Source organism: Quercus lobata, chromosome 1 (genome assembly GCF_001633185.2).
Source record: "Quercus lobata isolate SW786 chromosome 1, ValleyOak3.0 Primary Assembly, whole genome shotgun sequence".
NCBI lineage: Eukaryota > Viridiplantae > Streptophyta > Magnoliopsida > Fagales > Fagaceae > Quercus > Quercus lobata.
Window position 1 is genome coordinate 10,949,210 of NC_044904.1, and position 72,089 is coordinate 11,021,298.

The window sequence follows — 72,089 nt, forward strand, 5'->3', positions numbered from 1 at the left end:
GTGAACTCTATCTGCAAATGCACAAGAAAAGTGGGATTAATTCATGAAATTTTCCAGTTGTAAAGAAAGCAAGAAAAACAACCCCCCAATACTAAACCCTTTCCCAAAAAGGATTGGTCCTAAAGACGCCGCACCTGGGTTTCCTGCCCGGGTTGGACAATGGATACCATCGAACTACTCCCCCGAAGCAATAAGGAAATCGTTCTTCACGGTCTTATTGGATATTGGGAGACAAGAAATCAACCTAACGACCTCGGATCGGGATTTAAGGTAATACCCTCCGTTCTCGATGTGGTGACACTCGTACAGAAAAGCCACATCGTGCCAGGTAAGGCCTAAATTCATCCGCTCGTCTAGGACATCTACGCAGCCTAATATCTTGAACATGTTCGGGGCACATTGATGCGGCGTCAACCTATGGTTGAACAGATATTCCCTAGTAATCCTACGCATGGGAAGTGTCATCCCTCCCTCTATGAAAGCAATCATGGGGATAACAACTTCTCCCTCGCCTCTATCTGTCAACACTCCTTCGAGAGGACAGTACTGCATCCCCACCCCAGGGGGAATGCGGTATTTTGCCCTAAAGGCCTCCATAGCGGCCGGAGTTTTTACTAGTTTTTTGAATCTACCCATTTGAGCTGAACTGGAGGAATGAAAATAAAGACCGAGAAGAAAGGTAAAGTCCGAGGAGGGAATCGAAACGACGAAATGAATGGAATTCACTGATACCTTCACAAAACGCTCAATGGGATGTCTGGAAATCTCTCTTGGACGAAACGCCTCACGAAAAACGGCTACGGTGGCTTAGCGGGCGCGAGTATTCGCAGATCTCTGGGGTTTAATGGAGTTCTCTGGAATCCTCTGGGGTTTATGAGATGCAGATAAAAATAAAAACCGAACCCCTCTGACGCCTTATATAGCCGGGAGGAGAGAGAAAAGATCGCTCCTGCCTAAAAATTCGAGAAAAAACGATGGCCGTTCGATCCACGCCACACCGTTGGATGAGGGAGAATAACGCCTCCAGAAGTAAATGGCCGCGCCTCGTAAATTGTAGCGCGTCCAACGTAACTGTCTGCACACGCGCCCCAAGCTCTCCCTACTTCTATCCTCTCACTAACATCAAAACCCCGCCTTTTTCCTCGAAAGGAAATAAAAACAGGAGTTTTTGAGGAGCTATTGTGGGGCTCGGCACAAAATAATGGGCTACTCTAACTACAGGCCCGTCCGAGGAGCATCCTGTCCGAGGAGAAATGACAGATAAAGCATTATTCAGGCCCAATAGTGCCAAAGAAACCTGTCCGAGGAGTAACTCCTCCTCGGACATTACGAAGTCCAGACGAGGAACCCGCCCCAACCATTTCAGTTCATCCTCCCAGCATATAAAAAGAATAAACTCCAAAATATCTAATGGAAAGCTGCCACCACCACATTAATTGCGCCACAACCACCCTTTTGGCCACATTAATGAGGAAAAGACCCCTGAACAGTGCCACCTTGGCCTCTGCAACTCACAAAGGGAGTGATAAGGGCGTCTGATGGGACAGGTGCTCAAGTAGATGCTTAGATGATCAACAAGTGTAAGGTTGAGATGAGAAGGAGAGAACTATATAATGTAGTGGAGTCCCTCAAAGAAAGGGACGGAAAAACTATATTCGGAACTGAAGAAATAGAATCTTATTTTCGAGATCCATCCTTGTGTTTTTGTTTTCTGCAACAATATTGTCCATGTATCAGACCGAATAGGCTCACTGAGGCTAAGTTCTTTAACCCCTTCTCTACAAATTTTTATTGTGGGTTGCGCCTTGGGCTGAGGCCTGATCAATAGAGTTTGGGCTAGGAAAATCGTGCAACTACATGTTTATTTGTAGATTATCGGGGGAAAAAAAGTATAAGGAACTCGAGCTTACCAAACTTGAGTTCCATATTACAAGGAACTCGAACTTGGGAAGCTCGAGTACCATAGAAGAAAAACAAAAAGAGCAATACGCTCAAGTTTTGTATTTACAAAGAACTCAAGCTTGGTAAGCTCGAGTATTGTGGCATTTTTTCAATAAAAAAAAATCCATGTTAGGACAAGTTTTTTTATGAAACTCGAGTGCTTAAAACTCGATTTACAAAGTAAACTCAAGTTTCATGAACTTGAGTTTCAAAAAAGTGGTATATTGCTACTTATTTTGCAAACAGTGGTATGTTGCTTGAAAGTTCAAAAATGTGTATAAAAACACCCTTGAACGTTTAGACCCCCAATTTACAAATTAACCAATTCAAGTTTTATGTCAAACAACTAGTGTGCGGAAAATGAACAAAAGCTATAATATAGAATTGGAAAAACTATCTAAACCAAATTAAAATCACAACCCACAGCAGATAATAAAAGGCAAAGATAAAAGGGAAGGAAGATGCAAACACAAAGACAACACACGATGTGTTATCGAAGAGGAAACCGAAGCTCTCGGTGTCAAACCTCTCCGCCGCCTTTCAAGCGGTAAAAAATCCACTAGAAAATGTAGTTGGGATACATGGACAGCAATAGACCCTCCAAGCCTAATCTACCCAATGCACCTAAGCCCTCCAAGCTTCTTGCTCCAACGAGGTTGCGCCGAACCTTTTTCTTTTCTAGCTCCCGGATTCCGCTACTAGACCATAGCATCAACCAATGAAGATTGGTTCCTTCCTAACTGCTTCCCAGAACACCAAACAGCCCTCTCACAGTAATGAATATGGTGAGAACAAGGTTTTGGTAAAAAGCCTCTCAAGGGTTTGGCAATGGAAAGGAAGAGAGTTGAGGAATTTGAAGAGACACTTATGTAAAGATTGTAGATGAATCAATCTTGTTTTACTCTAGGGTTTCTCTCTCAAAATTCTCTCTGGAAGCTCTCTCTCATTTGTGGGTATAAGGGGTATTTATACTGAGGTGAGAGGAGAATGTGAAACGTCAGGTTTTTCAAAACAGGGTTGGCTCGCGACTTGGCCTCGCGACTTGACTGAGTCGTAAGATCCAATCGCGAGATAACCGTATGGCCAGTTGTCCTGTAGTGCTCTAGCTAGCATGACTGTTCACCTTCTGGCATGCTTGGCACGTGTGCTGCATCTGGCGGCTTGAAGCCGCGAGCCACCTGCGAGAACAAGCCGCGAGTCTCTGTTTTCTTGCACACTCTTGAGCAATCAACACTCTATCTCACTCACTACCCTTACAATAAACCCACCTAAATACAGGGTTACTAAATGCTGAAATATAAGCAAATTTGACATGGAATAAAGCCAATAAAATGGTTGATTAAATTCAACCTTACATTGCTAATAATTTCCGTGAAAAGTGGTAAATGGCCAATTTGACCGCAATGCTTTGCTTATTGTTGTTTATTTCCAAAGGATTACAAAATTCATAAAACAACATTGATTAAAATATGGATGGCTCAAGGGTTCATTAGGTCTTCAAGTCCAGATCAATGCTTGAAAGATATTGGTCATGAATGTTTTATGGATTTGCTTTGGAGATCATTCTTTTAGGAAGTTGAGGAAGATGAGAGAGGTAATATACTTCAATTTAAAATGCATGATCTTATGCATGATCTTGCAAAATCAATAGCAACATCTGATAGAATCACTTTTTATTCAAAAGGGGAAGATATTCATGAAAAAACCGGTCTTGTATCATTTGATAGAACGTTTCTCTTATCATTAGGAATTACAATCTCGTAGAATAAAGCAAGTAGGATAAGAACATTTCATTCGCCAAGTGAATCAAGATACGAATATGCAAGCATGGATGAGTCAACTTGTAATGCAATGGTTTCAAGTTTTAAGTTCATACGCTATTGCAGTTGCTGCTAGAGCTGCTGCAACTTTTGTTGGAGTTGCTACAGCTTCTACTAGAGCTGTTGCACTTCTGCTAGAGATGTTACAGTTACTGATGGAGCTGTTGCAGCTTCTGTTGGAGTTGTTGCTAGTATTTTTGGCTAAGTTTCCTCTTTTGGAAAGTTATGTGTTTAGTCTATGGTTTTATTCCAATATAATTTTGGTAAGTAATAAACTAGTTGGTTAATATTTGAAGAAGTTTTAGAAATGTAATTCTGGTTCTTTGTGTTTTGACCAAATCTTGGAGAGCAAGGAGAGCATTTAATGCTAGATATGAGATATTAATATAGATTTAGCCATGTGCTTGGGATTGATTTAAATGAAAATAATAATATAATTAATAAGAAATGATATAATTACATTTTTAAACTTATATTATATGATGGATATTAATTTTTATGTAAAGAGCATGGGGAATTTTATCATTTTAAGTGTTATGTGATATGAGAGACTTACCAAATGTTACCTATTGCACACTGACCCGTCAGAGTTTAGGGAATTGGGGAAGACATGCCAAGCAACATGTTTTCCTTTGTCAATTTTGAACCCGTTGAGCTTTACTGAACATACTTCTTGGCCTTCCAAACCATGACTCCTAAAATTCCCTCGATGAGACTCATGAGCTTGAATTATGAGCCAAAAATGGGATGATGTGCTATGAGCTTGAACCATGGGCTTTGACGCCTTTTTTGTGTAAATATAGGCTCTTTTGGGCTTTAAAAGAGATTTTTCCAAAATCCATGATAACGTTGATGTGGTGTGGGTTTCCAATGAAATAAAGCCATGTGATGTGAAAAATTTGTCCTCAACAAAGAGTTTTTTATTTGTTTTTTTATAATTCAATAGTTGGGGATGAGGGATTTGGAACTTGACGTCGCTTTTAGAAGCTTTTAGAAAAATTAGGAAGTGTCAGTTAAAGCTAAAAGACTCTTGGCATATATCTTTAGTTTAAAACTAGTGTATAACCCATGCATATGCATGATACAATTAAAAAAAAAAAAAAAATTACAATTACACACATATATGGATTCAAATTATACTCTCTTTCTTTTATTTTTTTTTATTTTAATTTCTTTTGGATATACACGAGTTTACTCTTTCTTTTTTTCTTTATTAAGTTTTTGATAATTTATTTTTATTAGACCCTTCGTCTTTTGCACCTCATTAACTCATTTAGAACCAAAAAAATAAATTAAATAAGACATGATGCAAATTAGAGGACAATTGGAATTCAATTATAAACCAAATTGAATTTTCTCTCAGTTTTACCTAATATTATATATATATATATATATATATACACACACACAGACACACATAAATCTCTGTAATTCCTTTCTTTTTACCTGTTAATTCATTATCCATATGTACTTGGTTGAAAAGAATGTGTAAATCAAGCTTCATGTGAGAATTTTTTTTTTATGAAATATCTTGATTCAATCTTTGGCTCTCTGCAAATCACAAATGTATGCATTTGATAATTTGGCTTGGCTTTCTGCAAATCACAAATGTATGCATTTGATAATTTGGCTTGTGAAAAAATTAGGGATCAATATCTTGGCCGCTTACTTATTAATAGTTAGCTCCACTTGCTGAACAAATTTACATGCCTCTTGAATTACCAAAGTATCTTTATGATTAAAATTTATTCTTAATTTTTTTTTTTAGAAGAAAATTTGTAGTTAACATCTTCTAATTGTCAGATGCATTTTTCTTACCTGTTTCTATTTGGTGGGGAAACACAATTTTGTTCCTTGAACTTTGCACTAAAAGCTCTAAAATTGAGCCAATTGATTTCAATTGTAAATGTTGATTAGTTCAAGGTCTAGAGATGCAGTGTGCCCTTCTTGCCAAGAAAAGGCACCATCCTAGCTTAAAAAATCTTTAAGCCTTGCCGAGGACCGATTTGTGCCTGATTTTTGATATATGACTAGTAGGTACTGCTGTTATCATAGTATGTTCCGCGATCACTTAAGGTGAAATAGATGCGACTATTTTGAAGATACATCCATAAAATTACATCCACATATTGTGTGGTATCTTATTCTAAATTAACACACAAAAATTTATAGAAATAAGAAAATGTGAATAGCACAATTGATAATTTAATCCCTAAACCAAATGGCAATTGACTGAAACTTGTGTTTGGGATCCACTAAGGATAGTCAGCCAGACCATTCAAAACAACGGCCCATAGGTCTATTAGTGCATTCACTGGATTACTTGGATTGGCCCATTAACCCTTCTCTTGAACGATGGTGGGCACTCTTTCACTTTCTCAACTTTTGATTGAGTTTCTCAAAAAAAAAAAAAAATGATTGTGGATTTTTTTTGGCTTAATTTAATTTAATTTATTTTTTTACATATCATTGGTTTTTTTCCCTCTTCTTGATAGAAATTGAAGTCCAAATTTCTTCATTGTTCTCTTCAAGAAATATAGAGTTTAATGAAAATATTTTGGTTTCAACAACTCAATAATTGAATAGGTGATGTATCTGGATGGCCTTGATTTCTAGCTGTGTATGTATTAGAATAGAGTGAAAATTGGCACTTAGTGATATCGGGGGAATGTTTGTTTAGTATCTTGGTGTTCATTGAAAACAAAAGTGCATCACTTGGACTTGATTTCTCCTTTCAAATCAATCAATAATCAATAATTACATGGAAATTAATCAAAGAAGCCAAGAGCAACGTTGTGATAGCTTCAACTTTTTGACATAAAGAGATCTGTCATCTGTAGAATTCTGGCATGTCTAACCCACTCAATTTAATTTCAGCTTTAATCAAGGAGAGAAATGTTTGTTTCTTTTGAAAAGATAAGAGAAATGTCAGCCCTTAAATGTGACAGTTGAATATGAAAGCAAGTTAACTGTTATAACAGCGGCCATTGCTTTAAGCTGCAATAATGCAGGGAAACACTTCCCCATTGTTTGCTGTCAATGCAGAGGGTCCCTACCGCCCTAGGCTCTAGAGGGTCCCTACCGCCCTAGGCTCTAGGCTCTAAGGACAAGAAATTATTAGTCCACTGCTATAGATTTGGAGCTACTGGTTAGTCAAGTTTGGTATTCATGCGCAAGTGGTAAGTATCCATAGACTCGCTAATTTCTTGTGTAGCTTTAAAAGTTTAAACAATGCTAACAATAATGCAAGAAACCAAGAGCAACGTTGTGATAGCAGCAAAAATAGCCAAATACAACCATTTTTCGAAATTATTAGTGTTTTATCACTATTTTCTGGTTGGCTTTTAATTTTGTTTCTTATTCTTCTAGGTGTGGGTTTCTGGGGGCAATGAGTAAAAAAGTACATTTCCCCCTTGGGGCCATGGAGGTTGAAGCGATGAAGTATCGCTAATATATATATTATACTGAAATTTATTGTACACGAGAATTAGAGAGCCAACAATGCAAGACGTACTTCATGGAGTAGTTGACGGTTCAAATCTCTTTATGTTGTGGGTCAATGGGGAAGATGAGTAGGAAACTCCCCAGTACACAGACCGTGCTTCACAATCACATGGCTACCCCACCTTGCTCTAAATTCAGTCTGGTTTTTCACACAGTCTTCCGTATCCAACTTCCTAGTCAACTGGCGTGTTAATAAGAGAAACTACATTTTATATAGTGAAGAAACGAGAAAATAAGTCATACAAATACGTTGTTTTAGTTTAGAATAATAGATTCTTGTTTTTTTTTCCCTGTGAATCGAGAATTTTGGAATGGCTTCTGTCTCTCTGTTTGTTTTTTTTGTTCTCTCGCACCTCGTGCTGCTTCACTCAGCTGAAGAAGAAGAAGGAAAGCGAGAAAACCCATATTGTCGGTCCTTTCAATGTGGAAAATTAGGTAACATTAGCTTCCCATTCACCAAAATCCCACCCCCATTCCCATTTTGCGGTTTAATGCACGTAAAGTGTGACGAAACACCTCCGATGATCCACTTGGCACTGGACCTCCCGTGGCCGTGGAATGAAAGAAAATATGAAGTTTTAAAAATCTCTTACACTAACACCACACCACACATCCGTGTCAAGGATTTGCTTTTGGAAGACTTGAAATCCAATAAATGCAATTACATAAACAATTTTGCTTTACCCAACTCTTTATCGATCTCTTTTAAACTCACCAAATCCAATCGAACCCTATTCAAATGCAATCGCGCTCTTCATATTACCCCCCCTGGAAATTTTAAAAATATGACTTGCGAAGACTATAATATCTACTAGAGTGGCAAATGGGTGGGTTTGGGGTGGACATATAAAATCCATTTACCCATTTAAAATCTATTTAACTAATTGCTTCTAACCCAAATCTAACCCAACCCAATTATTATGGGTAAACCCCAACCCACCCAATTACCCAATTATCAAAATTACCAAAATGCCACTAAAGTGAAAATGACTAAAGTACTCTAAAATCTTCAAAAATGACCAAAATACGCCCAAAACCCAAAAAATGACCAAAATACCCCGAAACGAAAAAATGTCCAAAATACCCCTGAAACCCAAAAATGACCAAAATACCCCCAAAACCCAAAAAAATGACCAAAATACTCCCGAAGCCCAAAAATTACCAAAATACCCCCGAAACCCAAAAAATGACCAAAATACCCCTGAAACCCAAAAAATGACCAAAATACAACTTGTAAAAAAATTTGTAATTCTATCATTTTATTCATTTTAAAGGTTCTTTAAAAAATTGATAGATCTAAAATTTAAAATAAAATATACAAGCTCAAAAAAATTAGGCTACAACGTTCCACTAAACTATCACATTGTGTCATTCTCGACAACAACATTCCACTAAACTATCACATTGTGTCATTCTCATTAATTTCATTCTAGTCCTTCTTTTTACGAAAAGCAAATTCTATCTTAGATGGTGTATCACTACTATACATTGTATTATGATTCTATCTTAGATGGCGTAACATTACTATACTTTGACTCCGAATTAAAAATCCATGGGGGCTTTTTTTTTTGTGCCCTAGACACGTATCCTGAAGTGGTTGGAAAATTTCTAGTCTAGCCTTTAGCCCAGATGAGTTATGGGGTGAGTCGGGGCTGACTCTTCTGTGGAATGACCTTAATCTGCTAGACCTAATCTGTGCACAAACAATAAACCCAAGACCCAAAAATAAAACTAAATAAATGTTAGTTGCCATAGGTTAGTGCATGCATAAAAATATTCAGGACCTAACTCCCACAACTTTGTTATTTCAATCCAAAGGTATACAAAACTGTGAGGTTTGAGACTTGAATAAAAGTTGAAAGTTCAAATGGTGTAAAAAAACCCTAAAACGTTTAGACCCCCAATTTACAAATTAACCAATTCAAGCTTTATGTCAAACAACTAGCGTGCGAAAATTGAACAAAAGCTATAAAACAGAATTGGAAAACAATCTAAGCCAATTTAAAATCACAACCCACAGCAGATAATAAAAGGTAAAGATAAAAGGGAAGGAAGATGCAAACACAAGGACAACACGCGATGTGTTATCGAAGAGGAAACTGAAGCCCTTGGCGTAAAACCTCTCCGCCGCCCTCCAAGCGGTAAGTAATCCACTAGAAAATGTAGTTGGGATACATAGACAGCAATAGACCCTCCAAGCCTAATCTACCCAGTGCACCTAAGCCCTCCAAGCTTCTTGCTCCAACGAGGTTGCACCGAACCTATTTCTTTTCTAGCTTCCCTGATTCCGCTACTTGACCATTTCATCAACCAATGTAAATTGGTTCCTTCCTAACTGCTTCCCAGAACACCAAACAGCCCTCTCACAGTAATGTTTATGGTGAGAAAAGGTTTTGGTAAAATGTCTCTCAAGGGTTTAACAATGGAAAGGAAGAGAGTTGAGGAATTTGAAGAGACTCTTATGTAAAGATTGTAGATGAATCAATCTTGTTTTACTCTAGGGTTTCTCTCTCAAAATTCTCTCTGGAAGCTCTCATTCTTTTGTGGGTATAAGGGGTATTTATACTGGGGTGAGAAAAGAATGTGAAACGTCAGGTTTTTCAAAACAGGGGTGGCTCGCAGCTTAACTAAGTCGTGAGATCTAGCTGCGCGATAACAGAATGACCAGTTGTCCTATTTTGTTCTGTAGTACTCCAACTAGCATGACACTTCAACTTCTGGCATGCTTGGCATGTGTGCTAATCTAGCGGCTTGAAGCTGCGAGTCACCCGCGAGATCCAGCTGTGAGACTCTGTTTTCTTGCACACTCTTGAATTCTGTTTTCTTGCACACTCTTGAGCATTCAATCATTATATCTCACTCACTACCCTTACAACAAACCCACCTAAATACAGGGTTACTAATTGCTGAAATACAAGCAAATTTGACACAGAATAAAGCCAACAAGATGGTTAATTAAATTCAACCTTACAATCTCCCCCTTTGGCTATTCCGTGACAAAACCCTAAAACAGACTCTAGACTTAACATGTGAGTTGGGAACAGTTGAGTAAAACTCACTCACACCTAATTCTAGAAACAGTGAGGCACTTGAATTATATGAACAGGAAATTACTGAAACATAACAATACACCATGATCATTGTATGCAGAAAACATGAAATGCGTATGAAACAGGCATAAGGTGACCAAGCAAGGATGAAGTTAGGAAACAAACCATGGCTTGATCAAACAAGTAATCACTACAAGGTAGTGATCACAATGCTCATTCACACTTGGAATGAACACTTGAACATACAAGCTAACAAGAACAATGCAAGTTACTTGTATGCCCAACACTCAACCAATGCATAATACACTAAGTATATGCATCTAAGAACAATCCTACAAGGGCACAAGAGTGACAGTACTTAACCAAAAAATGCATGACATTTGGATAGAAGTACTGATTTAACAAAAACATAGAGGTTACATAAAGCATGGTACAAACCATAAAGCTTACAAGAAAAGAACATAAACCCTAAAAGCTTACAAAAGCAACATGGGTACAAAATACAAAATACTGAATATAAACTTAAACAATATAAACTAAAAATGCTTAAAGTTTCTCCCCTTCAAAGTGATGAGAAATTGTGATGCACTTGGAACATATATACTTGTAACCTGAAACACTTGCACAAAACACATTAGACCCTCAAGGTAAAACAAATAATAAAATGACAAGTATAATGTAACAAGTAAATTGCGATCAAGTAAACATGATGTGAAACATGTGAGCAACTTGATCAAACACCAAAATAGTCATATAGAAATGACTACAATGATCACATAGCAAAGCAAATGATCATCCGAACATGCATTCAATGGAGCACAATAGCATAGGTATATATGCATGTCCAAAACACAAACATGATGCAATACAAGAAAACAAACATAAAGAGAAACAAACAAAACAAAGTTTTCTTATTATCTCAATGTCTTCTCCCCCTTGGTATATGCATCTCTCCTATCATGTGAGCAACTTGATCAAACACCAAAACAGTCATATAGAAATGACTACAATGATCACATAGCAAAACAAATGATCATTCGAACATGCATTCAATGGAACACAATAGCATAGGGATATATGCATGTTCAAAACACAAACATGATGCAATACAAGAAAACAAACATAAAGAGAAACAAACAAAACAAAGTTTTCTTATTATCTCAATGTCTTCTCCCCTTTGGTATATGCATCTCTCTTATGGAATATCTCTCTCCCTACAAATGTGCATGAGAAATAGAATTTCTCCCCCTAAGAATGTGCACAAGAGTCATATAGAAATGACAAAACACTCCGGTATACTCTCTAGAGTATACTCTCCCCCTTTTTGTCAGGAATAGACAAAGGGTCAAGAAGAAACGAGGGCAAGAGATGAAGGTACGAACAATGCTAATGATGCATGAGGGGTGCAAGAAGAATGAGAAAATGAAGCTCAAACCTAAGACAATGTAAAATGCTATAGAGCATAAGGTAGACATGACATGCTAAGATGAAGAAGCAAGGTCTAGACCAATGCATGACAAGGGTAGCAAAGGTGTGTGCAAGAGGTGGCTAAGTGCAATGCATGACCAATGCATGAAAAATGCACATGTGGGGCAAGGTGTGTTAAATACACAACCAATGAACCAATCATGTTCCTAATAAGGAAACATGAGAAACTCCAAAGTTTGGTACTCATCGGAGTCCAAACAAACGAGAAAATGTCTAAGAGGCATTTTATCAAACACCTAGCATGCACACTATGAACAATAATGTGAAACAATGCATGAACATCATGAAATCCACCCTTAATACATGTTCTTTTTGCCACAAAGGGCCAACATCCAATGCAAATCAACAAAAGAAACCAATCCTATGAAGAAATTTGACAAAAATTAAGTTTTCTCAACCCCTATGATAAAAATCCCAACCAAGAGCACAAAACTCTTCAAAACATAATCCAAGAATCAAAATTAATGAAAAGAATTTATAATTACCTTAGAAATGTTAATGGAATGAAAAACTATTCAAATTGGTTGGGTTTTGATGTAAAAATATTGAAAGAGGGGTTTTAGAGAGAATGGGAGAGGTTTAAAACAAGTTTCCCACAAAAAAAAAAACTTTAAAAGGCTATTTTTAGGCGTTTCGCGACTGGGCGAGTCGCAAGGTTCAATCGCAAAAATTTTCACAAGTTGCGAGTGAGTCATGAGCAAGCCGCGAGTGAGTCGCCAAAGCTTCTGGATGAACTGGCGACTGGGGTTTCACGATTGGTCGAGTCGCCAGCTAAGTCACGAAAAACTTTGACACCTGTTTTTCAACATAGAACATGTTTAAACAATGAAAAACAAAGTAAGTACTAAACAAGAACATAAAGAGTGATAAAAATCACTTCCAAAAACATATAAAATGATCAAAAATCTTTTTGGATTAATCCATATGAGATTGAGCACACACATATCACATTTAGACAAATACAATCTAACAAATGAATAAGACATTCATTGAACATTAGGCGAGTGTGTTGTGTGTGTCTATCAAATATGGAATAGTCCTTAGTCTAGAGTGAAGCTTCAATAATCAATTCAATCAAGTCATACACAACTAGTACTAAGTCAAGTGGTCTATCTCAATTATAGAAATAAGCATATATAACCTCCCACAAGAAAATGATTACATATGATGAAGTTTTTCATTTGGCTTCTTTACAATTCATAACATTTGATCATTTTGAATCAAAACATCTCATTTTGAGATCGATGCCTGAAATTTGTGATATTTCAATTTGATGAACAAGTCTTTGGCTTTTTGGGCATCATACATTTTCATATAAGTTGCTTTCCCTTTTTTCTAGTCGAATACTAGTATGTGCGACGGCTTTTGCAGCTCATTATTTCTTTTTATTTTGAGATTTACATTTATTGAGCTTTTTAAGCAATAAAAATAAAAGAGTGGGGAGAGATATAAGCACAAGTCTACGCATGCATCAAAACCAACATGACTATTGACTAATCATTCATGACAAGCTTGAAAATCGATTTACAACAATCACACAAAGATGTCAAGATTTTTCCCACAAAGATATAAGTGCAAAAATAACAAGCTAAGTTCGTAAATGCACAAAACCATTTGTACAAAGGTACAAGGCCAAACTCACATGTGATATGTGCTCAAACATATACAATCAAACTTTTTGAATTTTTTATTTTTTATGTGGTTTTGGATTTTTTACTTACACAAAACTGAAATATAAAGTAAGATAAAAAACAAAACAATGCATACAAATAAATGCAAGATGCACAAAATGCATGAAGTATGACAATTAATGCATGAAGGGTCCTACAAAGATTGAAAGAATTAGATCAAGGACCAAAAAAAGCGAAAGCTCAACCATAGGAACCCTTCCTCATCCAAACGGAACGATTGTTTGGAATGAGTGTCTCAAGAGAAGTGAGACAAGGGTTGGAAGAATGAGAATCGGAGATGCACATAGTCAAGGAGTTAAGAGCATTAAACATTTTCTTTAACAACGTGCTATTTTCACTCAAAACCGGTTTACTCTTTTTAGCACAATTTCCAAAAAACTCAAGTTTTTCTTTTCTTTTGATTCTTTTAAAAGTATGAAACTTAGAGTATTGAGGTCTTAGATGACCAAAGGCACCACAATGGTGACACACAAGGTGTTTAGGTCCACTAGGCCTTTTGGGAAGGGATCTAGCAATATGGTTTTGTTCCCTCTTCAACTTATGACATTGAGGTCTTATATGACCAATCACACCACAATGGTGGCAAGTTGGAACAAACTTAGATCCATCCAAAGCCTTAGGTTGAGACCTAAATAGAGGCTTTGACTTAACAGTCTTTCTCTCCACCTTTTGATTTCTTTTATGTGGAGGAATGTACACCGATTTGTCCTTTAAGGTAGAACCCACACTAGGCACAAAATTGGGTATCACAACATGATTGCAACAAATATTTTCATCCTTTTTAATAATAGGTTCAGTAATCAAACACTTAGCATGCATCTTAAGAGATTCATTTTCACATTTAAGATCATCAACAATTTTGTTAGACAAAACAAGTTTAGCATCCAAATCCATATTCAAACATTCAAACTCTTTCAGCTTTTCAAGAGAAATTTCAACAAGTTTTTTATATTTCTCAACCAATTTGTTGGATTCATTGAACTTAGCAATCAAATTATCATTTTCACAAAATAACTTGCTCAAATTCTTTTGAAACTTCTTAGCATTTTTCTTCAAGAGTTTGTTAACAACACCAATAGATTCAAATAACATGTCATCACACTTATGAGGATTAACACTCATAGAGACATTTTCACAAACACGTGGCATGTTACATTTATCACCAACCAAATCATACAAAGAGGCATACAAAGCACAATCCATGGCAAATAAACACAAGGGGTTAAGGATCACACTTAGGTATTTAAACCACAACAAGTGTACTCGCTCTGATACCAATTGAAAGTTCAAATAGTGTAAAAATACCCTTGAACGTTTAGACCCTTAATTTACAAATTAACCAATTCAAGCTTTATGTCAAACAACTAGTGTGCGGAAATTGAACAAAAACTATAAAACAGAATTGGAAAACAATCTAAGCCAATTTAAAATCACAACCCACAGCAGATAATAAAAGGAAAAAATAAAAGGGAAGGAAGATGTGAATACAAGGACAACACGCGATGTGTTATCGAAGAGGAAACCGAAGCTCTCGACGTAAAACCTCTCCGCTGCCCTCCAAGCGGTAAGTAATCCACTAGAAAATGTAGTTGGGATACATAGACAGCAATAGACCCTCCAAGCCTAATCTACCCAGTGCACCTAAGCCCTCCAAGCTTCTTGCTCCAACGAGGTTGCGCCGAACCTATTTCTTTTCTAGCTTCCCGGATTCCGCTACTTGACCATAGCATCAACCAATGTAAATTGGTTCCTTCCTAACTGCTTCCCAGAACACCAAACAGCCTTCTCACAGTAATGGATATGGTGAGAAAAGGTTTTGGTAAAATGCCTCTCAAGGGTTTAACAATAAAGAGGAAGAGAGTTAAAGAATTTGAAGAGACTCTTATGTAAAGATTGTAGATGAATCAATCTTGTTTTACTCTAGGGTTTCTCTCTCAAAATTCTCTATGGAAGCTCTCATTCTTTTGTGGGTATAAGGGGTATTTATACTGGGGTGAGAAAAGAATGTGAAACGTCAGGTTTTTCAAAACAGGGGTGGCTCGCGACTTGGTCTCGCGGCTTGACTGAGTTGCGAGATCCAGCCTCGCGATAACAGAACGGCCAGTTGTCCTATTTTATCCTGTAGTGCTCCAGCTAGCATGACACTTCAACTTCTGGCATGCTTGGCACGTGTGCTGCTTCTGGCGGCTTATAGCCGCCAGTCACCCACGAGATCCAGCCGTGAGACTCTGTTTTCTTGCACACTCTTGAGCATTCAATCACTCTATCTCACTCACTACCCTTACAACAAACCCACCTAAATACAGGGTTACTAATTGCTAAAATACAAGCAAACTTGACACGGAATAAAGCCAACAAGATGGTTAATTAAATTCAACCTTACAAAAGTGATTCTTTCTACAAAAAGATTCAAGTGGGTGTGTTCCAAAACTTGAAGTTCTGTTATGCTTGTTGTATATAAAGGAAGAAAGGGAGTCTCTTGTTTTGTTAGTGCTTTGTTCTTTCCTCCTTGAGTCTAGAGTTCACGTAGAAAGATGGATTTCTTGAGCTGTATAATATGTCTTTGCCTCACCTGGATCATAATCCAAGCCTTCCACATTATTTTAAGAAGCAAAGCAATTCCCAAAAAGCTTCCACCAGGTCCAAAACCTTTTCCAGTAATTGGAAACCTCTTAGACCTTGGTGACAAACCCCACATGTCCCTAGCTAACCTTGCCATGGTTCATGGCCCTATAATGAGACTACAACTAGGCCAAGTAACCACAATAGTCATTTCTTCAGCAGCCATGGCCAAAGAAGTCCTCCAAACACATGACCAATTCTTGTCCAACAGATGGGTGCCAGATGCTTTTCATGCCTGCAGACACGATGAGTTTAGCTTGTCATTGATACCCGTCTCAACACGGTGGAGAAAACTTCGTAGAATATGCATGGAACAACTATTCTCCAACAAGATACTAGATGTCAATCAAGATATCCGCCACAAGAAAGTGCAGGATCTCCTTGCTGATAGTCGAAAAAGCAGCCTAGCCAGTGAGGCAGTAGACATTGGCAGAGCAGCTTTCAAGACTACAATTAATATGTTATCAAACATAATCTATTCGATGAATATGGTGGACTCCAATTCTGACCAAGCTAAAGAGTTGAAGGAGCTGGTGTGGAATGTCATGAAAGATGCAGGGAAACCAAATTTGGCAGATTATTTTCCTGTGCTTAAGAAGATTGACTTCCAAGGCTTAAGGCATAGTGTGGCAGTGAACTTTAGAAGGATGTTTGACCTCTTTGACAACATCATTAGCCAAAGACTGCATTTGAGAAAAATGAGTGGTTCTAACATGAACAATGATGTGTTAGATACCCTTCTCAACATCAGTGACAAAAACAGTGAGGAGATGGACAAAACCAAGATAGAACGTCTATTCCTGGTCAGTATTATTACTCTCTTCTGCTTGGATTTTTTTATTAAGATTTTAGGGTAAGTGGTAGTTTAATTACATGGTATTAGAGTAGGTAAAAATCCTACAAGTTAGCCCTAATTTGGCCTTCTGGACCACTTGAACTCTTGGGATAACTAGTAGTTTATGTTTATCACTTTAATTATTAGTCCTTTGTTTAGTTTACTTTTGATGAATGATGGATATGGTTTGTGATCTACAAAAATAAGTTCTAATTAAGTTGTTATGCACTAGGACCTATTTGTTGCTGGCACTGAAACAACTTCAACCACACTGGAATGGGCAATGGCGGAGCTACTACACAATCCAGAGGCATTGTCAAGAGCCAAAGCAGAGCTGGAGCTAGTCATTGGCAAAGGCAACCAAGTTCAGGAATCAGATATTCTCCACTTACCTTACTTACAAGCAATAGTCAAAGAAATATTGAGGTTGCACCCACCAGTTCCTTTCTTACTCCCCAGGAAAGCTAGAGCTGATGTAGAAATCAATGGCTACATTATCCCAAAAGATGCACAAGTGCTAGTAAATGCATGGACTATAGGCCGAGACCCGAGCTTCTGGGACAATGCAAAGTCCTTTATGCCAGAGAGGTTCTTGGAATTGGAAATTGATGTTAAAGGCAGGAACTTTGAGCTTATACCATTTGGTGGTGGAAGAAGAATATGTCCTGGTTTGCTATTGGCTATTCGAATGTTGCACTTGATGTTGGGTTCACTTATACAAGCCTTTGATTGGAAACTTGAAGATGGGGTTAAACCTGAGGATTTGAACATGGAAGATAAGTTTGGCATCACCTTACAGAGAGCTCATCCTCTAAGAGCTGTCCCTATTCCAGTTTAAAAACGGTTGAAGAATTTACTTTGGTTGCAGCTGAAAATACTGGCCCCTATTACCCAATTCTGGTGGTGAAATCAATTGGAGAAATGTAATTGGGGTGACTATGTAATATGTTTTTGCTGTTTTTGTTGTTGTACTTTCATAATTTTGTTGGAGCCAAATAATATACATGGCCTGTCAATGGTAACTCAAAACGTGATCGGTAATATAACAAGGATTTTACTAAGGGTATATGTTAGTAAACCAATTTATGAAACTTTTTATTGAAAAATAAAAAAGTGGCTAATTTTTTTAACAATAAATCTAGTTATACAAAATTTTAAATACTGTAAACATGCAAACTAAAGTTCCAACTTCGAATCACACGTCATTGAATGTGATTCAATTGTGTTGTGACAAGCACCTCAAATGTCACCTTCATAACCTTATTTTTTTCTTGGACACTCACATTCAAAATAAAACAAGAGTTACTAAAAAAATTACTACTCTAGAGGGGAAAATACTTAGATACTCTCAGAGTATAGTGAAATTGTGCTTCTTCTTTTTACATTCATGATAGACCCTACTTAATGAGTAGACTCTACCATAAATGTGAAAGGAGAAAATACCATTCATCGTGCTCTAAAAGTACCTAAAAATTACCCACCTAGAGGAGACAAACAGAGAAAAGAGGTCCCTCGAGAGGAAGGAACAAGATTGTACTTTAGCCTTAAAGGAGGACCCATATCAGCAGAAACTGATAAGAGTCCTTTCTTTGAGGTGGTTGCAATCATTGAAGTACTATTAATCACCCTCTTGATTTTTTCAAAGCTGAAAGGTATGTTTAACGGCAACCCAAAGTCACTGTATCAGACAATTTATTGGCTTGGACAGTTATTGTAAAGTTTGTCTCTATTGAAAGGTTGGGCAGTATTGATTTGCACCCAAAAGAAAAAGAAAAAAGCTGAGGAAATAGCTTTATCACATTGATTTTACTCACTACAATAGTATCCAATTGATGGGTATTATTGATGCAGGAGGCCATATACATTATTGAAAGACTTATTTTGAATTTTGTAATTTTCAAAATTTTCTAAAATAGAATTTTAATTCCCTGATTTTAGGTGTTCTAAAGATTTTCTGGTTTAGATAAGATAATAATGAGCTGCTTGTATGTTCATTTCATAAAATATCAGGTTAAAAGAATTCTGGGTATGAAACCCTTTAATTGCTAGTCTTTTTTTTTTTTTTTTCACATTTAGAAGAGATTGAAAATGGACAGTGCACTTCAAATTTCTTCTTGATGTGTTTATTTTCGTTAGATAGCCCAGATGTGAGGATTATTTGTACATGTAAATGACAACAACGGGGATAATGACCATGATGCATCTTTAGAATAAAGCAGAACAGTGGACAGTCCGATGTGCACGTAGTAATTTATAGTTGATTTGATCGCGTCCAATATCTACAACAGGGCCGGCGCTAAAGCATATTCAGGGGTTCATCCCCTGATTTCAAAAGAAAAAACTATAAATATATATATATATATTTTTAGCTTAATACTATAATTTATTTTTAAAAATTATTATTAATTTTTGCATATTCTGACTTAAATTTTGCACCTCTTTATTATAAGTATTTTCGATTTTAAGAATAAAGAGTAAGTTTTTTTTTTTTTTTTTTTAAAAAAAACCGAATAAAGAGTAAGTGTTTGTGAATTGTAAGTGTAATTCTTTTTCATAAATTTATATTATATGTGTGTGTGTTTAATATTGATTGTGTACATTACTTTTTGTTATAATGTTATGTATTTGTGTAAATTATGATGTGTGTGGATGTTTGTATTTACAATATAAATATAATATAACTTTATATAATTTAATAATTAAGAAATATAGAGGTTTTTTTTTTTTTTTTTTTTTTTTACATGTGTGTGTATTGTTATCATATTATAATAAATTTTTGTAATAAAGTTAGTAAAATTCAAGAAAAAAATTGTAAAGTCAATGATTGTTCAAGCATTACCATTGCACGCCCTTGGTGTGAACAAGTATAAGTGTAGAGTATGGAGTGTGGGGGGCAAGGATCAGGGTTCAAGTCTCTAAGATGGAGCTTCACACACATATACACTTAGATTAAACTATAGTATAATTTCTATCTTGTATATATATATATATATATATATAAAATTATTGTTCATGCATTTAACTAGTTAAGAAGACATGTAGTGTATAATTTATGTATGAATGAGTGTGATTGTGTGCATTAATAATTAATATAAAGCTAATGAGTTGAAATTAGTCATTCAGTCAGAAATATTTTTATGAAAACAAAGTCCAATCTATATATTACTAAAAGCTAAAGTGTAGCGTTTAATGCTGCTGCTCTCACGTTGCACCACATCAGCTGCCATGTCATTCTTTTTTTTCTTTTATTTTTTAAAATATAATTTTTCCTACAATTTTAAAATGGTTTTTACAATTTTTAGCCTTATAAATGCAGTCCACTACTTATTTATTTACTTCCACTATCACCCTATAATAAATTCAGCCAACTACTTATTTATTTACTTCCACTATCACCCTATAATAAATCTGTATAATTAATCCAGCCCATCTCTTATTTATTTAGTTCTACTATCAAGCCCAACACAAAGCCGTTTCAATTTAGTTTTAGGGTTTTGTGTGAGCCTTTTCAGTTAAAAAAAAAAGCTGAAGCGTAGCGTTTAATGCTGTTGCTGCTCTCACGTTACGCCACATCAGCTGCCACTTCATTATTTTTTTTCTTTTCTTTTTTAAAATATAATTTGTCATACAATTTTAAAATGGTTTTTACAATTTTTAGCTTTATAAATGCAACCCACTACTTATTTATTTACTTCCATTATCACCCTATAATAAATCTAACCCACTACTTATTTATTTACTTCCACTATCACCCTATAATAAATCTGTAAAATTAATCCAGCCCACCTCTTATTTATTTAGTTCTACTATCAAGCCCAACCCAAAACCTTTTCAGTTCAGTTTTAGGGTTTTGTGTGAGCCTTTTCAGCTTAAAAAATAATAATAAAAAAAATAAAGCTTGAAAGGCTTCAACATTTTTTTTTTCAATTATCTTACAATTGTTTTTAATATTTACACTTCTCAAACCTTTCTCTCTTACTTACCATTTCATCTCCCCACTACTTTTTTAATTTTTCTTCCTCCCTTACCTTTTTATCTCCCCACTACCTTCTACATTAATATCATCCTTCCTCTTTTCCTTTATCTTCCCTTATTTTTGTCACTTCTTATTCACATCCTCTTACTATAAATTTGTTGTCATCTCTTCTATGCATGGTTTTCCCTCACAAAAAAAAGGGTTCCCTTTCTCTCTCCCTCCCTCCCTCTCTCTCTCTCTCTCTCTCTCTCTCTCTAAATTTTTTGGTGGATTTTTTTTATTTTTCTTGCATCTCTACTTTAAGTTGATAATTTTTTTATATTCTTTAAAACTCTATTTTGGGTTAATGCGATTTAGTTTTGTTTTTTAAATTTTGATTTAGTTTTGTTTTTTAAATTGTTTTTTTTTTTTAATTCTCCTTGATTGTTAAATGTTATCCTATTACATTCTAAAGAATTAAATATAGTATATAAAAATATAATATTATTCTATTACATAACATGATTTGGATAATTCGGTATTTATTCTATTACATAGCATGATTTTTTATAGTGCTCAATTTAGATGTTAAACTATGAAACTTTACTAATTTTTGTCTATTTTCTAATCCTTTGTGGTGGACAAAGTACTCTTAATAGTTGTATTAGAAGTATTCTATAATGCCATTTATTTAAAGAAAAGCAAAGGTTAGCCAAGCGAAAATAATCAGATAGGTGACAAATTTTAACTTTTGCAATTTTATTTTTTATTATTATTATTTTATAACAATGCATGTATAGAAATTTAATTATTAGATTTTGCTAATAATTTTTTATTTGATAATATGTTTTGGGTGACTGAAATTATAATTTCTACAAAGAAAATAACCTTAATAGATAATAAAAAAAATTATCCTAATATTGGTTCAATTAATCATTGTTAAATTTTATTAATTTTTTTTAGTTTACATTTTTTTGGTGTTTTGGATTGTTCCTATATTACATTTATGATTGTTCCTATAATAAATAAAAATATAATTACGAAATAAATTACTCATTATTAGATTAGTTTAAATTGTAAAAAAAAAAATATTAATAAAACCATCATAAAACTAATTATCACACGCAACGCGTGGGTTCGTGGCTAGTAGATAATAACAACTGTATAAAGATAAAAATGTTAGACAAACTAAACAAAATAAAATGATCATAGACATAGCTACCCACATTGGCAATAGATATTCATAATGAACTATCATGTAACATTCAAAATTTGAAAACTTGTAGAATAAAATTGTAAAACTTTATGTATTATTATTATTTTTTCGATAACTCAATGTATTAAAGTTCTCTTTTTATTAAAATTTTGTAGTGACCCCTCTAAATAAAATTCCTGGAGCCGCCACTATTCTGCAAGCAGGTAGGGACCGTGTTAACAAGAATAAATTTATATCCAAACAAGAGTGTTGTGCAGGAAAAAGATCTAAACAACATACCTAGTTCTTTGTAGGCATATAGAATGGTTCAAAAACAAGAGGGAAGGGGGTGTCCAGACCACAAACTCTAGCTACAGGGGCTTCTAACTGCAAAAGCATGAACTTTTTAGTCACTAATTCATTCAAGTTCAAGTATATCAGCTCACATCCAGGCTTATCTAGTTTGCCTTTCTAATTATTAAGCAAGCACATGTTTATATTTTGAGTTTTTCATAGAATCAATTCTTCAAGTAGCATTTCCACTTCTCAAGACATGTTATGATAATATGATACTCCATATAGCTTAATGTGACATGCTTCAATTCATGACAGACAGAAGAGATCTAAAAGGAGAAGTGAGCAAAGAAACAATAAAGAATAAAATAAATAAAAATAGAATTTAGAGATGTAATTTGTTAGTCAACCCTGTTACATAAATCCATATCAAGGCTGATAACATCAAAGATTCAAGACCACAGCTGGCACCCTTAGTTTCTACAGACCAGCAAGGATAGCATGATCTCCTCCCACAGCTAGCACCCTTAGTTTCTGCAGACCAGCAAGGGTAGGCGTGATTTCCTCCATATTTTCTTTATTCTTTCCTAATATATCTCTTATTACATTTACATCAGTTATGTTGTACAGATCCCACCTTGTAACATTTTATCTATATAAGTAAATACAAGAAATCTCTCTATCTCAACCGTGAGACAGAGTTCTCAAAATTCTTTATGGTATTAGAGCCACTGGTGAGATAGAGAGATTTCCTTCTTCCTTTTTCAATCATGCCATCCTCATCAAATTCATCTCAAGTTGATGAGCACCCTTATCCAGTGACACAAAATGTTGCTAATTTTGTATCACTCCATCTCTCTTCCACAAACTTCCTTCTTTGGAAAACACAAATGCTAAACATCCGTAAGAGTTATGATCTTCAAGGATTTATTACAAGTGAAACTAAACCACCATGTTATTATAATTATTATAAGGTCTATCTTTTATTCTTTTGGTTTCATTTTAATGTTGATTAAGATAACATTGTAATTTTGTGACTAGTTTTTATTATTACAAGGTGTATGCCAACTTTTGTGGGAGAATTTTTTGAATCGGTAATTTCACCATAAATATATCCCAAGAAAAATGATAGGGCGGTTGTGATTTTCACTTCTTGAAACTTAAAACTGAAGTCCTCCTGAAAATATGTTTAAATTTGTTTGAATAACATGGGCAATAATAAAGTATTCTCGGGTTTTGTGAGATAGTTTGTAATTGTGCTAAACTGAATCAAGTCGATTATTAAAATTCTAAGATCATTTAACTTTCTATCTTATATGGAACCCGAGTTGAGTTTGAGTTAAGATTTATAACTCTTTATTAAATGATGTAAACCGTTATTGCTAGTCAAAAAGTAATGTAAAACAAAAACCTTTATAGCTGGTCAAAAAGTAATGTAAAAATTACTTAAAAAGCTTGTGAAAAGCAATGTAAAAAGAACTTTATAATGAATGGGTCACAATATTCAGCAAAAAGAAAAAAGCTAGTCACAAAGCAATATAATAAGAAGTTGTTTGTCTTCTTTTATGCACTAACGAAGTTTGTTTGTCCTACATGCGTGTGATCTGCAATCTACTCCTAAAATGTCAAACGAAGGGTTGGAAATTTCGTACACCATGCCAAACTTTTTTGTCCTCTCCCTCTCTTAGAGGGAAAAATTCACCCTGTTTCCCTTGGTGGGGCAAAGAATTGGTTGGAAATTTCTCAACTACACTGTTCTCCTCAAAAGTTATGCCAGTCTACTCTCTCTCTCTCTCTCTCTCTCTCTCTTTGAATTAACACAACACAATATTTCGCGGAGGACTAATATTCTCTGACATTAACACTATTTGGGGGAAAAAAGAAGGGCCAAATTGGCCATTTACCACTTTTCGCAGAAATTATTAGTAACATACCACTATTTGCAAAATAAGTAGCAATATACCACTTTTTTGAAACTCGAGTTTGCTCTGTAAATAGAGTTTTAAACACTCAAGTTTCATAAAAAAAAAAAAAAAAAAAACTTATGCTGACGTGATTTTTTTTTTTTTTTTGGGAAAAAATGCCACATGGAACTTGAGCTTGGTAAACTCAAGTCCATGCAATACAATACTCGAACTTACCACGCTCGAGTTCTTTGTAAACACAAAACTCGAGCATATTGCTCTTTTTTTTTCTTCTTCTATGGTACTTGAGCTTCCCATGCTCGAGTTCCTTGTAATATGGAACTCGAGTTTGGTAAGCTCGAGTTCCTTATACTTTTTTTTTTTCCAATAATCAACAAATAAACATAAACATAAAAATAAGTAATTTTTTTTTCATTTGAATACACAAGCATATGTTTTTATTTATTTAAATAGAAGCATTGTAAAATATAGAAATTTCAACACACTGAGAAGTTTAAGCTACATATTGTTACTTTATCAATTGATTAAAAATGGAGTGAGATTTTTCTTTTACATGTTGTTCTAATTTCTCATTATAACCCCCAATATTTTAACCAATTTGACCATAACACTTCTGAGAAGTTAGAAATTGATGAGTGTGTTAAAAATGAATAAACAAGGGGTATGAGTGGCCTAAAAATTAATATTTTGAAATCAAAATTTCTATATTTTACAATGCTTGTATTTAAATAAATAAAAACATATGTTTGTGCGTTCAAATTACTTATTTTTATGTTTATGTTTATTTGTAGATTATCGGGGAAAAAAAGGTATAAGGAACTCGAGCTTACCAAACTCGAGTTCCATATTACAAGGAACTCGAACTTGGGGAGCTCGAGTACCATAGAAGAAAAACAAAAAGAGCAATACACTCAAGTTTTGTATTTACAAAGAACTCAAGCTTGGTAAGCTCGAGTATTGTTGCATTTTTTCAATAAAAAAAATCCACATTAGGACAAGTTTTTTTATGAAACTCGAGTGCTTAAAACTCGATTTACAAAGTAAACTCGAGTTTCATGAACTTGAGTTTCAAAAAGGTGGTATATTGCTACTTATTTTGCAAACAATGGTATGTTGCTAATAGTTTCCGCGAAAAGTGGTAAATGGCCAATTTGACCGCAGTGCTTTGCTTATTGTTGTTTATTTCCAAAGGATTACAAAATTCATAAAACAACATTGATTAAAATGTGGATGGCTCAAGGGTTCATTAGGTCTTTAAGTCCAGATCAATGCTTGGAAGATATTGGTCATGAATATTTTATGGATTTGCTTTGGAGATCATTCTTTTAGGAAGTTGAGGAAGATGAGAGAGGTAATATACTACAATTTAAAATGCATGATCTTATGCATGATCTTGCAAAATCAATAGCAACATCTAATAGCACCATTTTTTATTCAAAAGGGGAAGATATTCATGAAAAAACACGTCGTGTATCATTTGATAGAACGTTTCTCTTATCATTAGGAATTCCAATCTCGTTGAATAAGGCAAGCAGGATAAGAAAATTTCATTTGCCAAGTGAATCAAGATACGAATATGCAGGCTTGGATGAGTCAACTTGTAATGCAATGGTTTCAAGTTTTAAGTTCATACACTATTGCAGTTGCTGCTAGAGTAGCTGCAGCTTTTGTTGGAGCTGCTGCAGCTTCTACTAGAGCTGTTGCACTTCTATTAGAGATGTTACAGTTACTGATGGAGCTATTGCACCTTCTGTTGGAGCTGTTGCTAGTATTTTTGGCTAAGTTTCCTCTTTTGGAAAGTTATGTGTTTACTCTATGGTTTTATTACAATATAATTTTGGTAAGTAATAAACTAGTTGGTTAATATTTGAAGAAGTTTTAGAAATGTAATTATGGTTCTTTGTGTTTTGACCAAATCTTGGAGAGCAAGGAGAGCACTTAATGTTAGATATGAGATATTAATATAGATTTAGCCATGTGTTTGGGATTGATTTAAATGAAAATAATAATATAATTAATAAGAAATGATATAATTACATTTTTAAACTTATATTATATGATGGACATTAATTTTTATGTAAAGAGCATGGGAAGTTTTATCATTTTAAGTGTTATGTGATATAAGAGTCTTACCAAATGTTACCTATTGCACACTGGCCCGTCAGAGTTCAGGGAATTGGGGAAGACATGCTAAGCAACATGTTTTCCTTTATCAATTTTGAACCCCTTGAGCTTTACTGAACATACTGCTTGGCCTTCCAAACCATGACTCCCAAAATTCCCTCGATGAGACTCATGAGCTTGAATTATGAGCCAAAAATGAGATGATGTGCTATGAGCTTGAACCATGGCCTTTGACGCCTTTTTTGTGTAAATATGGACTCTTTTGGGCTTTAAAAGAGATTTTTCCAAAATTCATAATAACGTTGATGTGGTGTGGGTTGCCAATGAATTAAAGCCATGTGACGTGAAAAATTTATCCTCAACAGAGAGTTTTTTATTTGTTTTTTATTTGTTTTTTATAATTCAATAGTTGGGGATGAGGGATTTGGAACTTGGACGACGCTTTTAGAAGCTTTTAGAAAAATTAGGAAGTGTCAGTTAAAGCTAAAAGACTTTTGGCATATATCTTTAGTTTAAAACTAGTGTATAACCCGTACATATGCACGATACAATTAAAAAAAATTACAATTACACACATATATGGATTCAAATTATACTCTCTTTCTTTTATTTTTTTTTATTTTAATTTCTTTTGGATATACACGAGTTTACTCTTTCTTTTTTTCTTTATTAAGTTTTTGATAATTTATTTATATTAGACCCTTCGTCTTTTGCACCTCATTAACTCGCTTAGAACCAAAAAAATAAATTAAATAAGACGTGATGCAAATTAGAGGACAATTGGAATTCAATTATAAACCAAATTGAATTTTCTCTCAATTTTACCTAATATATATATACACACACACAGACACACATAGATCTCTGAAATTCCTTTTTTTTTTACCTGTTAATTCATTATCCATATGTACTTGGTTGAAAAGAATGTGTAAATCAAGCTTCATGTGAGAATTTTTTTTTTTTTTTTAATTTTTTTTTTAATTTTTTATGAAATATCTTGATTCAATCTTTGGCTCCCTGCAAATCACAAATGTATGCATTTGATAATTTGGCTTGTGAAAAAATTAGGGATCAATATCTTGGCCGCTTACTTATAAACGGTTTTGGAATAGGCTGTGGAGGCTGCCCATCCCTCCGAAGGTGCGACACTTTGTGTGGCGGGCGAGCTCGGACGTTCTGCCAACTCGCGCAAACCTTGCTCGGCGTAAGGTTCACATCGATCCTAAGTGTGCGGTTTGTGGTGTACATGATGAGACCATTATCCATATCCTCTGGCAATGCCCTTTGGCGCGTAATGTCTGGGCGTTGGTTCGGGGGAAGCTTCAGAAATGTGATACCTCAGCTCTTGATTTCCTTAGCTTGGCTCGGGCATTGTCGGAGAAGCTAAGCAGGCAGGAGCTTGACACTTGGGCAATGGTGGCTTGGTCCATTTGGAACGCGCGAAACCGTCTCCTGTTCGAAGCAGTTCAAACTCCTCCGCAGATTATCCTTAAGGGGGCTGTCTCGTTGCTGGAGGAGTACCAACGGTTGGCCAATAGTAGGCTTCGCACCTGATGCACCTGAGCTTGCTGTCTGCTCGTGCAGAGTTCCTTTGTACACGTTATATATTAGTTTTTCTTCTTTTTTGTTCCTTTGTTTTTTATTTTTTCCTCTGTGGAGGTTGTATTTATGGGCGCCAGGTCAGTGGGAGCCACCCTGGCTTGCCTTGTTTTGGTTTTTCTTTGGTTAATATATTTCTACCTTTTCTATCAAAAAATAGTTAGCTCCACTTGCTGAACAAATTTACATGCCTCTTAAATTACCAAAGTATCTTTATGATTAAAATTTATTCTTAATTTTTTTTTTTTTTTTGAGAAGAAAATTTGTAGTTAACATCTTCTAATTGTCAGATGCATTTTTCTTACCTGTTTCTATTTGGTGGGGAAACACAATTTTGTTCCTTGAACTTTGCACTAAAAGCTCTAAAATTGAGCCAATTGATTTCAATTGTAAATGTTGATTAGTTCAAGGTCTAGAGACGCAGTGTGCCCTTCTTGCCAAGAAAAGGCACCATCCTAGCTTAAAAAATCTTTATGCCTTGCCGAGGACCGATTTGTGCTTGATTTTTGATATATCACTAGTAGGTACTGTTGTTATCATAGTATGTTCCGCGATCACTTAAAGTGAAATAGATGCGACTATTTTGAAGATACATCCATAAAACTACATCCACATATTGTGTGGTATCTTATTCTAAATTAACACAAAAAATTTATAGAAATAAGAAAATGTGAATAGCACAATTGATAATTTAATCCCTAAACCAAATGGCAAATGACTGAAACTTGTGTTTGGGATCCACTAAGGATAGTCTGCCAGACCATTCAAAACAACAGCCCATAGGTCTATTAGTGCATTCACTGGATTACTTGGATTGCCCATTAACCGTTCTCTTGAACGATGGTGGGCACTCTTTCACTCTTTCAACTTTTGATTGTGTTTCTCAAAAAAAAAAAAAAAAAAAACCTTTTGATTGTGGATATTTTTTTGGCTTGATTTAATTTTATTTATTTTTTTACATATCATTGGTTTTTTCCCTCTTCTTGATAGAAATTGAAGTCCAAATTTCTTCATTGTTCTCTTCAAGAAATATAGAGTTTAATGAAAATATTTTGGTTTCAACAAGTTAACAACTCAATAATTGAATAGGTGATGTATCTGGATGGCCTTGATTTCTAGCTGTGTATGTATTAGAATAGAGTGAAAATTGGCACTTAGTGATATCGGGGTAATGTTTGTTTAGTATGTTGGTGTTCGTTGAAAACAAAAGTGCATCACTGGGACTTGATTTCTCCTTTCAAATCAATCAATAATCAATAATTAGATGGAAATTAATCAAAGAAGCCAAGAACAACGTTGTGATAGCTTCAACTTTTTGACATATAGAGATCTGTCATCTGTAGAATTCTGGCATGTCTGACCCACTCAATTTAATTTCAGCTTTAATCAAGGAGAGAAATGTTTGTTTCTTTTGAAAAGATAAGAGAAATGTCGGCCCTTAGATATGACAGTTGAATATGAAGGCAAGTTAACTGTTATAACAGTGGCCATTGCTTTAAGCTTCAATAATGCAGGGAAACACTTTCCCCATTGTTTGTTGTCAATGCTGAGGGGCCCTACCGCCCTAGGCTCTAGGCTCTAAGGACGAGAAATTATTAGTCCATTGCTATAGATTTGGAGCTTCTGGTTAGTCAAGTTTGGTATTCATGCGCAAGTGGTAAGTATCCAGAGACTCACTAATTTCTTGTGTAGCTTTAAAAGTTTAAACAATGCTAACAATAATGCAAGAAGCCAAGAGCAACGTTGTGATTGCAGCAAAAATAGCCAAATACAACCATTTTTCGAAATCATTTTTCGAAATTATTAGTGTTTATCACCGTTTTCTGGTTGGCTTTTAGTTTTGTTTCTTATTCTTCTAGGTGTGGGTTTCTGGGGGCAATGAGTAAAAAAGTACATTTCCCCCTTGGGGCCATGGAGGTTGAAGCGATGGCGATGGAGGAGGGAATTCAGCTGGCTAGGGACTTAGGACTGAAGGATATTGATATGGAAAGTAATGCTCAAATGGTAGTGTTGGCTGTTGGAGGAACTGACCCAGGCCCGTGCTCAATACAGAAAATTGTGGAAGGGGCGAAACAGGGGCTGTCTGCTTTCAGCTCGTGGAGTTGTTCTCATGTGCGCAGACAGAGCAATATGGCTGCTCATCTTATGGCTAAGGAAGCTAGTAATGTACAAGAATGTCTAATTTGGGTGGAAGATACCCCCAGTGTTATTGTATCTCAAATTCATATGGATGTTATTGCATTGGACAGTTGTCCTAAGTAATGAAAGTTAAGTACTGGTTTACTATCAAAAAAAAAAAAAAGGTGTGGGTTTCTCTTTTTTCTTTCTTTTGTTAGGGTCACGTGGGATGGGAGGCCACAATTGTTGACTTATCTTTTTTTTTTTTTTTTTTTTTTTTTCCTCATTGTTTAAACACAAGCAAATAGTTTTCTCATGGCTTTCAGTTTTGTTTCTTATTCTTTCAGGTGTGGGTTTTTCTTTTTTTTTTTCTTTTTTTGTCAAGGTCCCGTGGGATGGAAGGCCATAATTTTTGACTTATTTAAATTTTTTTTATCTCATTGTTTAAACACAGGCAAATAATTTTATCAAAAGGAACTCGAGTTTCATAAACTCGAGTTCTAAGTGGACTTTTTTAGCAACTTGATTTTCCTCAACTCGATTTCCATGTCAAACTCAAGTTTGTGAAACTCAAGTTTCAAAAAAGTGGTACATTTCTAGATATTTCTCAAACATTGGTAAAACACTGGTAATTTCAAAAAATAGTGGTATTTGGCTCTTTTTGCCAAAAAAGAAGAGATTCAGGTTAGAAACTTTCATGTTACGTAGCATCATTCTACAGTTTGCTCCTCAAAAGTTGTGTCCGTCTTCCCCACTCTGTTTCTCTCTTTGAAATTAGCACAATGTTTTTGGATGTTGAGATTGATACAATAATTGTTTAGTTGAAGGAAAATTATTGTGCAGACTACTCCGAGCTCTCATATGGGGTTGGCTCACACGTTGAGAAGAAGGGTTGGAAATTTCTTACATACACATAAACCTCCAAAGTTGTGCTTGTTCTTTCTTTCCCTCTCTTTCAAGAAAAATTCTAGTAGACACATCCTAAATTTCACCGAAAATTTCATATACATGCTCCCACAATTTTGTGTTGTGAATCTGTGATGGCAGCCAAGAGGTTTAGTTCCAACGCAATACAAATATTGTGAAGAGGGAGTCAAATTTATAATTTCTCTCTAAAATTAACACTGTTTTTAAAGGAAGGAAAAAGAAGTGGAAAACAATTAAAAAAGAAAGGAAAAAAAGAGATGAAAAGGAAAAAAATATTCTTTATGGTTTGAATGTAAAAATAAAAGGTAAATTACTTTTTTGCATTCTAAATTATAGTAAGAGGGAGTGAATAAGAAAAAATAAATAAAGAAAGATGAAGGGAAAGATGAATAGTGACATTAAAGTAGAGGGTAGTGGGGAGATAAAAAGGTAAGGAAAGAAGAAAGGTTGAAAAAAGTGTAAATATTTAAAAAATAAGTGAATGTCAAAAAAAAATTATAGGAAAATTGGAAATAAAAAGGAAATATATATAGGTATTAAAACCAATAAAGATGAATATGTAAAGTTAATAATCTATTTATATATTTTTTTTGTAAAAAAAAAAAGGAATAAAAAAAACAATAATTATGTGACGAATGATGTGGTAATTAGGTGACGTAGCAGGAGTTCAGTAACAATAAATACTACGCTTTAGCTTTTAGTAATATATAAATGATAATTTCCTTATTACTTAAACAAATGATATCGTTTTAAGTTCAAGCCCTAGATAGACTTGGCATTGTATGAAAATTGAGGAATGTCTTGATTTGGTTGGATGAAAGTTTATGATTTAGCTGAGCCAATATTTTTTTGTATTGCTGATTTTTCCTCCCCATTTAAATAGTAATATTGCTACAATAATTTGATGATTTGGTAATTTGGTAGATTGCAGTCTCATACTTTCCCTTTTTTTATATAAAAAAATGAGATCTCAAATTTCACATGCCTTTTTTTTTAAACCTCTTTTAGATAATAATATTATTACTTTACTCTTTTTTCACTGTTTTGTTGATGGGAAATTTTGAGAAAAGAAAAAGAGATAAAGTACGGGTTGTTTGGATTTAAATATAGTTTTTGTTTTGCAATTCATAAAATGGTGGGTCTCACACTTGAATTTATTGTTTGGCTAATATTTTCTAAATACAGTTTTCCAAAAAAACTGTATTCTATTTTCCTGATTTAAATCAGGATTTTGAAAACGGCTTAAAAAGTGCTTTCAGGATATAGAAAATATTTTTAATGACATAATTGTAAATAAAATGAAAACAATGGACCCCACATATTTGTTCAAACTCTTTTATCTCTTAAATTTAAGAGTTTATTTTTATCACAAAAAGAATTCTTAACTTCAAATTTGAAACTTATCATTAAAAAAAAAAAAAAATGTAATCTACAGATTTTACATATTACTTTTTATAAATATATTTTTTTTAAATCTCAAAAATAGAAATGGTCTCCCAAACAAATATTTTTATTTTTAGTATTTTGAAAATTATTCTTGAAAGTGCGAGCGAAACACATAAAATATAAAAATTATTATCTGAAAACTAGTTTCAAGTTCAATTTTTTTTTTTAAATTATTTTTATACCATTTTGTAAAAAAAAAAACAAAAATCCTCCTTATAATCAGGCCCTTACATTTGAAATTAAAGCCCAACTCATGATTTTAATCATTTTTATTTGGAATATGCAAACATGCTTATGCGTCTTTTTCCCGTTCAATCAACATTTGAAATTAAAAGCCCAACTCATGATTTGAAATTGCATAAGAACAGAAATAAAACCAATCTAATGAAATTACAAAAGAAAATGCTATCGATTCCCTAGTCCCAACAGTCCCATCGAAATAGTGGCCTGTCAGTCGAAGTCATCATGGAGAAATAAAAGAGGGAATTATGAAGGACAAGAAGGAAGAGTTTGGATACTAATTAGTAAGTAACATTTGACTTGATATTTTTTTTGCACACGTTTAAATATTTAATATTATCTTCACTCTCGCAGAACAGAGAGTGCCAATGAACTAGAAATATAATCATGCGCCAAAACAAAGATAAACCCATTTCTCTGTTTTGTTTAAAAACATGTATGCATCTTAGGAAAAAAATTAAAAATATCCACAGAGACAAGAGTCTACGGAAAAGTGAAAACAATTCTGAAATAGAAGAATTCACCTACTTCACCATAAACTGCGTTTCCACTGTCAAAACGTTCCGTTTATTCTGTCTCCTACTTCACAAGTGACCATGGCCCGAGAGACATGTCTACGTCCCAGTAGTGCCCACCATGTTGTGATTTTTTCGAAGATGCCAAAATTTTTTTGACCTCTTTAAACGGGTTTCCTCCTATTTTTCTACTTTACAAAAGATTGTAGTAGACCATAAAGCAAACATTTTGTTTAATTATGAGACAGACGCGTATCGCTAATATATATATATATATATATATATATATATTTGGGTAAATTCCACAAACCTACCCTGAGGTTTGGACTAATACCAATAAAGTCCACAACATTTAAAAAGTGACCATTTTAGTCCTTTTTGCCAAACGGTTTGTAACACCGTTACATTCCCTCTGTCCTCTCTCTAACCCCTCTCCTGAGTCTTCTCTCTTCCCTTTCTGTAATTCAGAGAAGAAGAAAAAAATTGAAGAATAGAATCCACAAAGCCAACGACCCGACCCAGCAAACCCACAAAAAGCCAGTGACCACCAACCACCAACCACCAACAAAACCCACAAAACCATCAACCACCAGCAAAGCAACGGCATCAACAAAACCCACAAACCCAGAACCACCGACCACCAACAAAACCCACAAATCCATAAGCAACACCAACCACCCCAAAACAAACCCAGAACCAAAAACACTAACCAAAACCCACAAAAATCCAACACACCCACAAAAAACCAAATTCTCCATCACCAATCCTAACCAAAACCGACCCACTACAAAACCCACCACCACAGCGCCACCGCAAAGAGGAAGAGAGAAGAGAAATTGCAAACCCACCACCACGGCGCCGAATTTGAGCAGAGGAGATTGAAACGTCGCCAGAAGTCGCCGGATCTGAGTGGAGGAGAGTGAAACGTTACCGGTCTAAGCTTAAACATCGCCAGATCTAAGTGGGTTTTTGAAAATACTTCGGATCTGAACCAAACTCATCGGATCTAAACAGATCTGAGAAAAATCGTCGCCGGAGCTAAGCGAAGGATGGCTGATCGTCGCCGGATTTGAGCAGAGGATGGTTAATTTGAAGTGGTGGTAGGTCGGGTCGAGTGGCTGGGCTGCTCGGTTTGGTCAGAGGTTATGGCCTTAGATGAGGAGAGAAAGAGAAAGAGAGAGGTGATTCTGGAGAGAGAAAAGAACAAGAAGAATGAAGAAAAATAAAAAGTAACGGTGTTACAAACCGTTTGGCAAAAAGGACTAAAATGGTCACTTTTTAAATGTTGTGGACTTTATTGGTATTAGTCCAAACCTCAGGGGAGGTTTGTGGAATTTACCCTATATATTTTATACTGAAATTTATTGTACACGAGAATTAGAGAGCCAACAATGCAAGACGTACTTCATGGAGTAGTTGACGGTTCAAATCTCTTTATGTTGTGGGTCAATGGGGAAGATGAGTAGGAAACTCCCCAGTACACAGACCGTGCTTCACAATCACATGGCTACCCCACCTTGCTTTAAATTCAGTCTGGTTTTTCACAAAGTCTTCCGTATCCAACTTCCTAGTCAACTGGCGTGTTAATAAGAGAAACTACATTTTATATAGTGAAGAAACGAGAAAATAAGTCATACAAATACGTTGTTTTAGTTTAGAATAATAGATTCTTGTTTTTTTTCCCTGTGAATCGAGAATTTTGGAATGGCTTCTGTCTCTCTGTTTGTTTTTTTTGTTCTCTCGCACCTCGTGCTGCTTCACTCAGCTGAAGAAGAAGAAGGAAAGCAAGAAAACCCATATTGTCGGTCCTTTCAATGTGGAAAATTAGGTAACATTAGCTTCCCATTCACCAAAATCCCACCCCCATTCCCATTTTGCGGTTTAATGCACGTAAAGTGTGACGAAACACCTCCGATGATCCACTTGGCACTGGACCTCCCGTGGCCGTGGAATGAAAGAAAATATGAAGTTTTAAAAATCTCTTACACTAACACCACACCACACATCCGTGTCAAGGATTTGCTTTTGGAAGACTTGAAATCCAATAAATTCAATTACATAAACAATTTTGCTTTACCCAACTCTTTTTCGATCTCTTTTAAACTCACCACATCCAATCGGACCCTATTCAAATGCAATCGCGCTCTTCATATTACTCCCCCTGGAAATTTTAAAAATATGACCTGCGAAGACTATAATATCTACTATAGTCCTTCAAATGAGACTTCTAGTTCTCGGAGCTTTCCTTCTGAATGTACAATTATTCAGCTGCCATTAATTGAGACTTCACATGAAGATGAACTGAAGAATTTAATTGCTGAGTTCGACCTTGAATTGCATGTATCTGAAGATTGTAGCAGTTGTCATGGTAAAGAAGGAAAAGGTATGGACATTGGAATAACACAAAAATGTTTTGATGCACACACACATGTACATTCATGAATATGGATATAAACTCCTTTATTATTTTTTTATGCTGAAGTTGTTCCTAATATATGTGTTGCTACTATACGCTCTTGTTTGTATCAAAGAAAAGATTCTAGAAACTGCTAGAGAGAAACTGTTTGCTTGAATTGATTAAAATGGAAAAACTAATTAATTTACACTAAAGGCTCTGCCTTATGTTCACGCTACATAGATAGGAGGGAAAGAAATCAAGTTTAACTAACTCTTAACAAACTAACTTCCTAAGCAATTAGTAATTGACAGCTGTACAGCACTTAATCAATCACACGTGCTAAACATCTCACGTGCCAGTCACTTAAGTGAAACGCTATCGTTTGGTTTTAACTTCCCTTTCTTCCTTTTCTCATAAACTCTGTCGTTTTGGTCTGGTTTTTCATCACTGCAACTGCTTTCTTGTTGTTTCTTCTCAACTGTGTTGCATTCCTTCATGCCTTCCTTCTTGACTAAAATCTCAACAGTTTATGAATTGTGATATTTGTTGATGGCTTGTGTCTCTCTGTTTGTTTTGTTTCTTCTCTCGCACCTCTTGCTGCTTCACTCATCTGAAGAAGAAGAGAGAACATGCCCTAATTATTGTTCTCTCTTTCGGTGTGGAAAATCTGGTCCCATCGGCTTACATTCACCAATAACTCACCGCCATCGTGAGGTTTACTTCCAGGAACATCTCCGTAGATCCTACTGCCACTGGGGCAGGGGAGTGAAATACCACATGAAGTTATATACATCTATTACGATTACACCACAACAAACACGCGTATCAGGGACCCTCCGCTTTGGGATTACTTGAATACCGGCAATTGAAAATGCTTACTCAATTCTACTTTTCCCAATTCTCCCTTAATCTCTTTTAACCTCATCATACCCAATCTGACCCCATTTCAATGTAATCGCACTCTTGATAGTGGCGTTCCAATTTTTAGAAAAAACTGCGAAGACTATAATATCTACTACTGTCATATAAAGGAGGCTTATGAGAGTATTCCTTCTGAATGTTCAATTTGGAATTTACAAACAAGAATGTATTAGTATAGTAATATATATATATATATACAGATAGATAGGAAATATACACACACACACACAGAATTCAAATTGGCAAACCTTGAAGTCCATGTATCTGATGTTTGTAGCAGTTGTTATAGTAGAGAAGGTCTATGTGAGCTTGACAACAAGGGAAAATTTCATTGTACCATTACATAGAAAGGTATAGAAATAGGAATAACACAAAAGTTTTTGGTCCTACTCACATACATTGAAAATGCTTATAGATTTCTTTGCATATAAGTTTCTTTACATTCTTATGTTATAGTAAATCCTATTACAAGTGCAGCTATTTCTATTCAATGCCATGATCCACTCCTCTACAGCAATAGTTTTAGCCAATTCATGTTTGTTTCAGAATTAGTTTATGAGAAATACAAATAACTTTGTTACTGGTAGGCTTCCTATTCTGAAATGGCTCACACCCAGAAAGTATTTTGTGCATCTTGCATAGTTATAAAAAGAGAACTTTTAAAATACCTCCAAAGATCCAACTACATAGCAGTGGAAGACAGTACAATTTTGAAATCATCTCTTAACCTGATATCATGTTACTATGAAACAATAAACCACAGAGTTTTATAGTGAAGTTTATGTGATTGATGAATGTTCCAATTGATATAGTAGGGAATTTTTCATTGTGCCAATTTGGAAAGAGGTATTGACATGAGAATTTCAAATTAGCAAAAATTCTTATAAATTTCGTTTGTTTCTATGTATTAGTTATTCTTAATATATGTATATGACTTGCTGCTATTCTATTCTATGCCACAATCCACATACCACCCTTCTGCAGCACTAGATTTTGTAGATTCAGATTGGCTCCTTCTTTTAGGAAAATAGTAACAGATTGAACTTTCTTGTTATAAAATCTAATTAAGATAAATGTACACCGAAGTTCATTGCTCTTTGTTAAGTACTGTTGAGATTTCAAAGAATACCAATTTTTTCTCTGTCAATATGTTGCATTAATTACTATTTTTTCAATTATTCAACCAATGGTAATGTTCTTTGCAGATTCTGATACTGGGAGTAAGAGGTTGAAAGTGACAGCGATAGGTAACATACTTCTTCAATCAAATCATTTTGTTGACACTAATATTTACATGTTTGATTGGACAGCCTATCCTATAGAACTGAAATGATTCCATATGGAAATGATCTAGTGTGTATTCAACACTTAACTGTGACCCCTTTTTAACTCCTTCTCACAGTGTGTCTAATTATCAAATCTTCAGAGTATTATTAATGCAATGATATAAGGTTTCGTTATCAGTTTTGGTAATGGCTTCATTTGCTCCGTATTTTATAATTCAATACCATGTACTTGTATGTATGGAATCCATCTGTACATTAGCTAATTTTTCATAGATCGTGATTTTCCTCCAAGGCTCCCTTTCTCCTGTCCATCAAAACCTATATCCTTTATTCTGCTTTTAAAACTGGATGCCAAGTCATCCTTGGCATGTCCTTCTTCATTGTTACTGTTGTGTCACCACAAGAAAATGTAACTGAGGTTCAAAACATTATAAATATGTAGTTTGATTTACTGTCGTGTCATCATTTATTACTTCATAACCTCTATTCTTTTATTATAGCCACTTCATTTGCTCGAATTGGAGTTCTGATTATGATCTACTGCTTCTGGAGAAAGCTCTCATCAATTAAAAATATTAATTTTTGGAAGAAGGAAAATCTAGCTCATCAGAATGTCAAGGCCTTTCTAAGGAATCGTGGACCTCTTGTTATTAGAAGATACAGTTATTCAGATGTAAAGGCAATGACCAAGTCCTTTAATGATAAATTAGGCCAAGGGGGCTATGGTAGTGTTTATAAGGGGAAGTTACTAGACGGTTGTTTCGTGGCAGTGAAGGTTTTGAATAATTCGAAAGGTAATGGAGAGGAATTCATTAACGAAGTTGCAAGCATTAGTAGGACCTCCCATGTTAACATTGTCACTCTTAAGGGCTTTTTCTTCAAGGGATCTAAAAGAGTTCTTATCTATGAGCTTATGCCTAATGGATCTCTTGAGAAGTTCACATATAAAGGAAATCCTTCAAGTTCTAATTATCAATTGGGGTGGGAAACATTATAAAAGATTGCTATTGGCATTGCACGATGCTTAGAGTACTTGCATAGAGGTTGCAACACACAAATTTTGCATTTTGACATAAAGCCTCACAACATTCTTTTGGATGAGAACTTTTGCCCAAAAATTTCTAATTTTGGCCTTGCAAAGATATGCCCTAGAGAAAAGAGTACTATATCAATGGTCGGTGCAAGAGGGACTACTGGATATATTGCTCCCGAAGTATTTTGTAGAAGTTTTGGAGGGATTTCTCACAAGTCAGATATTTATAGCTATGGAATGATGGTTTTAGAAATGGTGGGAGGTCGTAAGAATATTGATGTCAGTGTTGATTTGACTAGTGAAATATATTTTCCACATTGGATTTACAAGCATCTTGAACTAAATGAAGAATTAGGATTGTTAGGCCTTTTAAAGGAAGGAGCTGAAGACACTGCAAGGAAGATGATAATAGCGAGTTTATGGTGCATACAAATTGACCCCTCAAACCAACCATCGATGAGTAAAGTGGTGGATATGTTGGAAGGGAGTCTCGACTCTTTGCAAATCCCCCACAAACCTTACTTGTCTTCTCTGCCAAGACCACCAATAGATTCTTCTACTGTAATGATGTCAATGCAATATGACTCTATGCACTAAAATATACTTTATTTTAGGGGAAACATTGACTCTACAGGAGGTATGAACTTTGTTGATTGTATTTATTTTTAGATTGTTAAGGAAGATCTTTTCTATGTTGCTTAAAATATTTGATGAGACCTGACTTTATGGCTTTTCTTCTAATCTAATCTTGTTGTTAACCCATGCAATACACAAGAATTAAAGAAAAAAAAAGGTTTAACAACAATACTATTATAGTGAACAAATTTCATACTATGATGTGGTTTAATCTTACATCGAGCTCTTGTTAGATCTGGTCAAGACGGCGAGGAATTCAAATATTTAGAAAGAATGTATCATTAAATTTGGTGTATAATTATATATGCTGAATAATATCCACCCTATCCATATTATGTAATTTTCTCAGTGGCATATATTGTGCTCAATTAGATTTATTCTTTGAAGTTTCTGAAAGGAAAAAAAAAGATATATTTTCGATAATCTTGGGATTATACATTATGGACTTTGGAATTAGTAATGACACCACAGACCAAAGGCATGTCCGTGTAGCGTACTCACTACCCAATGCACAGTCTCCACGATTGAAACAAGCCACAGAGATTTCCACAACAAACTTTTTGACTGTTCTCAGGTTTTGAAGAGGCAAGTGAGTCTTTCCTCTGCGTGTCAATGGGGTCGGATGAGCAGGAAACTCCCCTCAGTGGAGACTCTTTGGCATTGGTATGAAGAGATTTCCCAATGCACAGACCATATGCTTCAGATGGGTATCTGAACTTGTTCTCATTTTCATTTTATTTCAGCCTGCTTTCACACCGCTTCCATATCCAATTTCCAATTCAACTACCGTGTTAATCAGTGAAACCACATACTATAAATAGTGAAGACAGAAGCTGTACAACCACGTTGTTATAGTTTAGAGTAAATACATTCTTGGTTGTGATTTTCGTTTTTGCCACTGAATCGGGAATTTTGGGATGGTTTCTGTTTATCTATTTGTTTTCTTTGTTCTCTCACACCTCTCGCTGCTTCACTCAGTTGAAGAAGAAAACAACCAAATCGTTCGCCCTTTCTATGTAGAAAATTCGGTATCATTGGCTTTCCATTCACGAATAGCGCAGACCCAAATTGCAGTTTATTGCCAGTAAATTGTGACAAAACACCTCCTACAATCCAACTGGGGTGGACTTGAGGACCATATGAAGTTATTAACATCTCTTACACTTAAAGTCTAACAGTAACACCACACAGTCCATGCGTATCAAGGACTTTTTACTTTCAGATTACTTGACTAGCCAAAAATGCGAATTCTTAACCGGTTTTATTTTTCCCCAACTCTCTATTAATCTTCTATGAAATTACCTCACCCATGCAGACCCTATTTAAATGCGATAGAGTTTAGAGGTTCTTTTTTTTTTTTTTTTTTTTTTTTTTTTTTTTTTTTTTTTTTTTTTTATAAATAATAATAATTAAATGTTATCTATTCAACTTTCTATATTATTATTTCTTTTTATATTTAAGTTTTATTAACATCTCCCTTGCTCAGGAAAATTAATTTTCAATGATTATTTGGCACATTTATAACCTTTTTTTTTTTTTTTGGGGTGAAATAATATAGGTTTTAATTGGGTTGGATATTTATAGGCTTCATATTTGTTTGGGCCTTCTTAGAAGTAAGGGAAAGAATGTAAAATCCACCCATTTCTTTGTGTAATGGGAGCCTTAGGACCAGTTATAAATTTTTGGGACAAGTAGGGTCTAGGCATAGAGTTGGCCATGGATTGGACAAAATTGAGCTCTAATCCAATTTGCAGATATCTCCTCCAACACACTAGATGATGATTTATAAAACTATCTATGCATTTTATTTAAAGAAGCCACATGATTCATTAAAAAAGTCATATGACTAAAATTACATATAGATAATCTCTTCAATGGCCATATAATGGGTTAGAGGTAGATAGCTCCAAATCAATTTCGAGCTAAACTTTTATGTAACACTAAAGTTCTTATTTTTTATTTTTTATTTTTCAAATGGAAATTGAGCATTTGACATTTGGCAATAAATTGGACTTCAACTGGACATTGGACAGTGCAATACTTGTAACAAAAACTTTACCTCCAAACCAATTTAAAAAAAAAAAAAAAAAAATTCCCCCCAATCCATTACATGGCAGTTAAAAACACTATTCTCATGTACTTTTAGTCATATGACATTTCTTATAAATCATGACTTGTTTAAATATTATATGTAGACAGTCTTATAAATCGCCACATAATAGGTTGAAGAAAACCTTATCCAGGCTGGCCCCTAACCATTTTATGTAATTTTCTCAGTGGGATATGGCCCATTAGATATATCATTTATCTAATTATCTTTCAAGTTTCAATAATATTGTGAGTTTGGGACCAAATAATATGGATTATGGAATTACACGGGCACCACATACCATAGGCATGTCCGAGGAGTAAGATGGCAAGTGGGTTGGTCAAGTTTATGTTTGGTTTAGCTCCATTACTTTTTTAGAGTAATGATAGGACCATAACTTTTGCCACAACTTATTGACGTTGTAAGTCATGAGTGGTGGAGTTGTGGACTCACCACTTTTACTCCATCACTCAAGAATTGCCACGTGAGCAAATTGTGGTCCTAACATTTTCCATTTTTATGGGGCAATTGATTGTCTATTTTGTACCCAATTCACAAAGACTCTAGTCCACAAGTATCCACGATTCAAACTAGTCGCAATGATTTCCACTACAAACTTTTGACTGGTCTGAGGTTTTGAAGAGTCGGGGAGTTAAGTGAGTCTTCCACTAAGCTTGAATGGGGAAGATGAGTAGAAACTCCTCAACGCACTGAGCATGTTTGAGAATTGAGATGGGTACCCCACCTATTTCAACCTATTTTTTTCCCAAGTCTTTTATATCCACTTTCCAAGTAGTCAAGTACAATGTTAATCAGAGAAACCACATATTATATGGTGAAGAAAGAAGACAAGAAGTTATACAAATACGTTCTTTTAGTTTAGAGTATTTAGATTCTTGGTTGTGATTTTTGTTTTTTGCTAGTGAATTGGGAATTGTGGGATGGCTTCTTCTGTCTCTCTGTTTTCTTTGTTTTCTCACAGCTTTCGCTTCTTCACTCAGCTGAAGGAGAAGTAAAGAGAAAACTCCCAAAAATGCGAATACTTCACCAATTTTACTTTTCACTACTCTTCCATTCATCTCTTTTTAACTCACCACACCCAATCATACTCTATTTAAATGCAATCATGCTCTTAATATTACTTTCTCTAAAAATTTTAAGAAAATGAATAGCAGAGACTATAATTACTCATTCCAACGATAGTTCTCCCAGTTTTCCTTCTGAATGTTTAATTATTAGGGTCCCAGCTATAAAAGAGCATTCAGATGACCTAAATTTAACTGCTGAGTTCGACCTTGAAGTGCAACCATGATGTATCTGATGCTTGTAGCAGTTGTTACTATGGAGGGGGTCTATGCGAACATGACGAGGAGGGAAATTTCCCATGTGCCATTACAAAGAAAGGTAAAGACGTTAGAATAATTGAAATAGGACACAGTTTAATATTTAAAATTTGTAATTATTTAACTTTTTAGTATTTTTTATGTAATTTTTGTTATTTTAAGTTTAGGTGATTTATTTCCTTATTTTAGGTGTTTTATTTTTTTTTTAGTCAAATTAGGGTTTTATATACTTTTATTGCCGTCTTAGGGTTTGCTAGCTACCTTTAGGTTTTTAGCCACCCTAGGTTTTCTTTTTACTATTTAAACGCGTATATTGTAGCCTCCAAAGGCAATTCAATTTTTAGACTATCATCAATAGACATAGACTTTTGTCAAATTATTTTTCTAGTGGATTCCAGTTTTTCTCCTTGTGGATTTAGGGAAACTCCTCATGGATTTAAGGTTTACTACCAAAAGCTAATAAGTTTAGTTTTTGTCCCATCAAGAGAGCATTGTGTGTACTTTTTTTAGGCTTCCACAACATCAATTGGTATTAGAGCCTTGACATACCCTGATCTGATGGCTAACCAACGAGACAGTAGCCACCATAACAATGACGGTGGTGACAACGGCAACAACCCAATCCTCACTAGGGTTGAGTTCCTCGAGTTTTGTAAAGCGGCTTGTGATGAGAATCAACAATTTTGTGAGATGAGTCAGCAAATATAGGCGAAATCAAGCAAATGATTGCTACTCTTCTTGCTAGGAAATCATCTCACAGCAACAATGATCAATATATTCAATAACGCACTCCCAGCTACAAGAAAATTCCATTCTTTGATGGAGATATGTGTAAGTTGGATTTTATTGACTGCCTTCTTGATTTGGAAGAGTATTTTAATTTTTGGAAGATTTGTAATGAAGAAAAAGTGCAGCTTGCATCTAATAAATTGGACGTGAAGTACAGGAATGGTGGGAAGATGTTCAAATCGATAGAAAGCGGCGAGGTAAGCATCCAATTTGCTCTTGGCAAAGAATAAAAAAGATATTAATTGATTTATGGTTTCCTAATGACTATTATGATATACTAAATTATACAAGTGTTGATTATAAGTCTGTGTATTCATATGAAAAGCAATATTTTCAAAACATGAAAGGTCAACTGCAAAACCAAAATTATCACAGCCAAGTCCATGTGTCAAGTAAAGGAAAGGGTTTGAGGGTTGAGAAATCGCAACCTATTTCTAAAGAAAATTTTGAAGTGGTTAAAAAAAAAAAAAAAAAAAAAAAAACTTGCAACAAGTTATTGAATTGAAGATTGAAGATACCACTGTCAGAAGTTTGATGGAGAGGTCAAAGAAAAGAAGGTTAAGCTGATTGTGGATAATGACAAAAACAAAGAGATGGTAATTGTTGAGAATATTGTGGAAGATCCAATTGAGGTTAAATATGACGATAAGTCCACAACTCAAAATCCTCAGATTTTGGTTGATTTGTTGAAGATGACTACACAATATGTTGATTTTCTTGGAGTAGAAAATTTTAATTTTATAATCAATCCTTTGTTGATTAATGTTGCAAATAAATTGAAGGTAGATGAGAATGGATTTTATGCTACACTTTATGAAGAATTCAAGTTTCAAAACCAGATTAAGTCATTAAAGCATTCAAAGTATTTGTTTATTTGGGGTGGAAGATTTTAGATTTCAACCATCAACTCGAGGACAAGTTTGTTTCAAGTGGAGGGGTTTGGTGTAGGACACGGTTCAATATTTAAATTTTGTAATTATCTAACTTTAGTATTTTTAAGTAATTTTTGTTATTTTAGGTTTAGGTGATTTATTTCCTTATTTTAGGTGTTTTTAATTTTTTTTAGTCAAATTAAGGTCTTATATGCTTTTGTAGCCGCTTTAGGGTTTTGCTAGCCGCCTTAGGATTTCTAGCCATCCTAGGTTTTCTTTTTACTATTTAAACACATATATTGTAGCTTCCAAAGGCAATTCAATTTTCAAACTATTATCAGTAAACACAGACTTTTGTCAAATTATTTCTGTAGTAGATTTTAAATTTTCTCCTTGTGGATTCAGGAAAACCCCTCGCGGATTCGAGGTTTACTATCAGAAGCTAATAAATTTAGTTTCTATTCCATTAAGAGAGTATTGTGTTAGCTTTCTTTAGGCTTCCGTGACATCAATAACACAAAAATTTTGAGCTACACACACATGTATTGAAAATGCTTATAGAGTTCTTTGCATGCATATGACTTTCTTTACAATCTTATGTTATCGTAAATCCTACTATTTCTGTTCCATGCCATGATTTACTCCACTACATTAATGGTTTTTAGCAAATTCATATTAGTTTCAAAATTAGGTTTTGAGAAATAGAAATAACTTTGTTACTCGTAAGCTTCCCATTCTGCGATAGGCAACTAGCTCACAACCAGAGGGTAGCTTATGCATCTTGCATAGTTATAGAAAGAGAACTTTCAACATATCTCCAAAGATCCCACTAGAGAGGAGTGGAAGACAGTATAATTTTCAAATCATCTGATCCTATAGTTATCCACCTGAAAATTTTACTCTCTTCTACCTCAATGTTCAATCATTCATCTTCCCCTAAATGCATATGGGAGAAACAATAATTTGCAGTGTTCCATTGTGAAATTTATGTGTTTGATAATCTATAAATACTATATAACTTTTGACTTTTTTTAACTTCATAAGAACTTACCACTTAAACTTTAGAGACTCCACAATTTTAATTACTATATACTTTTTTTGACTTCATAAGAACTTGCCAATTAAGTTTTAGAGACTCCACAATTTTCCATATCACCAGTTTTTATTATTATTATTTTTAAGTTTTATTTTTAAGAACACGATATGCCTCAAACGCAAAGCTTCTCTCCCTGATGCAGAACCTTTACCTCTCACCTCTCTCTCCCTGCCAGTATTCTACAATTTTATTCTCTCTCTCTGCCCGTTGAGTTGTGATTGACTTTTTCAAGTTCTAATAAAAAAAATACCAGTAAGTTTTTCTCACCATCTATTGAATTTCAAAATCAACCAAAGCCTTAATGTTGGTACTTGGTACCGCCTAACCCAGCCCATCACGATTCCAATCACGCTAACCCTAAATTATAAATATGACCGTGGATTGTTATAACTCATGGAGGTACTGTTTTCTATTCAGTATTCTTGGCTCTATTGTATAATTGTTGCTATGTTTTTTTTTTTTGTTGATTTGTTAGGAATTTAAGTGTCCCATGCATCATCTTTAATGCTTATGTACCTTGCACGTTAGAGTAGAGGTATTCTTCAATTCTTCTCTTGCTTTAAATATCACAGTTTACTATGTTTTCATATTTTTAATTTAACTTGAATAACATTGTTTTCTTGGGTGTATTGATGTGCTAGAATTGTTAGAAAGAGTGGATAAACAATGTTGTACATGGTTAGGTCAATTGAATATATAGAGAAATATCTTTCTCAAATTAAATAACATTCTTCCTAGACTTAAAACCTTTTATCCTTGGCCAGGTCATCAAATTTCCCAATTCAAAGAGATATGGACATGCTAGAATGCTCAAGTTTTTTTAATGTCAGAGCTCAAACTCTAGGTATATAGTTTTATGATGTTTTCATCACCGTAGAGTAGCCATGGTGTGGCGAGCCATGCCATTATGTGTTATGTGGAACATGTGATATGAAAGATAAACTTAATGGTTTTTGTATGATTGGATGTGTGTGTTGGGCGGTGTCCCTTTGATGTCTTTTATTGAGTTTTCCAACTCTCTTTCCCTTTAATTTGTATTCTTTGAAAAGGGAGTGTGTACATCTTTTTATGTTGCCTCTCTTTTCCTTTTCTAATAAAATTATTTATTTTTAAAAACACTAACATATATAAATTCTACTAAGATGCAGAAAAATGGTAATAATTTGAAATACTTTAGGGGAAGTCTCAAACTAACTATGGGGTAGGGTGTTTCTAAATACTGCTAATGGAAGAACCAAAGTGAATTCTCTTTATAAAAAAAAAAAAAAAAATCTGGTCTGTAATTGTATGGAACTTGCTATTAGGTGAGTCTCTATTGACTTTTCCAAAATCCTACTTTTTTGGTCCACGGGGGCCTTGAATGCCAATATTTTCTAGATTGTTTTATGGGAGCACAAATGCTACCTAGAAACTCATGGAAAGTTACTGGAGGGATTTGTTAAGGAAGGTTCCAGTATGGGAAAACAAAGGTTTTTGGGTGATCCACACAATATATTACCTAGAAACTCTTTGTTTGTTTCAGTGATGATATTTTCTAGAAAATAAGTTGTTTTCCAAAAAACATTTTCTATTAAAAAAAAATCTCATTTTCCTATGTTTGCTTGAAATCTTAAATGAGTTGAAAAATAATCTTCTAACTTCCCTTATTTAACTTGCTATGAGATAGAGTTGTTTTCCAAAAAAAAAAAAAAAAAGTAGAAAACAATCTCTAAAAATAAGCCATACCTTTTATGTTGCCTCTCTTTTCATTTTCTAATAAAATTATTTGTTTTAAAAAAGCACTAACCTATATAAATTCTACTAAGACGTAGAAGAATGGTAATAATTTGAAATACTTTAGGGGAAGTCTCAAACTTGACCATGGGGTGGGGTGTTTCTAAATAATGTCAATGGAAGAACCAATGTGAATTCTCTTTAAAAAAAAATTAAAAAAAAAAAAAAAAAAAAAAAAAAAAACATCACCTGGTTTGTAATTGTATGGAATTTGCTATTTAGGTGAGTCTCTATTGACTTCTCAAAAATCCTTCCTTTTTTGGTCCAGAAGGCCTTGAATGCCAATATTTTCTAGATTTTTTGATGGGAGCACAAATGCTACCTAGAAACTCATGGAAAGTTATTGGAGGGATTAGTTAAGGAAGGTTCTAGTATGGGAAAACAATGGTTTTTGGGTGATCCACAATATATTATCTAGAAAGTCTTTAGTCTCTATTGACTTCTCAAAAATCCTACCTTTTTGGTCTAGAGGGCCTTGAATGCCAATATTTTCTAGATTGTTTGATGGGAGCACAAATGCTACCTAGAAACTTATGGAAAGTTATTGGAGGGATCTGTTAAAGAAGGTTCTAGTATGGGAAAACAAAGGTTTTTGGGTGATCCACAATATATTACCTAGAAACTCTTTTCTTGAAAGGTTATCCACAAATGCTACCTAGAAACTCTTTTTTTGTTTCAGTGATGATGTTTTCTAAAAAATGAGTCATTTTCCAAAAAGCATTTTCTATTAAAAAAAAAAAAAAATCATTTTCCTATGTTTGGTAGCGACTTTAAATATGTTGAAAAATAATCTCCTAACTTCCTTTATTTAACTTTTTGTTAGATAGAGTAGTTTCCCGAAAAAAAAAAAAAAAATAGTGGAAAACAATTTCTAAAAATAAACCATACTTTTTATGTTGACTAAATATAATTTTCCTTTGATTCATTTTTTCTGATATTGCCAAATACTAGAAAATACGAAAAACTATCTTTATAGAATTTTTCCATTGAAACAAACATAGTGTTATTATTACAATTATGATTGTTCATGTAAAATTAGAATGCCTTTATATATAAACTAGACTTTCAAACAATTAGCGACTAGTTGTTACAATTGTTATGATAGTCGATAGATGAATTTTCATTGTGCCAAATATGGAGAAAGGTATTGACAGCGGAACATGTACAAACACACACACACTGCATTTGAAAAATTGCCTTAAAAAAATTTCATTGGTTTCTATGTATCAATTATTCCTAAGAGCATCAGCATTGAGGGTGTAAAACCCCCCCAGTTGCTAATATAGCAACTGACAATGCAAAAAGAGAGCTACAACTGCGGATGTAAACTTAAAATTTTTTACAACCTATTAACAGTAAGTACTTATATTTAGAACTTACTATTCATGAGTTTGTAAACTAAAATATCATATTTTATTCAATTTTTTTTCTCTCTCTCTCACTTTATCTCTCTGACTCTATCACTTTCACATTGCATCTCTTACTGTATTTATTCAATAAAAATGGAGATTGCAGGGAAAGTCACATTCATAAATATTCATATTTATTTGCCCTGAAAAATAAACCAATTTTTTTTTAAATAAGAATTCACTTGATTAAAAGAAATATAAACCAATTCCTTAAATTTAAAAAAAAAAAAAAAAAAATCACAGCCCAAGTATAATATGTAAGCCAACAAAATGTATCCTGAACTCAAGTATAAACTTTCATAGAAAGGGCACTTACCCCCACAAGAGGTGGATGAAAACTTCCTATATGAGAGTGTGTTTGACATTAGTTTCAATTTTTACCTTTTATTTTTTATGTACAGCTTTTTTATACATCACTTTTCTCACTTTTTCATTTTTTTCAAAGTATAAGTTTACTTTAGCATATTTTCAGTAAAAAGTTTTCAGCAAAAGTTAAATAAGTTGTTGCTAAACGGAGGTAGCTCACCAGAATTAGCTTTTAGGTACAGCTTTTTAATACATCAATTTTTCCCCTTTTTTTCACTTTTTTCAAAATATAAGTATACATTAGCACACTTTTAGTAAAAAGTTTTAAGTAAAAAACTAAATAAACTGCTGCGGAGGAAGCTCACCAGAACCAACTATTATAAGAGAATATATGGATCTTGAGGTTCAGGCACTAAATTAAAATTGGAAGCTTAGAGGCTGTTTGGATTGCCAATTTTGGTAACTCAATTCACAATTTCCATAACTCATAACTCAAAAATGGTGGGACCCATAACTCAATATCCGTTTGGCAAACGATAACTCTGTTTCCATAACTCTGTTTCCATCACTCAATTCTCTGATTTTTGAGTTATGAGTTATGGAAATTGAAAACACATTTTGGCTGTTTTCAATTTCCATAACTCATAACTCAATGGCATTTCCGTGAATAAACACACATGGAGGGACCCACAGCCGCAACTTTTGACCATTGTTTTTCCTTTTCTTCTCCACTTTTCTTTCTTCTTTCAATACTAGTCTCCGTTGGCTTTCTTCTTTCTTTCTTTTTTTTTTTTTTTTTTTCTTCTTCTTTCACGTTGGCTGGGTTCTTTTTTTCTTTTCTTTTTTTTCTTCTTTCATTGGTCTCCGTTGGCTGTGTTTTTTTTTTTTTTCCTTCTTTCATTGGGTTCAATTTCTGGGTTTTTTTTTTTTTTTGGTTCTTTCACTAGGTTCAGTTCGGTTTCGGTTCTTTCACTGGGTTCAGTTCTTTCTTCTTTTTTTTTCTCTGGGTTCTGTTTCTGGGGTTTTTTTTTCTTTTGGGTTCAGTTGTTCTTTCACTTGTTTTGGTTTCTGGGTTCAGTTCTTTCTTTTCTTTTCTTTTTTCTTTTTTTTTTATTACTGGATTCGTGAGTAAGGGTACTAAAAAAAAAAAAAAAAAAAAAAAAAAAAACTAACTAAGTGACAGGTGTGGGGCCCATAAATAGTGTGAAAAATATTGAGTGATGGAAATTGGATAATGATGCCAAACGGGTGTGAAAAATTGAGTGATGAATGATAAGTGATGAGTTATGAGTTATGGAAATTGAGTGATGAAATTTTCTTGTCCAAACATGCTCTTAATGTTCGAACAGAAGAGGAATAAGTTAATAATAGAATAACTGGGGATGTGAATATGGGCTTCCCGTTATCCCATATGATATGAAACGCCATTGTTAAAGGACGTTGCAGGGTTGGGGGTCCCTAGGCAGAGGAGTATGGCATGTGAGCAGGTCATATTTAAGTTCGCATTGGCTCCATTTGGGTTCAGGCAATCAGGCCCCCGTTTTTCATGGGCAAGTAAATCCACACGACTCTGCCCACACGTCTTCACGATTCAAACAATGCCGCACTGCTTTCCACAACAAAATTTTGAATGCTCTAAGCTTTTGAAAAAGAGAGAAAAAAAATACCGTGAGTCTTTTTCACTGCGTGTCAATGGAGAAGATGAGTGGGAAATTCTCCTGAAATGGGGTCTCTCTGGCTGTGGAACCAAGGGATTTCCCAAAGCTGTCCCCAACTTACTCCAATAATTTCAACCTGGTTTCACAAGTCTTCCTTTTTTCAAATTCCAAGTCAAGTACAAACAGACAGACCTGTCAGAGAAACTAAATACTATATAGTGAAGGAAGAAGAAAAGAAGTTTAACAAACACTTTGTTTAAGTTTAGATTAATCATTAATAGATTCTAGTTTGTGAATAGTGATTTTTGTTTTCGCTAGTGAATCAGGAATTTTGGGATGGCTTCTGCCTACCTGTTTGTTTTCTTTCTTCTCTCACACTTCGTTCTGCTTCACTCAGCTGAAGAAGTACAGAGAAAACTCCAAAATTGTTCGCCATTTCAATGTGGGAAATTCGGTAACATCGGATTTCCAGTCACCAACATCCCACCCCCCTTTTGCGGTTTACTGCCAGTAATTTGTGACCAAACATCTCCAACCATCCAACTGCCACAGGGACCGTGGGGTGGAAGACCATATGAAGTTATAAACATCTCTTACACTAATTACACCTCACAAACCATACGTATCAGGGACCTTTCGCTTTGGGAATACTTGAATACCAGTAAATGCGAATACTTAATCAATTTTACTCTTCCAAATTCTCCATTAATCTCTTTTAAACTCACCACACCCAATCAGACCCTATTTAAATGCAGTCGCACACTTGATATTACTTCACCTACAAATTTAGAAAATATGAGCTGCGGAGACTATAATATCTACTATACTCATTCAAACGAGGCTTCTCAGAGTTTTCCTTCTGGATGTTCAACTATTCAGCTCCCAGTACAAGAGCATTCACATGAAGCTGAACTGAATATGACTGCTGAGTATGACCTTGAAGTCCGTGTATCTGATGCTTGTAGCAGATGTTATAGGAGAGGAGGTCTATGTGAGCTTGACAAGAAAGGAGAATTTAATTGTACCGTTACAGAGGAAGCCTTTCAGAAAGGTATAGACATCGGAATAACACAAAAGTTTCTGTTCCTACACACACACATATTGAAAATTCTTAAAGATTTCATTGCATACAAGATTCTTTACATTCTTATGTTACAGTAAATCCTAATACAAGTGCTGATACTTTTCTGTTCCATGCCATGATCCACTCCTCCACAGCAATGGTTTTAGCTAGTTCGTATTAGTTTCAAAATTAGTTTATGAGAAATGGAAATAACTTTGTTACTGGTAGGCTTTCCATTCTCAAAGAGCTCTCAATAAGAGTGTAGTTTTTGCATCTTCATAGATATAGTGAAAGAGAGAGAGAGAGAACTTTCACCCTGATATCATGTTGCTATGAAACAACAGAGTTTTATAGTGAAGTTTGTGTTTGATGAATGTTCCAACTGTTATAGTAGAAGAATTTTCATTGTGCCAATTTGGAGGAAGGTATTGACACGGGAATTTTCAAATTAGCAAAAATTCTTATAAATTTCGTTGGTTTCTATGTATTAATTATTCTTAATATATGTATATGGCTCGCTGCTATTCTGTTCTATGCTACAATTCACGTATCGCTCTTCTGCGGCACTAGATTTAGTAGATTCAGATTGGCTCATTCTTTTAGGAAAATAGAAATAGATTGAACTTTCTTGTTATAAAATCTATCAGATAAATCTAGACCGAAGTTCATTGCTCTCTGTTAAATATTGTTGAGATTTCAAAGAATACCAATTTTGCTCTGTCAATATGTTGCACTAATTTTTATTTTATTTTTGATTATTCAACTAATAGTAATGTTCTTTGCTGCTTTTGATACAGGGATTAAGAGTTTGAAAGTGATTGCTATAGGTAACATACTTCTTTAATCAAATCTTTTTGTTGATACTAATATTTACATGTTTGCTTGGGCGGCCTATCCTATAGAACTGAAATGATTCCATATGGAAGTGATCTAGTGTGTCTTCAACACTTAAACTGTGACCCCTTTTTAACCCTTCTCACAGTGTGTCTAATTATCAAATCTTCAAAGTATTATTCATGCAATGATATAAGGTGTCGTTATCAGTTTTGGTAATGGCTCCATTTGCTCCGTTTTTTTATAATTCAATACCATGTATGTATGGAATCCATCGGTACATTAGCTAATTTTTCATAGATCATGATTTTCCTCTAAGGCTCCCTTTCTCCTGTCCATCTAAACCTATATCTTTTATTCTGCTTATAATACTGGATGCATGCCAAGTCATCCTTGGCATGTCCTTTTCATTGTTACTATTGTGTCACCACAAGAAAATGCAATTGAGGTTCAAGACATTATAAATATGTAGTTTGAGTTATTGTCGTGTCACCATTTATTACTTCATAACCTCTATTCTTTTATTATAGCCACTTCGTTTGCTGGAATTGGAGTTTTGATGTTTATAATCAACTGCTTCTGGAGAAAGCTCTCATCAATTAAAGATATTTGGAAGAAGAAAAATCTAGCTCATCAGAATGTCGAGGCCTTTCTAAGGAATCGTGGACCTCTTGTTATTAGAAGATACAGTTATTCAGATGTAAAGACAATAACCAAGTCCTTTAATGATAAATTAGGCCAAGGGGGCTATGGTAGTGTTTATAAGGGGAAGTTACAAGATGGATGTTTTGTGGCAGTGAAGGTTTTGAATAATTCTAAAGGTAATGGAGAGGAATTCATTAACGAAGTTGCAAGCATTAGTAGGACCTCCCATGTTAACATTGTCACTCTTAAGGGCTTTTGCTTTGAGGGATCTAAAAGAGCTCTTATCTATGAGCTTATGCCTAATGGATCTCTTGAGAAATTCATATATAAAGGAAATCCTTCAAGTTCTAATCATCAATTGGGGTGGGAAACATTATACAAGATTGCCATTGGCATTGCACGAGGCTTAGAGTACTTGCATAGAGGGTGCAACACACAAATTTTGCATTTTGACATAAAGCCTCACAACATTCTTTTGGATGAAAACTTTTGCCCAAAAATTTCTGATTTTGGCCTTGCAAAGATATGCCCTAGAGAAAAGAGTATTATATCAATGGTTGGTGCAAGAGGGACGATTGGGTATATAGCTCCCGAGGTATTTTGTAGAAATTTTGGAGGAATTTCTCACAAGTCAGATGTCTATAGTTATGGAATGATGGTTTTAGAAATGACAGGAAGTCGAAAGAATATTGATGTTACTGTTGATTTAACTAGTGGGATATATTTTCCACATTGGATTTACAAGCATCTTGAACTAAATGAAGAATTAGGACTGCTAGGCCTTTTAAATGAAGGAGATGAAGACAATGCAAGGAAGATGATAATAGTGAGTTTGTGGTGCATACAATTTGATCCATCAGATAGACCATCAATGAGTAGAGTGGTGGAAATGTTGGAAGGGAGTCTCGAATCTTTGCAAATCCCCCCCAAACCTTACTTGTCTACTCCCTTAAGATCACCGATAGGTTCTTCCACTGTAATGGTGTCAATGCAATATGATTCTATGCACTAAAATACACCCCTTCTTTCAAGGGAAACTTTGAGTCTAGGAGGTAATGAACTTTGTGAAATGTATTTATTTCTAGCTTGTTAATGAACATCTTTTCTTTGTTGATTAAAATATTTGATGAAACCTGACTTTATGGCCTTCACAGTGAATTAGTAATGCCAAAAGTCTAGTAGTATTTGAGAACTATGGTTTTTGTATATTTGGGAGCAACTTAATTAGTTTTTTACTGAAATTTTTTGTTGAAAGTGTGCTAAAATATAATTATACTTTAAACAAGTGAGAAAAAGAAAAAAAGAGTTTTTAAAAAGCATATAAAAGTCAAAAAGCAAAATGTTAGCTAATAAATTAGTCCCAAACATACAAAATTACCCATACTAAGACTTGAGTATAAATATAATTCAAAACTAAGAGGAAAGTTCTATGTTTCTTATAAAAAAAATAAAAAATAAAAACCAAAACAACCAGAAAAACTTTTTTCCTATAAATTAGCACACATCACGTTTGATACATTTTTTTCCAAAAATTAGTACAGCAGTTTACTGCTTTTCAAAATCCAAAATCTGAACTTCTTAAAAATCTTTTCCTATGTAATCTCATTAACAATAGACAATTCCAGATTTAAAAATTATATTAAACCTTGTTGATGCCCACTTTTGACAAAAGGCCCAATGGCAGAATAAGCCCAACATTATGAAGACAATGGGAAGAGAAAATAGTAAAGACTAGCAGACCAGAATGGCAGGAATAATGGTTAGCAGGCCCACAAAAATGATAAGTGTCAAAGAAGTGGCAAAGAAGAAGTAAATGGGTCGAGGAAGCCTAAGGAATAAAGTAGTAAACCCATAGGAATAATAAGAGGTAAAGAAGAAGTAAATGGGCTGGGAAAGCCCAAGAAATGAGTTAGTAAATTCATAGGGTTGGCATAAATGCCAATAAACCCGAAAGGTAATAAGAGATAAGGATATGGTAATTGGGCCGAGAAATCCTAAAGGATTTAGCAAAAGCCCTTAGGAGTAAAAGAGGTAAAGAAGAAGTAAATAGACTGAGGAAACCCAAGGAATAAAATGGGTCAAGAAAACTCGAGAAATGAAATGGGCTGGCATAATAGAAATGTTGGCCAGTGAAGCCTAAAAGAGAAAAGGATGTAGAAAATGGATTGGCAGGAGCCTTAGCCCATAAGCCTATGGGCAACAAAGAAATAAAAGAGAAGTGATTATATAACATGAGCAGTGCAATGGCATGGCAGGATCACCAACCAAGAAGCCCACTGACATAGGAAAGAAGAGGACATGGGCTAGGAAAAAAGGAGAGGGCTTACACTCAAGCAATGACCAGTCCAAAGAAGAGATGGAAAGTAGAGAGCGTAAACCTAAAGGGCCATGTATCTTTCACGCCGCAAGAGTTAAACAGCTACCAGAACGTATAGCAGAATCAGACAAGCGTGGAGGCAATGGCAAATGCGTGAAGGCCAGAAAAGTAATGGATTTAGATGGAAGTAGAGCATACACACAGGGTCTAGGCACCACCTACTTGTACCCAACCAATACAAGGGAGGTGGGCCATGGGCCAAAGGTATGAGAGGGTGTGGTTTGGTGGTGGGGAGAAGGCGGAGCCTATTTTGTGGTTCCTGCTCAAACTTCTTTGGAGAGAAATGTTCTGCTAGCATGACATCTCACCAAAAATTAGTAAATATGAGTTGGAACCACTAAATGTATGTCATAGAGGTAGGTGAGGGAGATGTTTAACCCTTATCCAGATGAGAGTAGTGAAAAAAGAGAGAGGTAAGAGACAAGACAGACCACTTTTGTCTAGGAATGACCCGTGGTGCAGCCAACACAATGTAATGGTAGTAGCTGGGCAATCGACAGGCTAGTGGGCAGTCTTGAAGGACGCTCACAACAAGATAAAAGCGGTTAAGGGGTAAAAATGGTAAATCCTATAACAGCAGGTAGTGTAAAAGGCCATAGTTATGAACAGTTAAAGGAGGAACCACGACAAGAAATAGAAGCAGAACATGGAAGAAAAGGAGTAAGAAAAAAGGAACCACAGAGAGATCCAAGAAAAAAACAAGTGTGATAGGAATAGAGGCATCCATCAATAGGTTACCCATTCTCTAATAAGCTAAGAATTCAAGTTTAAGATCTAGATCCTTTTTCCAAAGTGTATCTCTATGGCAGGAGCCTTATTTGAGGTTACCGACATTGGAGATTGACTCCCTTTTTGGACTTGTGTTTGCTGAAAGGCTAAGCCATTTTCTTTGACAGACAAATCTTGCTTTTGGTTAACGAATGACTAGCTTGTTACCTTATTACTGAACTGTTTGCTGTAATTTTGTTACTCGTGATTGTATTATTCTACCACGACCTCGTTATTCTCCTTTGTTGTATTATTTACGCGTTATTATTATTTGTAAAGATGCTTTAGTTATCTTGCTGAATTGTGTTTCCTGCTATAATATTTGTAAAAGTTGTTCCTACTGTGAGCACGCTGTACATTTAAGGCTCTTGCCAAGGCGCGTCTACATGGGGATGGCTCAACTTGTGCACAAGCTGGCCTAAGGTGTGTTTCACTTAGGCCAATCCCAACTCTTTTACCTCAGAATCACGGGCCATGGTATAGCAAAAGAAATCAAGCCCAAAAATACAAAAGGCCCACCACAAACCCAAAATAAAGAAAGAGCCTCATCACATGTGCGGAGCGCATGTGATGAGGCTAGCATCTACAATAATGAAATTCTTATATTCAAGGTATTTTAGAGTTAGTATTTTTCATGAAATTGTTAAATATACAATTAAAGGTCATATGAGTAACGAAAATGGATGACAAGGACATCATTATTTGTCCTATTGTCCATTTTTGTCAATAATATAGCTTGTCTATATCTACCTACAACAAATAAATTCTTTATAAAATACTTAAACATTAAAAGTACCTAGTATCACCGCATAACTTTAATGCGATAATCACTTCACAAGCAATGATCACTTTACAAATATAAGTGCTTATGGGGCATAGGGGGTAAGGGCTGAAGTTCAAGTCTCTAGGAGGGAGCTTCACATATATATATATATATATATATATAATTTCTATCTTGTTATTAAAAAAAAAAAGAAAAAAAAAAAGCACCTAACGGTTAGGACAATTATGAAAACACAAAGTATAAAGGATTAAAATGAAAATTTTAAAACATAACGAGCCAAAAATAAAAACAACCAAAATTTAAGGGCAAACAAAGTATTTTAATCCACGTCAGCATTTGACAAATTTCTCGTTAATATATCTACAATCTTTCAGAAAATAAAAAAAAACCTCAAAATTAGAAACCGCCGTGTCTGCTCCAACTGGCCAAGCAGAGAAGCCGCCGGAGTTTGGAAAAGGACGCCGGAGCCGCCGTTTTCCTGTAGTCGTGGACAAGTGGTTTGATTTTTTTTTTTTTTCGTGATTTTTTCATTTTCCCATTTTGGATTATGAAATAAATTTGATAGTGTTTGTATTACATGAAGGAAAAAAAAAAGAAAAAGAAAAAAAACACTGTCTGCGCCATTGTAAATAATCGTTTTTAGCACATATATTTGAGAAAGTGGGGTTTAGATATTTTTAATTCTTTTTCCTGCTTATTCAGCTAATGTACATGTTTTTAAAGCTTTACTTTTTCTAATGTATTTTTACCCAGTTTAATTTTGTTTATCCAAATAAATCACTGGAAATGAGTTAATACCATATGAACTTTTGTGATACAGCAGAGAGTGATTTTGGATGGGATAGAACTGCGAAAATTTTTGGTACTATGGCTTTGTTGTAATTGTTGTTGGGGTTTGATGATAAAGGATTTGTGGTGTATGTGCATGCTCCGGGGGGGGGGGGGGTGTGGGGAGTTGGATGGATTGTTTATTAGTACACTGTGTTATTTGTAGTTTGGAATTGGAATTGTGTGGTTTTGCTTGTTTGATGACAAGAGCAGGGTGGTTGCCTTATTGGTGTGTTGGAAGTGATAATTTGGTAAAATGAGATGGTATTGAAGTGTGGAAGGTGAATCCTTTATGTTTAATGTGATATATCTAGAGAGAAAGGAGTGGACTTACTTTTAATGGAAGAGAGTTATTCATAGGAAGATTGAAGCCTTTTGTTCCTGGCCTATTTGTAATTTTTAGATTCTTTGCATATTAGATGCTAATTTTGTGGCGGGTGGAGTCGGTTGCCCGTTGGGTTTACTAGCTAGAGGCGAGTTCATAGGGTTTTTCTTTAGAAAGGTTCCCTACGTTATCAAAAATAAAAAAGATGTTAATTTTGTGCGTGTTACTTTTAGTATACATCCCATGTGTTAGGTTGCTCCCATTTTTGCACCTTCTAAATGAAATTTGTTATGAATTATAAAAAATAAAAATATAGGGGTTCCTTACAAAGAGAAAAACCACCAGGGTGGCAAAGGAAGTTCTGGCTCTCATTCATTTCAAATCTTTGACTTTCCTTATTTGAATGCTTAATATTCAGTTTCTTTATGTGTTTTCTATGTTGGCTTTGACTTTTGTGCATCTTGTTTGGAATGCTAGAAATTGTAATTGGTTTGTATTTGGACACTTAAACTGTTCATTATATTCTCATTCATTTTTAGTTGGTGTTTGAAACCTTATGGTGTTTATATGCAATGAGTTTACCTTGGTCTCATCTATTAACTTTGTGTTTTCAAATTGGTCTCATTTTGACTGGAAGTTAGATATCAAACTTTTTCTTCCATGCTTTACGTATTTTTGTCAATTTCCATTCCATGTCTTCTGTAAATTACTTAAATAACTTTGTTTTCAGTTTCCATACCATTTCTTTTGTACATGACTAGAACTAATTTGGTCACTCAATTGAGGCACAAGTGGATTTTATTGTTTCATTGTGTTTTGAGTGCATCCTGTGATTTGTTATGTTCTATTTATCATGTTAAAAAAGACTAAAAGAAGAAACTAATTTTATTTTATGGTTTTTTGCCCCTCTCCCTTCTAACTGATAGTTGTCGGTGCAGAATTTTGGTGCTGTGGTGTTTTTTATTATGGAGATTAAGACAGATGTAAAAGAAAGCTCTCTCATTCTGCTGAAGCAAGGAGCTGAGGCTGTGAGTGCAGTTACAATTTAAACTTCTCAAGGCCTTTTGGTCGGTTTTACATACTTACAAGTTACAACCAGTACAGAAGAAGATATACGTCTTAAATTTTTTTCCCTATTTTGTGTGGAAAAATATGGGTTCACCCCCCTCCCTCAAAGTTCGTTGCATTTCTGCCATTTTCGATAGAATAAAGCTCGCTCACTAGTAATAATTAACTCACCTGGTTTTTCAGTTTTGCATGAGCCACTAGAAGTGAAACTTTGACCATGTGCAGTTTGTAATTTTTATGCTGATCTTGACATTCCTTTTCAGAGATTTTTTGAGACAAATTTTGTGTGAAGGCGGTCTGTTATTAAGGAACGTTTCTCAAAGAAGTATAGGCATCCTACTTTGGATTCTAAAATAACTCTTAAGCGCTTAAATGTGGTAAGTATTTTTTTTTTTTTTTTTTGCTTTGGGACTACCTTCCACTCTTTATTCCATAAGTCAATGAATCAATGTGTTGCTTATTGTCTATGTCTTCTGTAAATTTATTGTTGAAACAGGAAGCCAGGTGCATGACAAAAGCAAGACGACTTGGAGTTTCTACTCCAGTGTTGTATTCTGTGGACCCTGTGCTGCACACTTTAACATTTGAGTATGTGGAGGGTCCCTCTGTCAAAGACATACTCCTTGAATTCGGGTCACATGGTATAATTGTAGAGCAATTGGATGATATTGCTTTACAAATTGGCGATGCAATTGGAAAATTGCATGATGGTGGTCTCATCCGTGGTGACTTGACCACATCAAACATGTTACTTAAGAGTGGTACCAACCAGCTGGTGAGTTCCCTTTTCTTCTTTTTTCTTTTGGTGGGTGGTATTGGACATTTCCCGTCAACTTTATCTTACTTTCTATGATTAAAGTTGCTCTAAACCTGCATTTACAGTCCATTAATATCTCTTTGTAGGTCCTTATTGACTTTGGTTTGAGCTTTACTTCAACCCTTCCAGAAGATAAAGCTGTTGATTTATATGTACTTGAACAAGCTCTGCTCTCCATGCACTCTTCATGTGGGAATGTGGTAAGCGACATAGTTTTCCTTCTCTTACTTCTAGTTATTCTTGTGCTTTTAGATTGTAAAGAGAAAATGAGAAAAAGAATTGAAACTCAGAGACTCTTATGAGTGTTTGGCATTGGGAAGCTTGGTGCAAGATTTAATGTTATTTTAAAAGCCAAACTGGACTAGGTGGTTTGACTAGTTTGATTGTGACCCACCCACAAGTTGGTTTTCTAAGGGTAAATAACCAGGACTATCCATAAACTTGGTGATACCATTCTGAACAGTGGTATCATCTGACCTACAAACATTTTGAGGTTGAGCAGCTCTTTTGGATTGCAGGTTTTTTTTTATTATTATTATTATTTTTGGGAGAAGGGGGGGGGGGGGGGGTGTTGGGGGCGTGTTTAAAGGAGGCTCGGCGTGATCAAGTGTGCCTTGATCATGTGCTTGTAGGCCATAGAGAGTAACTTCCACTCCTCCATTGTCATTGACTTCATGAACTCCACCATCCTTGTACAGCTTTTCCATGTGGATGTTCTTATTGTGAGTTGAAGGTGTATCATCAGCATTGTTGATTCAACAAGAATAGAGATAGGGAGAGAATCAGCAATTAGAAACCTACATCTGGAATGGGATTTTTTTTTTTTTTTTTTTTTTTGGGATGGGGGCTTTATTTCATGACTGAACAAGTAAGCTCATATTTGTCAAAAAGCAAATCATATTTTGAGTCAAATTTTTTATTTGTGTGTATAATGTTGTGTATCTCACAGTATATGAACTCTCTATAATATATATATATATATATATATATAAACTTTTTCTTTTTTATTTAAATACCTCACTAATTTGAAGATGATGAGAATCTGAAATATTTTTGAGAATGAAAACAGCAGAGAACTTCTACGACCATTACATATCAATCTATTTTCTTTCTTGATTTTTGTCTATTTTTACATATTATCATTTCTTAGGGACAAGATTTAAACAGTGGATACTTCATGGTATGCCTTATTACCAGGAAATGGATTTTTATGGGAGAAACAAGTTCAGTTTTTAGAAAGTTACTTTATTCGTGTTTAATGCATCATTTTCTTTTTTGAAAAATTACTCCTGACCACAGAACATAGAATCCCGCAGTTTTTCTGTAAATGCTTTTGGTTTCTCCCCCACCCCCCTTCCTTCTACCCCGGGCCGCCTAATGTTATTATATTCATGCTTTCTGACTGGACATTGACTTCTTCAATGTTGCACGTTGAATAGATGGATCGGATACTTGCTGCATATCGGAAGTCCTCAAAGCAGTGGTCATCTACACTGAACAAGCTTGCTCAAGGTGTGGCCCTCTCCTCCCATTTGTTTTGTTTTTTGTTTTTTGTTTTGTTTTTTTATTTTTTTTTTCTTTTCTGCCCAGTTAAGAATTAATAATTTTTTCTTATTGCATTTGATGGTTGCAAACTTCTGCTATTTATTGTAGTGCGACAAAGAGGACGAAAGCGGACCATGGTTGGATGAGCCTTCTTCAAATTTCTGTCCCACTAAGGTAAAAGAGAAGGAAGTTCTGGTGGAGAGGTGAGTTTTATGATTTATTTTTTTGATAGTTTATGGAAACTTTATTGAGAAAGGTACATCGCGTTCATGATTATGAACGCTCTGAACTTGGAATGAGTTTTATGATATAAATTAACCATGTGCTATATTTATCAGCATATTGCACATTGTCACTGTTATTTAAATGAAATGCAAATTGTTTTAATTTCCTACCCACAAAATGTGAAACATTTCCTCTCTGGAATTTAAAGGGTTGCCATGCACTTGCACAAACATTTCCTTTATTTACTCTGACTATCAGGAGTAAAACTTTGTATAAGTCGGGTTGGTTAAAATTGGGTTCAGGTTAGTTAGCTCTATTTTGCTTCAGGGGCGGCAGGGGCAATTAATTGTGCCAAAAGAAAACGACTTGGTCAAGATTTAAAGCAGCAGCAAATTTCCATAACAAAGTTTTGAGTGTTCTGAGGTTTTGACTCAAGAGTCAAGGAGTCAAGTTAGTCTTTCCACTGCGCGTAATTGGAGAAGATAAGTGGCAAATTCCCCTTCGTGATCTCTGACCGTGGAACGAAGGGATTTTCCAATGCACATAACTAATATACCATGTTTCATATGGGTACCTTACCCATCTTGCTCTAATAATTTTAGCCTGTTTTCACAGTTCTTCCTTAACCAATATCCAAGTCAACTACCTGTTAATATATTTTTTCTTTGTTATAAAAATAAGTGAGAGAAGAAAGTTATACTATTAAAATCATGGTTCTTAGACCCGAACCGAATCGTATGGTCTGATTCAGTTAACCGTGAGCTCCTCATCATTCCAATTCTTTTAATTTTAAGAACCTTTTTCTGTGAAAAAAAAAAAACATGGAATCGCTCAAATCGCAGTCAAACCATATAGTTCTGAGAATCGTGGCCAATTAACGGTTCGCATGATTCCATTTTTTTACTATATTTTGGCTTGAAAACAGATCTCAGCCCATAATGAATTTGAATATTAAAAATAAAATAAAAAATTTGCGAGAGAGAAAGAAAAAAGATAGCCAAGTTACCAACATCACTATACTTTTCCGATAGTATATTTTTCCAATCATCTCCACCTCTCATTTTCTTCTTCTCTTTCTTGGCAACACTTCTTCTAGAAGGCTAGCAGCTAGAAACCACTACCTCATGACCTCGTGAAGCCCTAGATTAATAGTGAGATTTGACTATTCACAGAAGTCTTTTGACGATGCGAGCCACACTCAAGGGAGAAAACGACCTACACTTGATCTTAGCCAAAAAGGGAGGGGAAAAAAAAAAGGAGGAAAAGACCACGGCACCCAAGAACACAAAAAGAAGTCTTTAGCTAAGGCTAACCAGCCTCGATATAGTGGACTTAATACCTAGGCCTAGCACTACAAAAAAACATGGGAAAAGAATCTAAGGTCCCATTTGATACACCCACTTAAATTCATGTTTTTAATTTTTAAACAATATTATACGTGTTTCTACACATATTTTCAAACAACAAAACACATGTTTTTAAGTGCATGTACCAAATTGTCCCTAAATGTCCAAAAAGTGCAGCCACATTAATCAAAGTGTTTAAGGTATATTTTCCTAAAAGTAGATAAGTTGACATAAATGATATGTAGATGGGCACATTATGCAACATTTTTTTTCTTTGATTATTCTTATGTTCCTATAAATAGATTATTAATTTTTTTTTTTTTAAAGTCTTCTTAATTTTCTAAGAACAAAACCTCCTTCTTCTTCTTCTCTTTTTTTTTTTTTTTTTTTTTTTTTTTTTTTTTTTTTTTTTTTTTTTTTTTAGAAGAATTAGGGATATAAAAAAGAAAAGAAAAAAGAAGAGAGTAAACAACTGTGAATTTAATGGATAAGAGTTAGAGATCTTTATTGTATTTGTCATCTACGAATATATATTGTAAGGACACGATTTTTACGACCCAAGGATGACATTGGGCTTGTGTGTAAAGGGTCCAAACAATATGATTTGTAGAGAGTGGGTTTGGAAAAGGCTAGACCTTGGTCGTTGGGCAACGGTTTTGTTGGGATTTTCATGGAAGCCATCCGAAGATGGGTTTAGCCTGAGTGGCTAAGCCTTACACGAATGGGGTGTGAAGATCTATCTCCTCGGAATTGGTCCGAGGAGCGTCTCGTCCTCACCATCCTCCTTTTTATGAGTTCGTTCTCCCCCTTCTCTCTGGTTCCTGGGAAGCCCCCTTTGTCAATGCGACGAGCTTCCCTTTTATACTAGTATTTCCTTCCCACTCTTCACCCACGTGTCCGTTTCTCATTGTTCAGGGTGGTTACTTGTCTTATCAATCCTCACGTCAGAGTGGTTGGGGAAGGCTGGATAGCAGGATATGAGTGTGGATTTGTCAGGCGCTGGGCTCCACATTAAGGCGTTGGCAGCCTTCCCCCTTGTGCTTATCTTGTACTGAATTTGTCCTTTTCTTCAGGCCTTTCTGTAAGATGTTGGGTGTAAAGTCGTCCTCGGCCACATCCTTGGACCTTCGAGAAGCTTTCATTGCGCGTCCTTAGCAGTAAGGCTCCTCGGCTTGGGCTTGGGCTTCTAATACAAAGTGGGCTGGGACCTCAGATTTCGGGCCCCACATATATATATATATATATCTTTCTTATATTAACTTGAATAAGTTTAGAGATATATAAAGTGAGATTTATTATTGAAATTATTCAAAATGAGTTTAGAGATGTACCTCATGACCTCATGAAGGCATGATTTTGAAACTCGGACTGTTCAATGAACCGTAAAATAGAGAGGTTCAAAGTTTTTAAGGTCGGACCAAGGTCAAACCGTGATGTTATCATAATTAATTTTATAATTATTTAAAATATAAATAAATATATTAAATTAGTAAAATATGAAAAAAAGAAGAAGACTAAAATGGTCCAAGTAAATATAGAGTTCTATCTTTCAAATGTATTTTTTTTATATCATAACTTTCAAAAGATAAATAAAAAATAAGAAATCCTAAGCAAACATAATAAACAAAACATATAACAATATCATAGTTGATCTACTAAAGCTGGGTTTGGATACAAATTATTTTTCTACGCGTTTGCGTTTAGCTTTTCCAAATGGTGGGACCCATGCTATAGTAGCAACGCGTTAAACCTTTTTGTCTGCATTTCAACTTCTTTTTTTTTTTTTTTTTTTGAGAAGCGTTTCCGTGGCTGTAGTTGTTTTCTAGGGTCTCGTGTATTGTTCATGGGACTCATAAACCTCTTTTTTCACCAAAAATTTCATTAAAAATGGGTCCCACGGTACTATTCACATATTTAAAAATTATTTTACTACAGTGTTTTCAATTTTCAGCAAAATAAGTTATATCCAAACGGACTCTAATTATTAAAAAGAAAATTATTAATTTACATTGTAATATTTACATAACATTTACATTATGAACTAAATAAATGTGTATAATATTATATATTTTTTATGTAAATATATTCAATATTGTACACTTTATATAAATCTGCAATTAGTTAATTACAATATCAACCAATAATTATTTTGCAAAAGAAACATGGTTGATTTATCAAAACTACTGTTAAAGTAAACAAATAATAAACCACTGGTATCAAATTTAAATCTAACATAAAATATTACTAAAATATTAAAAAGGTGAGTTGATGAAGTCAAAAGCTGCCGTGGTGTACAAATCTCAACAAAACTGATATTTAAATATAACAAATATTGGTGAAAATCTGAATTTTTGTGGTCTTGATAGAGTGTGGTACACAGAGTGGCAGGCGTTATTTCCTAAGCTAGAAAGTGGAAACTACTTTTACCAAATAGATGGATAGACTCATAGACATAGAGCATCAGTAGCCTCTCTAAATTTTTGCCTGCTTAGAAAGTAAGCAATGCATTTTATCTTTTGCCTACTTACTTTTTTAAATATACTTTCCAATAGACTTTTTATCATTTTCTCTATTTCATTTAAATATTATTTCTTTATTCATTCTTTATTCTTTTCTTTTATAATCATTTATTCTTCCTATATTTATTCCCAACAATTATATTTTTCAATGAAAAATGTTATATCCACAATATTTTTCATAATACTTTTACAAGAATCACATCAAAATCTTATGTGGAAAGTTGTTACTAGTTCTAATTTGAACCCACCACTGAAATTATTTTTTTACTCACTAATATTAGCTAATTATTTAAAATTTATTATGAAAATATTGTAGTAATATTTCTAAATGGTCATTTCTTATTCTTAGGCATGACAATTTGAGCCCGACCCGCGGGTACCCTGTCCAGCCCGGCCCGACCCTAATGGATCGGATTTTTTCCGGCACCATAAAGAATAGGGTCAGGTATGGGTTTTAAAAAAAAAACCCAAACCGATTCCGGGTTTTATCAAAATCCGATCCGAACCCGGACTCGAACCCGACCCGTTTATATATAAAATTACTTACATATCCTCTTATATATATATATATATATATAGTTCTAAACCCTAATCTCCCTTACTCTTCCTCAGCTTTAGCTCCCTTACTCTTCTTCAGCTCACACAAACACAACCGCCTCAGCCCTCAGTGCCCCACTCACTCTCAATCTCACACAGCTCACACGAATGGTCTCACTCACTCTCAATCTCACTCCCTCTCAAGCACAGCCGACCTAAGTTCTCAGCCTCTCACCGTTGATCCAAGCATTCACCACCGTCGGTCAAGCTCTCACTCACCCTCAATCTCATCGCCAGCCTAAGATCTCACCGCCTCTGTTTTATACTTCTCTTCAAATTTTTTTTTGAAATTTTCGGAGATTGAAAATTTTCAGTTTGAGTCTCTGACATGCTTGTTTCAATTTTTCGGTTGGTGTTTTCTACTTAAACTATGGATCTCAACCAAAGTATGTATCAATTCTAGTTATGCTAATTGTTAGTCTTGCCACTGGAATGAATATTCATTTTCGTTTTTATGCTTTTGTGAAACTGCCCTGGCAGATCTACCTTGTATCTGAATGTTCATTTTCGTTTTTATGCTTTTGTTAATGGTATTTTGGGTGATGAATCTTTATTACTTAACCTGAAGAAGAAAGGGGAAAGCTTTTTTTTTTTTTTTTCTTTTTAGCTGTAGATTTACTTGAAAATTTTCAAATACAAAAATTGGGCCTAAATTTGGCAGGGCCTAACGAGGCCCACAGGGCCCAACGGGGTAGGTCTGGGCCCCAAAAAAAATCCGTTTAATAAACGGGCCAGGTTCGGGCCGCGGGTCTTGACTCACGGGTCGGGTCCGGGTATGAAAAAATCCGGCCCGAACTCGACCCGTTGCCATTCCTACTTATTCTTTTCCTTTCTTTCATCCGTACGTTTCCTTTTTTTTTTTTTTTTTTTTTTTCACCACACACGTATCCCACCATCTCCCTTCTTTTCTTTTTCTAGTTCATTCTAGATCACTTGTGTGGTACGCTCCAGAACAATATCTCCACTTTTCCCTCTCTGTTTCTTTCTCTTTCTCTTTCACACACACACACACACCCAAATTTCTCTCCCTCTATCTCACACAAACAAATTCTCTCTCATACACACATAGATCACCGGCAGAGAAGTGGAGATCGGAGTTCTACATATTTTTTTTTTTTTTTTTTGTTCTGGTTTGATTAGTTTTATTTTATTGCTCAGATTTCATTAGGCTTATGAGAAATATTGTTTTTATGTTTCAAATCTTTCGATTGGGTTTTGTGTTTTTGTTTTGATTATGGTATGTTACCATTGAGATAGAGGAGCACGAGAGAGTGAAGAACGAAAGAGAAAAGGAATGAGAGAGAAAGAATTATTTTTTTATTCAACCGTGTAATATTTTAAGGGAGGATATTGTTTAGATATTCTACAGTAATTGCTACAGTGCTTTCCATGACTGGAGAGCTACTCTAGCAAATCTAAAAAAAAATTGGAGATGGAGAGGTTGTTGGAGGCGTTTTTTTGTGTGAACAGTAGCTTTTCTCTCCTAAATTTAGAGATAGCTAGCCTGCTGGTGATGCTCTTAAAGTCTTCAACAAGCAATGACAGAATGAGATGAGAGTTCTCAGGAAAGAAACAAGAACAGTGAGAGACATTGCTCACTGGTCGTCGACTGGAGGCTGCAGAAGACAAGGATTGAAGCTGTGACTGGTGTCGGACGACTTATGGAGGCAAACATTTGAGTTATTATAGTGTGGACACTGCGGCTGAGTAAGAGAAAATTTTAGTTGTTTTTTTTTTTTTTTTTTTTTTTTTTTTTTTTTAATTTTTAAAGAAAGATTATTGATTCATTGAAGATTAAGTAATTCTTATTCTGCTATTTCTTTTTGGTTTTGTGGATCAATTGATTCTTCTTATGCCTTCTCGGATTTCCTTAACAATGGCGAGGTGCTGTAATTTTTTTTTTTTTTTTTTTTTTTTTTTTTTTTTTTTTTTTTTTGCTTTTTTAAGCTTTGATCTGAACCATGACAACTGTTTACAGTTTTTAAAATTAGGTGGTTCGACCGCGGTTCACACGGTTGGCTGGCTTATTTACCTAAGCCGGTTTTGGGAGGTAAAAGAACTATTTTAATGAACGGTTTACAGTTAATCGGGTTGGACCGTACGGTCCGATCCAGATTTCAAAACCATGCGTGAAGCCCTAGATTAATAGTGAGATTTGACTATTCACATGTCTTTTGACATGCGAGCCACGCTCAAGGAGGAAAAGACCATGGCAGCCAAGAACACAAAAGGAAGTCTTTAGTTAAGACTTAAGACTAACAAGCCTCGATAGTGGACTTAATACCTAGCTCTACAAAATAACTTGGGAAAAGAATCTAAATGTCCAGAAAGTGCATCCACACTTATCATTGATTCACATTCAATATTAGTCCACACAAGACAAAAGTGCTCTGGCCATGATTTGACAAATGCATTAAATCTTTTTCTTCTCATTTCTTGTATACCATAAATAGCCATTAATAAAATTGTTTAAGGTATATTTTCCCAAAAGTAGACAAGTTGATGTAAATGATAAGTAGATAAGCACATTATGCAACATTTTTTTTCTTTGATTATTCTTATGTTCCTATAGATAGATTATTAAATATTTTTTTAAAAAGCTTTATTTTTTATGTACAAAACCTTCTTTTTTTTTCTTTTTTTTTTTTTTGCATTAGAAGAATTACAGATATAAACCCAAAAAAAAAAAAAAAAGGAGAGTAAACAATTGTGAATTTTATGGATAAGAATTAGAGATATTTATTGTATTTTTCATTTATGAAAAAAAAAAAATTATATATATATATATATATATATTTCTTTCTTATATAAACTTGAATAAGTTTACAGATATATTATATATAGAGTTCGTTTGGATACAACTTATTTTGTTGAAAACTGAAAACACTGTAGCAAAATAATTTTTAAATGTGTGAATAGTGCCATGGGATCCATTTTTAATATTTTTTTTTTCTGAATAAAGTGGTTGTGGGTCCCATGAACAGTAACTTTGTCTCCCGCACAGTGTAATCACGTGCATGAATAGTGTCGGTTACTGTTCATAAGCGCTTAAAAAAAAAAAAAAAAAAAAGAAAACACAAAACGTGCAAATGCACAAACGCAGCCATGGATCCAAACACTCACATAAAGTGAGATTTATTATTGGAATTATTTAAAATAAATTAATTTTTGTATATGTTTCATAACTTTTAAAACTATTAGTATACTTTAACCATATGATATCTAAATCATTTAACAAAAAATATTGTTCTAAAAAATGTTTAAACATTAAAAAAATGTTAATTATGATTAATATGATTTAAAAGATAATTCACAGCTTACAAAATTAACTAGACGAGAAAAAAAATATTTTGAATTATATAAAACTTAATTAGTTTGATATAAATATTTTTATTATATATGATAAAATAACATATATTAAATTATGTTATCGACATACTTTATGTATAATATGTGCATGTATGTTTGTATATGTATAGTCATCAATCATTTCATAGAATTACATTCCAATATATCATCATGCTCTGACAAATAAACAATCAAAATGGAGATTGCAGGAAAAGTCACCTTCATATTTATTTACCTTGAAAAGTTAGCCAAAAAAAAATTGAAAATAAGATTTCACTAGATTAAAAGCAGTACAAGCCAATTCCAAAAAAATAATAATTGTGAGCATAATGTACGAACATAGGAATTGGGATGTAGGTTCTCAAAAAAAGAAAAAAAGAAAAAAAAAGGATGTGATGAAAATTAATGGGCTTCCCATTATCCCATATATATATATATGAACCGCCATTGTTAAAGCATATTACATTTGCAGCCTTGCAGGGTCCCTAAGCTAACCATTTTATGTAATTTATTTTTTGTTAAATAACCATATTATGTAATTTTCTCAGTGGTATATAGCCCTTTAGATTAGAGATTTATCTGTCAATAATATTGGGATCGTACAACTACAGGCATAGGCGTGTCCATGGAGGAGGCTGGTCAAATTTAGTTTCTGGTTGTTAGCTCCATTTTGGTTCAGGCTACCTTTTCCATGGGAAATTAATTCGTTTATATCAAATTCGCCCGACATGACCCCACTCTTCTTCACGGTTCAAACAAGCCACACAGGATTTCCACAATATTCTCTTTTTGACTGCTCTGAGATTTTGAAGAGAACCAAAAAGGGAAAAAAAAATAAAGTAAATTAATTGAGTGAATCTTTCGGGTTCCCACCGCACCTACTGCAAATGGGAAAAAAATAAAGTGAATTAATTGAGTGAATCTTTCGGGTTCCCACCGCACCTACTGCAAATGGGAAAAAAATAAAGTGAATTAATTGAGTGAATCTTTCGGGTTCCCACCGCACCTAATAATTTTCCCTCATGCATAGGGTGATGACCGATGAGAAGAAGATATTTGATATCAAATGATATTATATTAGTTGTATACAAATTTAATAAATAAGAGATACTTACACAAAAAATAACTATCTATTAATGCCATTGAAAATAGGTTTTTTTTTTTTTTTTTTGGGTGAAACACTTTTGAAAATAGTTGTCACATGTTAATATAGTTGTTTTACATCCATATCTTTCAATTATTGATTCGACTGATATGATATAATTTGATACTAAATTCATTTGCCCATGTTTCAGCAAGTCGACAGACATTGACAATTAATAACACTAAAAAAAGAGAGTAAGTAAAGAGAATCTTTCAAGTTTCCACAACATGTTGTGGAAAATGGTATGAACTATGTATGATGGGATATCCTATCATATCATGTCCCATGCAATGTGTAGAGACCATGTTTCAACAACTCAACAATTAATAACACCAAATAAAAGGGGGTCCGAAACTTTCGGTGGCTTTAGACCATGTTTCCGATGAATAACCCCGTTTTTTACAAGTCTTCTTTATCCAATTTTCACGTCCACTACCGTGTTAAACAGAAAACCCACATATTATATATATATATATATATATATATATATAAACAAATACGGAGTTGTGAACCAAGAACACAAGAAATTATACATACACTTTGTTTTAGTTTTTTTGAGATGGCTTGTGTCTCTCTGTTTGTTTTCTTTCTTCTCTCACACCTCTTTCTGCTTCAATCAGCTGAAGGAGTAAACAAAACACTCCCAAATTGTTCACCCTTTCAATGTGGAAAATTCGGTATCATTGGCTTTCCATTCACCAACAGCTCTCAACCATTTTCCTTTTTATTGCCTATAAAATGTGACGAAATACCTCCAACGATCCAACTGGGGTTGAGTAGAGGACAATATGAAGTTATAAATATCTCTTACACTAACACCAAACAATCTACACGTATCAAGGACCCTTTACTTTCTAATGACTTGATTAACCAAAATTGCGAATCTTTGACCAATTTTACCATTCTCAACTCTCCATTTATCTCTTTCAAACTCACCACACCCAGTCTGACCCTGTTT

The 72,089-nt window shown here is 34.5% G+C and overlaps 4 protein-coding genes and 2 pseudogenes across 4 annotated transcripts; all 6 read left to right on the forward strand.

The window, feature by feature from the left end:
* Positions 1–15,975: 15,975 nt before the first annotated feature.
* On the forward strand, positions 15,976–18,012 carry LOC115978616 (geraniol 8-hydroxylase-like). The gene is made up of 2 exons (XM_031100455.1): positions 15,976–16,919; positions 17,184–18,012. Exons 1-2 carry the CDS (start codon positions 16,029–16,031, stop codon positions 17,787–17,789), a joined length of 1,497 nt encoding a protein of 498 aa, XP_030956315.1. The 5' UTR covers positions 15,976–16,028; the 3' UTR covers positions 17,790–18,012.
* Positions 18,013–25,896: 7,884 nt separating this feature from the next.
* On the forward strand, positions 25,897–27,998 carry LOC115994966. Its single transcript, XM_031119328.1, has 2 exons — positions 25,897–26,160; positions 27,513–27,998. The coding sequence occupies exons 1-2, from the start codon at positions 25,897–25,899 to the stop codon at positions 27,996–27,998; spliced, it is 750 nt and encodes a 249-aa protein (XP_030975188.1).
* A 1,568-nt stretch (positions 27,999–29,566) lies between these two features.
* LOC115978629 lies at positions 29,567–30,388 on the forward strand. The gene is made up of 2 exons (XM_031100467.1): positions 29,567–29,700; positions 29,903–30,388. The coding sequence occupies exons 1-2, from the start codon at positions 29,690–29,692 to the stop codon at positions 30,303–30,305; spliced, it is 414 nt and encodes a 137-aa protein (XP_030956327.1). The 5' UTR covers positions 29,567–29,689; the 3' UTR covers positions 30,306–30,388.
* Positions 30,389–34,899: 4,511 nt separating this feature from the next.
* Positions 34,900–39,653, forward strand: LOC115978638 (annotated as a pseudogene).
* Positions 39,654–51,693: 12,040 nt separating this feature from the next.
* Positions 51,694–54,452, forward strand: LOC115994974 (rust resistance kinase Lr10-like). The gene is made up of 4 exons (XM_031119342.1): positions 51,694–51,949; positions 52,057–52,131; positions 52,759–52,788; positions 53,326–54,452. The coding sequence occupies exons 1-4, from the start codon at positions 51,694–51,696 to the stop codon at positions 54,450–54,452; spliced, it is 1,488 nt and encodes a 495-aa protein (XP_030975202.1).
* Positions 54,453–57,771: 3,319 nt separating this feature from the next.
* On the forward strand, positions 57,772–62,292 carry LOC115978647 (annotated as a pseudogene).
* The last annotated feature ends 9,797 nt before the right edge of the window (positions 62,293–72,089 follow it).

Excerpts from the sequence above, each read along its gene's own strand:
- LOC115978616 (XM_031100455.1), top strand. The coding sequence starts at position 16,029 with ATGGATTTCTTGAGCTGTATAATATGTCTTTGCCTCACCTGGATCATA. Across the intron at positions 16,920-17,183 it reads AGATAGAACGTCTATTCCTG|GACCTATTTGTTGCTGGCAC; the intron begins GTCAGTATTATT and ends GTTATGCACTAG.
- LOC115994966 (XM_031119328.1), top strand. The coding sequence starts at position 25,897 with ATGCAGGCTTGGATGAGTCAACTTGTAATGCAATGGTTTCAAGTTTTA. Across the intron at positions 26,161-27,512 it reads TTTATTACAATATAATTTTG|GGATCAATATCTTGGCCGCT; the intron begins GTAAGTAATAAA and ends TGAAAAAATTAG.
- LOC115994974 (XM_031119342.1), top strand. The coding sequence starts at position 51,694 with ATGAGCTGCGGAGACTATAATATCTACTATACTCATTCAAACGAGGCT. Across the intron at positions 51,950-52,056 it reads AGAGGAAGCCTTTCAGAAAG|TAAATCCTAATACAAGTGCT; the intron begins GTATAGACATCG and ends CTTATGTTACAG. Across the intron at positions 52,789-53,325 it reads TTTGAAAGTGATTGCTATAG|CCACTTCGTTTGCTGGAATT; the intron begins GTAACATACTTC and ends CTTTTATTATAG.